The following is a 72,089-nucleotide window of genomic DNA, read 5'->3' as shown; positions in this document are numbered from 1 at the left end:
CAGGCATAATATGGGGACATTTCTGAGACTTGGGAATTGTCCTGAATTACATTGCAATGAGAAATGCAAACCATTATGTATCTTGTCATAACTTACAAAATTGTCCAGCAGAGAGTGTAAACTACAATGTAAAGTATAATCCACACTTAGTGGCAATGTTCCAAAATGTGTCCATCCATTGTAACAAGTGAATTACATTAATGAAGGATGCTGTTAATGTGGGAAAATGTGGGAGGGGTTGGAAGCAGGACATAGGGGAACCCCCGATATTTTTATGTAACATGTATGTAATCCAAGTATCTTTTTAAAAAATTTAAAAGTATGTTTAAAAAAATGAAGACACATGAAAGAAGATACATGGAAGAGAGAGAAAGATCCATAGACAAGGAAGAGAGGAGAGCTTGGATATTTCAATATTGCCATGTGAGAGAATGGACAAGGCTCAAACAGCTAAGACACCAGGAGAAGAACTGAGAAATAAGAAGAAGCAGAGAACACAACACATTCTTTCCAAGACAGATGAAGTATACCAAAAATAAAGAATATATTAATAAAAGTACTAAAGAGCATAATCAATAAAGCGATCATATATATATTGAATTTTACGCCTTAGTAATATTGATTATATCTTTGAAGCAGATGTAGAGCATTCGCCTTCAATAGAAAACACCAGGAATTTCCATGAAGTTGAACTATTATAAAGCACATTCTATGAATACCACCAAACAAAACTTGATAATAGCAATTTCAAAATGAAAAATAAATTTCCTTCCATTTGAAAAGTATTAAAAATCCATTTCATAAGCAACTCAAGAGTGAAAGTAGAAATTTAAACAAAAATATAGAATCTAAAGAAACTGCTGATAATGAATTCAGTATATATCAGATATCACTATAATCATGTGAGGCAGTATTTAGAGAAAATTTCATACCTTAAAGTGTTGATCAATAAATATGAAACAATGAAAGCAAAGAACGCAAAATCGCACCTCTAAAATGGTTAGATAACAACCTAAGCCAGAAGAAAGTACATGGAAAATAATTCTAAAGCAAGTAGAGAAGATAAACCTAGTTAATCTACTTAATGGAATACAATGTTTAAAGAATTAACTATGGCCGAGAATCCTGAAGCTACCCCTGAGGCCGGGGTGGCCAGTGGAAACCTCCTCTTGCAAAAGTGGGGTGACGGTGGAGCAGGACTGAAGGCCCCTGAGACAGGGCACAGACCCTGATGCCCGCTCCAGCGCCGCGGGCAGCAGTGGCTTCCGGCTGCCCACCAAATCCACCAGGAAGGAGCACGCCCATCGCCGTCCAGCAGCTGTTCTTCCTTTGTGTGCAGGGGAGTTTCTTGGTCTGGAAAGGGCCAGAGGGCCCAGCAAGGATTCTAGCCTCGGTTTAAGCCGTCTGTGCTGCTGCAGCTTCTGGATTTCCATGTAGCACCAAAACTGAGAAAGAGCCAGTGCACTTTTTGGGGGGGCAAGGGGAAGGGGGATCTTTCTTTTCAGGAGTGCAAACTAGATTCACAAAGTTGCTGCAATAAAATACTCAGAAAGTCAAATTCCCAACAAACAATTGTAAAATATACAAGAAGACAAGAAAAGATGTTCCATTCAAGGGAAAAATTTATTTTGACAGAAAATATCCTTTCAGAAGTACAGGATCTGGAATGACTATTCAAAGATCTTAATTATGACCAGTGAACTAAAGGAAAACATGGGCATAGAACTAAAGGCTATAAGGAAAACAGTGTATGACTTAAGTGAGAACGTCAATAATGAGATAGAAATTACACAGAAAAATGGATGGGAATACTGGCCCTGAAAGGTACAACCACTGAAATGACGAATTAAGTATGGGTCTTCATAGCAAATTGGAGCTTGCAGAGAATCGAGCAGTGAACCTGAATATCAGACATTTACAATTGTACATTCTGAGGAAAGCAAAGAAACAGCAAGGAAAAATGAATACCCAGAGAACCTGAGGGTGACGCAGAGCTCACCTGGAACTCTTCTCTCAACCAAGGGTGCAGCATAAGACACTCAAAGCTGCCATTCCCCGATGGACCCTTTGAACACCTAGCAAAAACCACAACAGCTGGACAGGGAACACAAATCAAGAGGAAGCAGCCTGAAAAATGGTGTGCAGGGCTCGTGGTGCATGGCGTGCAGCCAGCCTGCAGTCCTACTGTGGGTCGCCAGCCCTGTTCCGAGGGAGCAGAATACTGCTTATGCACTTACTGGCTTGCCTGCATGTCAGCATCAATCTATCTGGTGCCGGCTAAAGACTGAACAGGGAAGTTTGGATCAGGCGTGCCCTCCCAGAATTTGCCCGGAAAGCAGAGAGCACCTTGCAGACGGCTAAAGCAGTGTAACAGACAATGAAGGAAAGAGGCCAGGGCAAAGGACTGTGTGCATTAAAAAATTCCGTAGAGAAATCAAGATGGGGTGAAAGTTAATTTCAAGGGAGTAGAGGGAGCATGCAAAGTCTCATCAACTGAAAACAGAATTTCTAAGGCCATGAACACACACAAGCAGGAAAAGAAGCAAGCTCCATGGTTCCACACAGGACAGATAATGCAGAGGACCCACACTTTGCATTTGCCTTGGTCTGATCTTAAGAGAAGGGCTAAGCTCTCATGGAAACTGCTCACCAAAGCAGAGACCATTTGCAGAGACTTTGGAAGGTGCTTTTTCCTTTGCTTTACTTCCTTTTGATATCTCCTGGCACTCAAGGAAATCTCTGTCAGGTCTCTACATAGAACAAGCTTAAGTAACAGACATCGCAGGGACTAAATCCCAGAGCCCCATGTTAAATTATTAAAATGAAAGATGTGCAAGAACAGATTAGGAGAAAAACAAGGAAACAGGAATGAAGACCCATCCAAAGGAAAAAGATAAAAATAAAGAAATCTTCAATAAAGAGGACCAAACTTTAAACATACTGGACAGAGACTGTCTAAAAATGATCTTCAGTATGCTCAAGGAGATAAGGGAAAACAAAGAGAAAGGACATAGCATATGAGAAAAATAATGAATGAGCAAGGAGAGCTTCTCTTTGAGACTCTCAGTAGGAAACAATCATAAACCTGGAATTGAATTCCACAATAACTGAAATGAAAAATTCCCTAGAGTATTTCAACAGCAGATTGGAACTTGCAGACAAAAGAATTGATGATCTCGGGGATTAAACAACTGTAATTCTTCAGGCTGAGGAGCAGGAGAGTAAAGCATTTAAAATGCACACAGACCCTTAGAGACATGTAGAGTACCATGTAACACCCAACATATGCATCAAGGGATTCCCAGGAGAAGAAAGGGAGAAAGGGACACAAAGACTAGTCAAAGAAATAATGGAAGGAAACTGCCTCAATTTGAAGAAAGACATGAATATGTGTATTCAAGAAAACCAAGGGACCACAATGAGGATAAATTAAAATGAAACATGCCCAGACACATCATTATGAAACTTTCCAATGCTAAGGAAAGGAAGAGTTCTGAAAGCTGCAAATGAAAAGCAATGAGTTAAGCAGAAGTTAATCCCAGTAAAATAAAGGGCCAATTTCTCATCAGAAACCATGGAGGCAAAGGCAATGGGATGAAATATTTAAAGGTCTGTTTGAAAAAATTGCCACCCAAGAATTTTATATCCATCAAAACTTTCTTTCAAACGTGAGAGAGACGTTAAGACTTTCCCAGATAAACAAAAGCTTAGAGAGTTGGTCACTGCGTGACCGGCCCTGCAAGCAATTCTAAAGTGAGTACTACTGATGGCAAGGAATAAACAGTAGACAGTAGAACGAAGTGGCATGAAGATATAAAAATCTAAGCTAAAGCTAACCATGTGGGTAATTATAAATGCCAATACTATTTTATTGTATATTTTGGTATGTAACTTAAATTTTAACTTCTTACAATTACTGAAGTGCAAAGGCATACAAAGTAATGGTAAGTCTATGGTTTTGGACTTACAGTGCATAATGATATCATTTGTAGCAAGAACAACAAAACCATGTATAGGAGAGCGAGAGAAACAGTGTATGATATTGCTAATGAAGTTTAAGTTGGTAGCAGATAAAATGTGATTGTTGGGAAGCAGACTTGGCCCAATGGATAGGGCGTCCGTCTACCACATGGGAGGTCCGCGGTTCAAACCCCAGGCCTCCTTGACCCTGTGTGGAGCTGGCCCAAGTGCAGTGCTGATGCGCGCAAGGAGTGCCATGCCATGCAGGGGTGTCCCCCGTGAGGGGAGCCCCACGCGCAAGGAGTGCGCCCCGTCAGGAGAACCGCCCAGCACGAAAGAAAGTACAGCCTCCCCAAGAATGGCACTGCATATATGGAGAGCTGACACAGCAAAGATGACACAACAAAAAGAAACACAGATTCCCGGTGCCACTGATAAGGATAGAAGTGGTCACGGAAGAGCACACAGCAAATGGACCCAGTGAGCCGATAAGTGGGGGGGAAAGGGAGAGAAAAAAAATCGCAAAAAAAAATGTGATTGTTATAGATTTAGGATGTTAACTATTAGCACCATGTTTTTAACCACAAAAAATATATATGAAAAATATATTCACAATTAAATGAAAAGTCACACAAAATGGTCCAATAAAAAAATCAAATGAATATTTAAGTACATATTAAAGGAAAAATTGGGGGACAAAACGGGTATAAGAATTACAAAGATTAACAAATTTGCAGAAGAAAGTAGTACAATATCAGAAATCATTTAAAATATTAATAGGTTAAATTCTCAATCAGAAGGCAGATGTTGGCAGTATGGATAAAAGTGCATGGCTCAAATATATGCTGTTTACAAGAGAATTGGCTTAAATTCAGCAACACTAGTAGGTTGAAAGTGAAGGGATGGAACAAATACACCATAGAAAGGGGTAGCTTTATTAACATCATAAAAATAGACTTCTGGTAAAAACAGTTGGAAGGGACTGACAAAAGGCTTAATTTGAAACAAAGACATAAAAAATTATAAAAATATATTTACCTAATGAGAGAACCCCAAAATATGTGAAGCAAATATTTACAAATTTGAAGTCAGAAATAGATATTTCTACATGATTAGTTGGAGACTTTTATACAATAGATAGAATAGGAGATTTTCAATAATAGATAGAATTTCTATACAGAAGATGAATGAAGAAATAGAAAGCTTGAGTGATGTTTTAAAGCAACCAGACCTAACAGACAAACATAGAATATTTTACCCAACAACAAGAGAATACACATTCTTCTTAACTATACATTAATCATTCCCCATTGTAGATCACATGTTAGGTCACAAAACAAGTCCCACTGAATTCAATTATATCAAAGTCATACAGTGTATCATCCCTGACCATGAAGAAATGAAGGCAGAAATCAACAACAGAAGGAGAAACAGAAAATTCACAAATATATGGAAATTAAAACAACACACTCTTAAACAACCAATGCGCCAAAAGACAAATCACAAGGGTAGGAAATATTTTGAGGTGAATGAAAATAAAAATATAACAAACTTCTGGAAGCAGCAAATGTAGTGTTGAGAGGGAAATTTACAGGTCAAAATGCTTACTTTGAAAAAGAAGATAGAACTCAAATCAGAGCTCTGATCTCACAATGGGAGGATATAGAAAAAGAAGAGAAAAATAAAACAAAAAGGAAGCAAAGGGAGGTGATAACAAAGATAAGAGTGGAGAGATTGAAATAGAGAATAAAAAAGCAATAGGGAGAATCAACAAAACCAAAAGTTGATCTTTTTAAAGAGCAGTAAAATTGACAAACCGTTAGTTAGGTTTACAAAGAAAAACAGGAAGAAGATAAAAATAACCAAAATCAGAACTGAAAGAGGGACTATTACTACCAATACCACATAAATAAAAAGAATTATAATAATATACTATGAAAAATTGTACACCAATATTTTTGATAACCTAGATGAAATGTACATATTCCTAAAATCACACAAACTACCTACACTGACTCAAGAAGAAATACAAGATCTTAGAACACCCATAACAGATAATGAGAAGGAATCTGTAATCTACATCCCAACAATGAAAATCCCAAGACTGGATGGCTTCAAGATGTAATTTACCAAAAATTCCAAGAATTAACACCAATCCTGCTCAAATGCTCCCAAAAAATAGAAGAGCAAGGAACAGTCCCCCACTCATTCCAGGAAGCCAACTCCCTAATACCAAACACAGATAATGAAACCACAAGAAAAGAAATTTGCAGGCCAATATCCTCTATGAATATAAGGTAAAAACCCCCAACACAATACTAGCAATTGGAATCCAACAGCACACTAAGAATTATGTACATCAAGATTAAGTGGGATGTATTTCAGGCATCCAAGGGTGCTTCAACATAGGAAAATCAGTTAATGGAAAATACCACATTAACAAAGGGGGAAAAACATGACCATTGCAAATGACACAAAAATTATGTGACAAAAGCTTTCATTCTTTCTCAAGTATGGCATTAGTGATGGATTTTTCATATATGCCCTTTAACATGTTTAGGAAGATCCTTCTCATCCTAGTTTTCTCAGTGTTCTTACATAATAAAAGGAGTGATGGAGTTTGTTCAAAACCCTTTTCTGTGTCAAGATGATCATGTGGGTTTTTTTCCCTTCATTCCATTAATGTGGAGTGTTACATTCACTGATTTTCTTACACTGAACCACCCTTACGTATCTGGGATAAATACCTCTGGACTTGGCATATAATTCCTTTAATGTGCTGTGGGTTTGGTTTGCTGGTATATTGTTGAGGATTTTTGCATCTATATTCATAGGTTTGTAACTTTCTTTTGTTGATTCTCTCAACTGTTTTCTTGTTCTCTATTTCATTTATCTCCACACTAATCCTTTTTATTTCCTTCCTTCTCCTCACTTAAGGTTTAGTTTACTCTGTTTCTTTCTAGTTCTTCTAGTTCAGTGGTTAGGTTTCTTATTTGAACACCTTTTCCCTTTCTTCTGTAATCATTTAGAGCTATACATTTCCTTCTATGTCCTGCCTTTATTGCATCTCATAAATTTGGGTATGTTATTTTTTTATTTATTCACCTTAAGATATTTCCTAATTTTTTTGTGTGATATCCTTTTTAACCTGTTGGTTGCCTAAGAGTGTATTGTTTTAATTTCCACATATTTGTGAATTATTCATTTCTCCCTCTGTTACTGATTTTTAGATTCATTCCATTGTGGTCAGAGAAGATACATTGTACTGTTTCAATACATTTGAATTTCTTGAGACTTGTTTGGTGACCTAACTTGTGGGCTATACTGGAGAATGATCCCTGTCTCTTGAGAAGAATGTGTATTTTATTATTATTGGGTTAAATATTCCACATCTATCTGTTAGGTCTAGTTTGTTTAGAGGAGGGTTTCATGAACATTTTAATTCTGTGGACACTATTGCCAGTGAAATGAAAACCACAGACCACTTCCTGGAACATAGCAGTTGATAGTTTTTTGACAGTCAACATCCGTATGTCTTTAAATTAAAATTTTCAATTCAAGTTCATGGTCCCTCTGAAATCTTCATGGACCCTTGGTTAAGGACTGCTGCCTTAAAGTATTTTCAGTCTTATATGTCCTTATTGATCTGCTGTCTGGATATTCTTCCCATTGTTGAAAGTTTTGTATGAAGCCTCCTACATTTATATTTCTCCCTTCACTTCTGTCATAATTCACTTCATCTATTTCGAGGTTCTGTTGTTAAGTGTGTATATATTTGTAATTGTAACTCCTTATTGTTGAATTGATCCATTATCAGTATATATTAATACTTTTTCCCTCATAACATTTTTTTCACTTGAAGTCAATTTTAGCTGATATTAAGATAGCTACCCCAGTTCTCTTTGGTTACTCCTTGCATGGTATATATCCTCCTTATCCTTTCATTTTCAACTTTCATATGACTTTGGATTTAAAGTGAATATCTTATAAATAGCATATAATTGGATCACCCCTTTTATCCATCTGTCAAACTCTGTCTTTTGAGTTTAATCCATTTACATTTAAAGTAACTACTGAGGAGGCATGAATTTCTTCCACCATTTTGCTATTTAGTTTTTGTAGGTCTTCTACCTTTTTCCCCTCATCAATACTTCCATTAATGCCTACTTTTATATTTATTTGATTTTTGTATCTTGTATTTTTTATATTTTCCATATTGAGTCCCTTCTCATTTCTTTCTGGATATATTTTCATATATTTTCCTTATGGTTACCATGGAATATCCTAAATATGAAATAATCTTATTTGCAGGAAGCAGATGTGGCTCAAGTGATTGGGCTCCCATCTACCATATGGGAGGTCCAGGGTTCAATTCCAGGGGCCTCCTGAGGAAGGCAGGCTGGCCTGCATGGCAAGCTGGCCTGAGTGGAGAGCTGGGACAGCAAGAGGACATAACAGAAAGGACACAGAGGAGAGTCAGTAAGACCCAGAGCAGATCAGGGAGCTGAGATGGTACAAGAAATTGAGCACCTCTCCCCCACTCCAGGAGGACCCAGGATCGGTTCCCTGTGCCACCTAGAGAGAAGACAAGCAGACACAGAGGAACACACAGCAAATGGACGCAGAGAGCAGATAACGGGTCCTGGTGGCGGGGAGGCAAAATAAATCAAGAAAGAAGTCTTTAAAAATCACAATAATCTTATTTGGCTTGCTACCACATTGACATCAGTAGTGTACACGTACACTGTTCTTATACCTCTCGATCCCCTAACACTCTTTGTACTTGTTACACATTATATATTTTACATTATATATCCCAAACCATAGACTGATCATTCCTTCCTATACATTTCGTTTTAGCACCTGTAGGAGTAAGAAGTACAGTTACATACCAAAGAATAAAATTGTACTGACATTTAAATTTACCCTAATCGTCAGGTCTTTTTATGGCCCTTTGAACTACTGTCTTGTGTCCCTTTTTTCAGTCTGATATACTTCCTTCAGCATTGCTTGAAGGGTATATGTACTGTTGATGAATTCCCTCAGCTTTTGTTTTTCTGGGAATGTCTCATCTCTACCTCATTTATGAAAGAAAGTCTCAACAGATATAAAATTCTGTGGAGCTCGAAAGCACGTCAGCCCCTGGCCGTGGCAGCAGATTTCGTCGGGGCCCTTCCAGGGTTCTGACCAGACTTGGAGCCTGGACGAGCAAGGAAGCCGTGGCCCTGCAGAGGGGGGTGGGCAGCAGGCGGCGGCAGGGGGGCGGGGCGGGCGGCCCCGGAAGGTTCCAGAAGGTTCCAGAAGGCGCCCGGGCGGCCAGCAGGGGGCGGGCGTGCAGACGGCCTGGAGGACGCCCGAGGCCGGCGGCAGCGCGGTGGTCGGGCCTCAGGTCAGTTTCGGGGCTCGAGGGGGTCCCTGCGCCGCCCGCTGGGGGCGCCCCGCGGCCCCCGCCCCGTCCCCGGGCCCTGGTCCCCGCCCGCGGCCTCGCGCCCGGGCTGGGGCAGCTCCTGGGCCTCCGCCCGAGCCCCGCGGGCTTCCCTGCGGTCAGGCTGCCCCGCGCCCCAGGCGCGTCCCACTGCCCACTCCGGCCTCTGCCTGGGGCTCTGGGCCTCTCTGGGGAGGCAATTTGCCTTCCTTGCCCTGTTGCGTTGAGACGGAAGCTCAGCGCCTTGGTTTCCATCCTCCCCTCTCCAGCGCACCCTTTTACAACTATTCCTTCTAAAGCTCTTCTGGCCACTCTGTCAGGTTTCAGTTTGTCAAATTTTTCTTTAGATTCCATCTGAAGTTTTTTCTTTTAATTCTGTGGGAATTTTGGGGGGCCCACTGATAATATGGAAGTGAGCATGTTCTTAAATCCCAAACAGGTGAGGATTTTCGGAAAAAATCCCTGTGGCTTATTTCTTGTGTAATTCCACAGCAATTGGAAAATGTGCTCTGTTGAGTTTCAAAAATCTTTTATCTTGTCATAATTTACGGAACTATGTGAGAGTATAAATTGCAATGTCACGTATAATCCACGCTTAGTGGCAGTGCTGCAAATTGTGTTCATCGATTGTAAGGAATCTACAGAACTAATGAAGGATGATGTATATGTGGGGAAGTGTAGGAGGGGCTGGCAGCTAGGGAAATGGGAATCCCCTAGACTTTTAAAGTAACATTTATGTAATCCAAGTATCTTAAAAAAAATTAAAACATATTAAAATTAAAAAGTAAAAAAATAAAGAATTGAAAAGCAAAAAAAAATCTCTTTTTAATATGAAATATCCATGTTGATCTGATTTTTTATTCATTAATATGTTTGAAATCATTTGAAACTTGGACTATTGCCAAATTCTGCAAAGTCCAGATAGAGAACGGAAAATACCTCTCCTGTCACCACATCCACCAGTTTTGACATTTGGTGCCATTCACGTTTGCCTGATCAGTCTACTCATCTATCATTCCATCCATCCATGTGTCTATGCTCTGAATATTTGATAATAGGTTTGTATTAGTCTCGTTTTCCAAGAAACAAAAGCAACAGGATGGACAGATAGGCAGACTGAAAGACAGACAGACAATAAAGAAGTAAGTATAAATACTACGAGATTTATTATAGGAATTGGCCTAGAGGACCATGGGGGATTGGCAAGTCTGAATTGCGTCGGGCAGGCTGCAAGTTGGAATTCCCATGCAGGTGATGTTGAATTACACAGGAGAAGCAAGCTGGCTGAAGTAGAGATAGTTTTTCCTTCTGACTGTTGAAACCCTTGTTCTTCCTTTAAGGCCTCCGACTGATTGTATAAGGAGACTCCTCTCACTGCTGTAGGCAGTCTCCTTTGTTGATTGTCCAGGGAATCGGCCATCCACTGCAGCCAGCTGGCTAATGATTTAAATCCATCTGTGAAATACCCTCAATCACAGTCAGTCCAGGGCGTGCTGGAGCCCACCCCATAGTCAACTTGCCACATGAACTTAGCCATCACCAGGTTGCAGAGAGCATGCTGCTTGAACACATAATACTTACATGTACATTTCATAAGAAGAGGGAAACTCATTAATGTGAGAGCTAAGCACTTTTATCAAGTTCCAGATATTAATATTGATATACTGGGGTGTGTGTATCCATTTGCTCCGTTATGAAATCCCATCCAGGATCATGTATTTGATTGAATTATCATTGTCTCTTTAGTTCTTTCTTTTTTTCTAAATTGTGGAAACAAATGTACAACATGAACTTTCCCACCTCAGCCACTCCCAAGTATCGGTTCATTGAAATTATTCACATCCACCGGGGTAGACTGCCCTCAGCACCATCCATTACCAGCACTCTCCCATGACCCCAGTAGACATACTCACCCATTACACATACCTTCCCTCTTCCTTCTGTCCCCCACTCCGAGCTCCCGTACTGGGCTTTCTGTCTCTGAGGTTGCATAATCTGTCTTTTTAGAAAATGAGATCACACAATATTTGTCTTTTGTGTCTGACTATTTCAACATGATTTCTTCAAGGTTCATCCATGTTGTATGTAGTGTGGATGAAACTTCATTCAATTTCATTGTATGCCTATACTGCACGTCGTTTAGCCATTCATGCATTGATGGGAACTTGGTTGCTTCCAACTTTGGGTTACTGTGAATAATGCCGCTTAGAACTTCAGTGAGCAAACACTCGATTGCCTTCTTTCAATGCTTTTGGGCTTATAGGCATACCTCATTTTACTGCATCTTGCTTTGCTGTGCTTCCCAGATAATACCTTTTTAACAAATTGAATGCTTGTGGAAATCCTGCATGGAGCAAATTTAAGGACGCCATTTTTTACAAGCGCACGCACTCACTTCATGGCTGTGTTTCACATTGTTTGCCATTTATAGTTGGAATGGTTGTCTTCTTGTTGTTAATCTGAAGGATTTCTGTATGTGTTTGGGACATTAAACCTTTACAGGAATGTCATTTCCAAATATTTTCTCCCATTGTATAGAACGTCATTTGACTTTCATGACAAAGTCCTCTAAGACTCAAAGTTTTTAATTTTGATGAGGTCCAATTTATCTTTTTTTTGTTTTGTTGCTTGTTCGAGTGTGAAGTCTAGGAAACCATTGCCTACCACAAGGCCCTGAACATGATTCTCTACATTTTCTGCTAGGACTTTTATAGTTCTGGCTCTTATATTGAGGTCTTTGATCCATATTGAGTTGATTTTTGTATAAGGTGTGATACATGTGTCCTGCTTTTTGTGTGTGTGTTGTGTCTGTGTGTGCAAATGGAGATACAGTTTTCCCTTCATCATATGTTGAAGAGGCTCTTTTGTCCCAATTGACTGGTCTTTGCCCCCTTGTCAAAAATTAGGCCATAATGTGAGGATTCATTTGTGAGCTCTCACTTTGATTCCCTCAGTCTATACTCCTGTCTTTGTGCCAATGCCATGCTGTTTGATTACTGTGACTTTGTAATAAGTTTTACGATTGGAAAGTGAGTTCTCCAACATCATTTTCTAATTCAAAATGGCTTTAGCTATTCCAAGTCCCTTACCCTTCCAAATAAATTTGCATGAGTGTCTTCCATTTCTGCAAATAAGGTTGTTGAAAATTCTTGGGGATTGAGTTGAATCTGTAAATTCTTTTGGGTAAGATTGACATCCTAATGATATTTTTAGTCTTGTAATCTGTGATCACAGGATGTCCTTCCATTTATTTTGTCCTTCTTTGATTTCTTCCAGTTATGTTTGTAATTTTCTGTGTACAAGGTCTTTGCATCCTTCTTTAGATTTATTCCTACATATTTGTGTCTTAAGAATTTCAGAATTTTTTCTTTATTTCTTCTTCTCATTGTTCATTGTTTCTGTATTGAAACACTACTGATTTTAGGGTGATAATCTTGTAACCTGGCACATTGCTGAATTCATGTATTAGCACTAGGAGCTTTCTTGTTGATCATTAAGGACTTTTTATATATAAGTTCCTATTCTCTGCAAATGGGGAAAATTTTACTTCTTCCTTTCCAGTATATATGCCTTTTATTTCTTTTTCTTGCTTAACTGCTGTGGCAAGACTTACAGTACCATAATGAATGCCAGTAGTGGTAGCTGGCATCCTTGTTTTGTTCCTGATCTTAGATGGAAAGCTTTCATTTTTTTACCATTAGGTAGAACATTAGCAGTGACCTTATCATACCTACCTGCATCATATTCAGCAAGTTGCCTCTCTTCTAAATGTTTTTTTAAAATCAGAAGGGCTAGTGGATATGCCACCTGTCTTCCTGCCTCAACTGATATGCTTGTGGTTTTTTCCCCTTCATTCAGTAAATTTATCATTTGATTTTATTATGTTGACCAATAATCAATTGTTCAATATAATAATCATTATTTTATGCCTACCAGGTATAAATTCCACTTTATCATGGTATATGATTCTTTTAATATACTGTTGAATTCAGTATGCTAGAATTCTGTTGAAGGATTTGGATCTATATTCGGTATTGGTCTCCCATTTTATTTTCTTGTGGTATCTTTATCTGATGCGGCGGCTTGCTCGGTCGGTAGAGGTGGGGTCTGGCTGCGGACGAGGGGTCGGTCCAGCTCTGGACGAGGGGTCGGTCCCGCTTGGGACGAGGGGTCGGTCCGGCAGCAGACGAGGGATCGGTCTCACAAGGGGTTGCGCGGTTCGGCTGACGGGGTCGCCCGGAGAAGCCGGCGACGAAGGGGTCGCCCGGAGAAGCAGGCGACGAACTGGGGACAAGGGAGGCCAGGCCCTTGTCGGGGGCTCTCAGGACTGGAGGGCGCACGGCAGAAGAACTACCGCGGAGACAAGGTAAACACGCAAGTCCACTTTACTGAGGGAGAGGCAACAGTTTTATAGGGGCTGGGGAAGGCTGATTGGTCGAAGCCACGCCCTGTTCTGATTGGTTGCCGGCGAAAGGTCAGTGGGCGGTACTGGACGGGGGAGGGGTGGTGGTTAGGGATTGGCTGTCGCTGTTGCTGGGGGAAGGGGCAGGGTTTAGGGATTGGTGGCTGCTGTTGCTGGGGTGGAGGGCAGACTTGAGTTTCCCGCCCACGCCTGGCTGTTGCTGCTGTCGGGGGAAGGGAAAAGGGCGGGCTGGATTTTTCCACCCACGCCTGGCTGTTGCTGCTGTCGGGGGAAGGGAAAAGGGCGGGCTGGATTTTTCCGCCCACACCTGGCTGTTGCTGCTGTCGGGGGAGGGGAAAAGGGCAGACTGGAATTTTCTGCCCTGCGCCTGCGCAGGGAGAAGGAAGAAGAAGGGTGCCGCCCCACAAGGCATCGGGTGGCGCCATCCGGGAGGAGGGGCGGCCGCGGAAGCATGGCTGCCGAGAAGGGGAGACCCGAGGGCACTCTGCGCCCATGCCGAGCTTCCTTCAGGGGTGGCGGTGGGCCCGACCAACCACCCTATTATGGGGGCAGAGGAATTAGGCCTACCGCGGCCGCTCCCCTGCCAGGCCAGCAAACCACACTTCAGCCGGAGGGGTGACCGCAATCTGACTTTGGTATGAGGGTCATTCTGGCCTTGTAGAATGAATTATGGAATTCTCCCTCATAGCAGTTTGATTTATGAATTAGAAAAAATGATATTGGTTACGTTTGTAAACTGGTCTGTTCCTCTAGGCATGATACCCTTTTACTGTATTAAATTCAAAGGTTTACCTGATTAAATTAAGATTACAACTTTGATTCGACTACATCAGTAGGCAGTGACCTAAGTTTGAGTCCACACCCCCTTGGTTGGCTGCATAAATGGATACTCACTCAAGAAATGCACAGTGAAAGATACACAGAGGAAGAGTGAGAACTCCATAGACACAAGAGAGAACCATGATCCTGCAGCCCTGGGAGATGAGCCATTTTTCTGATAGTTTGCAGCTGAAGAGAAACACAGCAGTTGAGCCCTATGCCTCCCTGCACCTGAGACAAAAGAAGCTGGCCCTATGGACCCGTAGGAGGAAAGAGAAAGGTTCAACAGTCACATACATCACCCGCCATCTTGCTTCAATACATGGCATCTGACTTTGGGTGAGAAATCAACCTTGAGTTGGACTCTATAGGCCCATGTGTCTGTGAGCTTTTACCCCAAATCAATACCCTTTATAAAAACCAAAAGATTTCTGTTACTTTGCATCTGCATCACTCTGGCTGACTAATATATCCCTCTTCTTCACTAATTTTGGAAGAGTTTGACTGAATTGGTGTTAAGACTGTTTGGAATACTTGGTAGAATTGACTTCTGAAGCTACCTGGTCATGGCTGCTCCCACGTTGGGAAGTTTTGGGTTAATGATTCAATCTCTTCCCTAGTAATAGGTTTATAGAGATCTTCTATTTCTTCAGTCACTGAAGGTGGTTTGAGAGTTTCTAAGAGTTTGTGCATTTCATCTATTGGTGGACAGATGTTCATAGTATCCTTTTTTGGCCCTTCCCTTTTATTTCAGTGGAGTTGCTAGTAATGTCCCCCTTTTCATTTCTGAAGTTCATTATTCATACCCTTATTCTGTTTTTGCTAGTCAGTCTAGCTATTGTTTTTGTTTTATTTCTCTCAAGATATTTCCTAATTTTCCTTGTCATTTTTCCCCACTGATTATGTAAGACTGTATTGTTTATTTGTACATATTTGTGAATCTGCCTGTTTTCCCTCTGCCATGGATATCTAGCTTCATTCCATAGTGGCTGGAGAATATATACTTTATGATTTCTATCTTTATAAAATTTGTTGTGACTTGTTTGTAACCTGACATATGGTCTACCTAGGGAATGACCCATTGCTCTAAAGAAGAATGTGTGTTCTCCTCTTTCTAGGTGACGTCTATGAGGTCTAGTTATTGTTTCATAAAAGTTTTCTGTTTCCTCATGATCTTCTGTATAGAAGGTCAGCCCATTGATGAAAGTGGAGTATTAGAGGTTTTTCCTACTGTGGAAGTGGCTGTTTCCCCCTTCCACTCAGTCGGTATTTCCCTCATACGTTTTGGAGTTCTGTCACTTCCCTACCTTTTGGCTGAACTGACTCCATTTTCATGATCTCATGTCCTTCTTGGTCTTTCATGACAGTGTTTAACCCAGTGTTTTATCTGACAGTGGTCTAGCCGCCCGCACCTCTTTTGGTTACTATTTTCATGTAGTGTGTCTTTCCATCATGGGAGCGTGTGAGGTGGGAAGAGCAGCGGTGAGTCCTGTGGTGGTGGGTGCTCAGCAGGTGATAAAGCTGGGCAGCGTGAGGCGTGCTCTGATCCTGCGCCTTCTGGGTCTCCTCCCCTACAGGTCCAAGCTTCTTGAGGAAGTGATGATCTTCTTTGCCTTGCTCCTGGCCGTGGGGCTTCCCCTGGTTGGAACCCAGTGTAAGTACCAGACATGCTCACATTCTTGACGGCATGGAAATTCACCTAGTTTCCTGGGGTAATTGCAAAGTAGAGTGAAATTTTGGTCATCTCAGCCCACTTTGGTCACATGGTTCAGTGCACTGAGGGCATGAGGTCGATTGGGGAGAGTCAGCTAGCAGCGGCATCCAGAGGCAGGGCAGTGTCAGGCGAGCAGGGCTTCCCCAAAGGGCTGTGTGACGTGCGGACCTTAGCGGGAGTTTCTGTGTAAGGCGGTTCCTCATCACAGACACGCAGGGGATGAATCCAGGGAAATCCGGGAGTGAGCAGGCCTCTGGGCGTATTCCAGCCCTCCCTGGAGATGTGAGTCGAGTTGGGAAAGCATTGTCGAGCGCATTGTTGCCCCACCAGGCTGACCAGGGATGATCCCTCAAGCATGACTCTGAGGGCAGGGGAATGTACTGGGTGCACCTGGCTTTTAACCCGGGAGCTAGCCCTGCCCTGACACAGCCCCCCACAGAAGGTTCTACTGTGTAGCATTTGTGCAAGTCCAGGGATGGGGAGGGGAAGGAGCGTGGCGTGGAGGAGGGTGGAGTGGGTGGAAAGTGCAGGGTGGAAATGACACACAATGCCCACTTCTCCTTCCTCAGGGACATTTAATGTGAGATGCTTTTCTTGTGTCACCACCAACACCTTCCGTTGTCCCACTATTATCTCATGTCCATATGAAATTCGGCGCTGTTTGATACTCTCCGTTCGTAAGTACAATAAGTCTCTGTTGACCTGTGGATTAGTGAGCCTACCAAAGCAGATTGGTTATCAGGGCCCTCCAGGTTTCCTCTCTACACACAGTAAATCAGTAGTAAAACAGAAAATCAATTGTGTATCTATACACCAAACATGGAAATATTGAAAATGAAATTTACAAAAGGATACCATTGTAAAAGCACAACAGATATCACAACTGAGAATAAACCTAACCAAATCTGTAAGATTATGACACTGAAAATGCAAAACTATCTTTGAAATCAAGCCTACATACAAAGAGGAGAATTGCACTGTCACTATGGCTTGTGAGCTGCAATAAAGATGTCATTAGACCAAATTAGGTAACAGATTCAAAATGAATTCCCATCAGAAGCCCAGCAGGTTGTGCTTGTGTGTCTCTCTGTGTATGTACTTTGACAAGTTGATTCCAAATATTTATGGAGGGTAAGGGCTGTGACTAGCCATAACACCCGGAGGAGAATCGGAGACCGACCTGGGGGACCCTGTGCCCTGAAGAACCAAGACAGTTTACATAGGTTCGGGAGGTGAGACAGTGTGGGGTGGGTGCCAGGGGAGAGCAGGAGGTGGCCAGGGAAGAGAGTTCAGAAAGGGGCGCTTAAGTCCAGGCACTTGTTTTCCCCCAAAGGCCCTGCAGTGACGCGGGAGAAAGGCTTGTTTGCACCTACTCTTGATACCTGTAGTAGAATGCCACACAACAGGTTTATATTGTCCTACCTGAAAGCAGCAGCTGGTCTATAGAATTAAATATAGGTACTGAACTAGGAACATTTTCAGAGGAAGCTGTAGACGGAAGAGTTTGTGTACTTTGGAAAAAGTCAAGAGTTTAAGGACTTGAACAAAATTGTTCTATTCAGAAAAAAATTAAAGGTTTCATTGGATCATATTAAAACTATTTCTGCTTTTAAGAGGACATTGACTGTATTTTTTTTTTAAAAAAGACAATTTAATTTAAAAAATAATTAAAAAAAAAAAAAAGAAGACATTGATCAGGGACCCATGTGGCTCTGTGGTTGAGCCCTGGCCTCCCTTCCACATACGAGGTCCCAGATTCAATACCTGGTCCTGGTACCTAAAAAAAAAAAAAAAAGAAGAAGACAAAGAGTAGAAATTCAAACCTCAGTTGGGTACGAAAAACTTTACACCTGTATCTGCTATGAACTAAGGTTCTGAACAAAAAATGAAAATTTTCCCACAAATCAGGGAATCAAGCACCTGGCCTTTCAAAACAGTGGGCACCAGTCTAGGAGGCATGTGCCAGAAAAGAAATCAAAATGTTAATGAAAATAGGAAAAATGGTTCATTGTCCTTTGGAAAAATGCAGCTTAAAACCAAAATATGTTTAAAAAAATGAATTAAAAATAAAAATTAAAAAAAAATTTTAAATGCTTAGCACAGAGTCTCTAAAAAAAAAAAAAACAAACCCAAAATATGATACCACTGAAAAAAAAGGCTAAAATGGAAAGAAGAAAGATTACCTGTTGGCCAAGTTGTGAAGCTCTGGAGCCTAATACAGAACCCTTGGGAGTAGAAAGAAGTACAAGCTGCTGGGAAGGTTGACCTGCTGCCTGGGCTAAAGCTGAATTCACACATGTCAGTGCCTCAGTGTTTGCCCTCCTAGGTATGTACCTAATAAAAAACTCACCTTAAATACCTAGGAATAAATTTAACTAAAGATGTAAAAAAACTTATATACAGAGAACTACACAACACTGTTCAAGGAAATCAAAGAAGACCTAAATAAATGGAAGAATATTCCCTGTTCATGGATAGGAAAACTAAATATTATTAAGATGTCTATCCTATCAAAACAGATCTACACATTCAATGCAATCCCAATAAAAATCAATACAGCATTCTTTAAGGAACTAGAAAATCTAGCTATGAAATTTATTTGGAAAGGAAAGAGGCCCAAATAGCCAAAGACATATTGAAAAAGAAAAATGAAATTGGAGGAATCACACTACTTGACTTCAAAACATACTACAAAGCTACAGTAGTGAAAACAGCATGGTATTGGCACAAGGAGAGACACACAGACCAATGGAACAGAACTGAGAATTCTGATATAGCTCCTCATATATATAGTCATATAATATTCGATAAAGCCACCAAACCCTCTCAACTGGAAGAGAATGGCCTATTCAACAAATGGTGCCTGGAAAACTGGATATCCATATGTAAAACAAAGAGGATTACCATCTCACACCTTACACGAAAATCAACTCAAGATGGATCAAAGACCTAAATATAAGAGCCAAGACCATAAAGACTTTGGAAAGCAGTGTAGGGAAGCATATACAAGAACTTGTAATAGGAAATGGCTTCATGAACTTCACACCGAAAGCACAAGCAGCAAAAGAACAAATAGATAAATGGAACTTCCTCAAATTAAAGCCTTCTGCACCTCAAAGGAGTTTGTCAAGAAAGTGAAAAGAGAGCCTACACAATGGGAGAAAATATTTGGTAGCCATATACCTGATAGGAGACTTACAACCTGCATATATAAAGAATGCCTATATCTCAAAAATAAAAAGACAAACAACCCATTTAAAAAATGGGAAACAGATTTAAACAGACACTTCTCCAAAGAAGAAATACAAATGGCTAAAAAGCACATGAAAAATTGCTCCAGATCTCTAGCTATTAGGGAAATGCAAATCAAAACTACAATGAGATACCATTTACTCCCATAAGATTGGCAGCTATGAAAAAAACAGAAGACTACAAATGCTGGAGAGGATGTGGAGGAATGGGAACACTCATCCACTGCTGGTGGGAATGCAGAAGGATCCAGCCATTCTGGAGGACTGTTTGGCGGTTTCTCAAAAAACTAGCTATAGATTTGCCATAAGACCCAGCAATTTCACTGCTGGCTATATACCCAGTAGAACTGAAAACAAGGACACAAACTGATATATGCATACCAATGTTCATAGCAGCAATTGTTCACTATAGCCAAAAGTTGGAATCAACCCAAATGCCCATCAAGAGATGAATGGATAAATAAAATGTGGTATATACATACAATAGAATACTACTCAGCTTTAAGAACGAATACACTACAAACACACATGATAACATGGATGAATCTTGAGAACCTTATGTTGAGTGAAGCAACCCAGGCATTGAAGGACAAATACTACATGACCTCAATGATATGAAATAAGTAAACCAAGCTGCCTCAGAGAGCTAGAGACTGGATGATAGGCTTAAAGGAAATTGGGGGAGTAGAGGAAGGATATAACCTGACACCTACATGGGTGAAATCTATGATAAGCTGGAGGTAAGTATTTGTACAAGGAAGGGATAAAATGGGGGCATAGGGTGACCTTTGGGTGGGGCTTTGTGGGCTTGAGGGGGGCTAGGGATGGGAGGATGGGTAATATTGCCCAAGAAATTGGGGGGAAGGTGGGGCAACATATGAACAAAGGAGATTGTCAGGTATTTGGTTGAGAGTATAATGCTGAGAAAACTTTTTCAAAAATATAATAAGGAAGATTACCTGTTTAAGATGCTTAAAGGGTATAATCCAATGCAGGACAGGCTCCTAGGGAATATGTGAATGCTCATTTTGCCATAGTGGGTTATATCATTGGATAGAGACCCATAAAGTGAGAGTGAAGGTATACCCACATCCTGAGGAGGACTGATATTCTCAAATAGAGGGAATTGTATCTCTCGAGAGAAATGGTGGCTCCCAGTGCATTAGGGCAGTTGAGCATGTTAAACCCTCAGCAGTGTTGCAAGTATCTCTGAACATGGCCCTTCAAGCAATGAAGATTGACTGTCACTGTGGGCCCCAAGGGGAGGGGGAAAGAGGTATTGAATAGATGGAACCAACGTAACTGTGTAGGCAATAGAAGTGTTCCACAAGATTACGCAAGGATGGATATAAGACATGTTAAATTACACCAAAAATATATAGGGGCTGATAGGCTTAAATGTAAATCATAATGTAAAACATAAGATAACTAAAAATTTAGAAAATTGTATAATCTAAACTATAAACCACAATGTAAACCCAAATGTTACCTTGTTTGAAAGCTATTGTCTCAATATCTGTACATCAGTTCAGTAAATATAGTATGAATATATAAAAAGATTATTGCTGTGGAAGGGAAAAGGGTTTTATGTTGGATATGTGGGAGTACTGTATATTGTATATATAAATTACTGTGATCTAAAACTTTTGTGAAGATAAGCTTAATAATTAGAAAAAGAAAAAGATATGATGTAGACACTAAGGAAAAGATGGAAGTAGTTGCCTTGCCAATTTGCACACAGGGCAACACTTATTGCAGTGATAAAAGGCAAAAACAAAGCTTTTGCATTTTTAAATTTTTTGATACCCCAATTAATTTTTACCTTAATTTTTCTAAATTAATATGTATTCCATATCTAACCTTTAAACTCATCACTATATTCCATTTTACTATTAATGGAACCTGGCAATATATTGGGGTTCACTTTTGAAGAAGTTTTGGATCACAGAGAGGTTCAGCAATGGCAGGGGAGGAATACTGGTGTGAGATGTTATTGACAGGGGACACATGGTTGGCAGGGAGTTCTCCAGGGCATATATCTAGGGTACATAAAAATGGTTTGGATATTTTCATAGTGGATACAATTAAAAACAACAACTGAGGGAGTTCTGAGTTCCTAGTCAGGGGAGTGCTATCACAGTCCCTAAAGAAACAGCAACAATCCCCCAAGTGCAACGGCAAAGACCAAAAAAGAAGGAAGATCTAACAATGAGCCCTTGATACGAATGACTATGCTTGTGAGCCTGTGCACCTGAAATAAGAACAAGGCCTAGAGCTGCAGGGTGCCTAAGAGTTACCTCCTGAGAGCCTCTGTGTTGCTCAAATGTGGCCAGTCTCAAAGCCAAACTCAGCATGTAAATGCGTTGCCTTCCCCCCATTGTGGGACATGACTCCCGGGTATAAGCCTCCCTGGCACTGAGGGATTACTACCAAGTCCTGCTGATGATGTAACTAGAAAATGACCTTGAATAAAAGGGTCAACTCGGACCAGCAGAATATCTCAATCTACATATAATACCAGGAGTTAAAAATGCTTTTTGACCTGAATAAAAGGGGGAAATGGAAAGGACAAATGAGTTTATATGGCTATGAGTCTCCAAAAAGATCTGTGAAGTTATCAGTGGGGTTGCCCTTATGCACACCTCAGCAGAGTCCCAGAGACAGATAAAGTAGATACAACCCCAGGTATTGGTTCTTCTGAGGGCTACAGAGACCCACAGGTTCTACGGTCATGGCAGATGGAGTTCAGGGTCATGTCAGTTGGCCCTACTTTGGAGTTTGTGTTTCTGTGTGATGGAGCTGGACTCAGATGTGATCTTTGTCCACAAGCCTCTCCTGTTACTTTTACCGGAACTGTAGTTGGTGCTGGGGTTTAATATATACCCAGGGGACCTGAATCTCTGGACTGACCATGTGATAGCCGGGCCCTGAGCCTCAACAGACTTGCAACTCCTACACTCTGGTTTATTGGACTTACCCCACTCAGCTAACAGGGAGGTGAAGAAGGTCAACCACCACACCAGGGAGCCAAGATTGCCTACATCTGAAAGCAGGAGAATTGCATCCAGCATCCACGTGGAATCTAAGGCCCCCCTTGTTACAGATGTAGAGTGGACACAACCATTCCAAGGTCCACAGGATGGAGGAATAGAGTATGGAATAGAGTAGACTTACTGATATTCTATTCATGAACTATTGTGATTAGTAATCGAAGAAAATGTGGCATTGGTGTGGAGAAAGTGGCCATGATGGATGCTGGGGGTAGGGAGTGGGAGGAAGAGATGTGATGTGGGGCATTTTTGGGGGTTGGAGTTGTCCTGGGTGGTGCTGCAGGGACAGTTACCGGACATTGTATGTCCTCCCATGGCCCACTGGGTGGACTGTGGGAGAGTGTGGGCTGTGGTGTGGACCATTGACCATGAGGTGCAGCGGTGCTCAGAGATGTATTCACCAAATGCAATGAATGTCTCATGATGATGGAGGAGATTGTTGTTATGGAGGGAGAGTGAGGCGAGGGGGTTGGGGGGTATATGGGGACCTCATAGTTTTTAAATGTAATATTAAAAAAACAAAGACAAAAAAAAAAAAAAAAACTCGTCTCAGGACAAGTACAAGGAACCTCACAACAGCATTCTTGGTAGTAGAGAGCCGGAAGCAGTGCTGCAGTTCATCAACAATATGTTGTAGTGTATCCATCAACAGAATAGTGAATTCCTAATGATTTACAATCACGTGCAAACATGTGAGTGCATATCAGAAACACAAAGTAGGGCAGAAGCAGCAAAATCATACTGAACATATGGTTTTACTCAAAGTTCAAAAACTGGCAGACAGCATTTCTCGCCTTAGGAGTCCTCACAGTTGCTCCCTTTGGAGGTGTGCTGTGTCTGAAGAGGATGGAGTGAATAATTCGGGGCCTTTCATGCAGATCTCTTTCTTCTTGAGCTGGGTGCTGGTTACAAGGGTGTGTTTACTCATGAAAATCTGACTCATGCTTATTCACTTTTCTGTAGAATGTAAAACTTCAATAACATATTTTCAGTTAAAATCCGTGGACTGCACGTTAGTAAGGGCACACGCCTTGGAGAGTCTGTGATCGCAGGAAGTAGGCTAGCATGGTTCCTGGTGTCCACGTAATCGTTCGAGCCCTGGAGTTCTTCTGACTGGTAATGCCCTGGACATTTCCTTTCTGTAACAAGACGGGCTGCCATGATTCTCTTCAGAGAGGGCCGGAGCTATAGATGAGGACGGCCACCTGGATGGGAAACTATGTCTGGATGAAATTGTTCTTGGTGTACTCAGACCCTCTAGTGGGCTAGAACATTAACTTTCAGTAAAGAATTCTAGGTGATTTTATATATTTGGGGGTGTAAGATGTGAGCATGGAACTAGTTATACTTGAATATGAGATTTCTATGTTCTTTGATATTTACAAGCAGAAACCCAGAAATTCATGATTTTCATTTCTTCCTCTTCTTTAGGTGTAGACTCCCGAACGCTCATGGTTTTCAAGAACTGTACAAACAACTGCACGTTTGTGTATCCCCAACACGAGCCACCTCCAACACCAAAAGCATCTCCACGTCCAAATAGCTACTACTTTGTTCATTGTTGTCAAGGCGTGGAATGCAATGGGGGAGGGCCTAGTAATATTGAGAGAGACCTTTTACCTGACTATACAATTGAGGAGGAGCTTGGTAAAGGAATTGTGCATTTGGGCAATGCAAAGTGTGTACTGATCTTTGCCTCTATGGTTGTCAGTAATGCACTGACATGAGAACCCCTCCTTGCAGAGTCTGATCTTCTTCCCCCCTCCCTAGAGCAGCTCACTCTGTTGCTATGTTGTGTGTCAGAGACAGTGATCACTTGTGCACCCTCAGAGCATTGCTCATCTGTAATTTATTTTAAGAGAGAAATAAAGACAATCTTTGTTTCTAGAAATTGTCATGAACCCTTTCATTGCCTGCACAAGCTCTGGCACCTACAGAGGTCTCCTAGTACTTTGCTGGCTCAGCGATAACTTTGTGGTTTAGTATGTGAATGGTTTCTTCTTCTTTAAAGATCCTGGGTTAAATATTCATCTTACAACAATGCCAGTAAACCCTGCTGCTTTAGTAAGAAGAGATTGAATATTTTAATGAAAAGGCAGAACAGCCAAGGGGGTAGTCTACACATGAGCTGAGGAGAGGTCCCAGCTGTGCCTCTGTCCAATACCTGAGGCCACCTTAGGCTCCCTCCATCCCTTCTAGACTCCACGTCAGGGAGTGGTGGAAGAAGACAGGGTGCTCGGCGGCTGAGGAGGCACGTAGGTCACATTGCGCTCAGATGATGTTCAGTGCCTTCATGTGGGTCAGAGACAGGTCCTGCAGGAACTCAAGTTTCCCCTCAAATTAGCACCTGGTTTCTTACAGGCAGTGGAGCGCTTCCTGGGGTGCCGACATCTGAGAAGAGAGCAGGTCCTGAAGCCATTGTAGCCTGACTCAAAACGGCAGGGAGAGTTTGGGGAAGCTCCTGTCACACTCAGGGCATCCCCATTGCTGTCATAGAAAGGTTGGAAGGAACAGGAAAGTAAGATTCCATATACCAAGTGAACCTCTTCACATCCTTCACTTTTGCGTGTCTTTTCTTCTCTTGGACTTCCGTATTCCACCATGCGAATATGCCTCGGTGTGCTGTTGGGTTTTTGCTTTGCTTTGTTTTGGTTTTTGGGTGTTTATCCTGCTTGGCATTCTGTAGGCCTCTAGAGGAGGTTCTGTGTCTCTTTAATATTAGTTCTCAGTCGTTCTTGCTGCCTGTACTTCTCTGGTTGTTCCTTCCTTCTCCTTGAGGAATTCCGCTTACACGGATGTCACATGTGTGCAGTTAACAGGTATAGACATACGTAAGATGTGTATAGCTTTTGAAGTTCTCCCATAGCCCTTGCATGTTCTGTTCTTTGCATGTCATTATGATTAGTTTCTCTTGTCCTATCTTCACTTTCTCAGAAACACTGCTCGCCTGTGTTTAATCTACGGATCAGCTCCTCCCTGGCATTCCTGATGGCTGTTACAGTGGTTTTGATTCCCTGCATTTCCTCTTCCTTTTGTTGTTAGAGTTTCCTTCTCTCTGCTTACCTTGCCATCTCTTCTTTGGTGTTGTCTGCTTTTTCCAATGTATCTCCTAATATATTAATTATACTTAAAGTCCCTATCTGATAATTCCAATATATCTGTCATACAATCCTCAGTTTTTGATAATTGCTTTTTCTCTTCAGACTTCTTTTGTCCTGGCTTTTGGCATGCCATACAATTTTTTTTTGATCTGGACTTGTGGTATTGGTCAATAGTAACTGAGGTAAGTACATCTTTATTGTGTAGATTTATGGTCTTCTATCTACAGTTGGACTGGGTTTAATGTTTGCTTTAGTTGTAGATGCCAGAGGTTTCCAGTGGCTCAAGTGTCCTTGTTTTTGTTTCCCCAAATACTTTCCATCAGTATTGCTCTGAGGGAGAGCCTGTATCTTGCAGTTCTTTCAGCTGTAATCCAGTGTTTTCACAATGCATCCGAGTATTTTGTTAGTAGGGGAGAGAATGGGGAGGATCGTAAAATCTTCCAATTAAATCTCAGTCTTGTATCACTCTTGTGTCTTGGGGCTGTGGACCCTACAAATGTTTCTGTGGCAGTATAGTTTTTTCTTCCTTTCCTCCACTCCCTTCCTTAGCGGCAGTATTTCTAGACTCTTCTCTTGAGGCTTAACCTCTGTTGCCTTTCTTGTTTGTCAGTTTTTTACCACTTCACTGAGCCAAGAAGGCTGCATGGGTTGTAATGGAAGGAATCCCTTTCTCCGCTGAGGCTATATCTGGAATCATCCCTTCCACTAGAGACCAGGCTTGTGTTATGGGGTAGGATCTGAGTGTATTTCACAATGGCTACTCTTCCTCTCCTCCTACCAGAGGGGTTTATTTTGCTGAAAGCTTCTGTGAGCAATTTACCAGAAATGTGTTGGTTTTTGCAATGGGATCTTGCAGTTCTGAGGCTGTAAAAATGTCTCAGTGAAGACATCAGAGATGCTGTCTCCCTGGAGGTTGGCTGTGGGTGATGAGGCACATGGCTGGGCCTAATGGCAGCTCTGCCCACACTAAGTCATCAGGTTCACTTGATCCCCGCTCTCGGCTGTGGGTGACCAGGCATATGGCTCAGCTCTCCCCTCTCCTTCAGGCCTCTCTCTCAGCCTCTCGGGGCCTTTTTCCATAATTCTCTGCTCCACGGCTTCTGCCTCTGGCCTCTAGGATCTCTTTCTTAGGCTCTCAGGATTTCTCTGCCTCTGCCCATTTTTTTCTGTGTGTCTTGCTGCTTTCAGTCCTCTGTTTATAGTGGACTCCTCCAAGGGGACCAAGATCCACCCTGGGTCACACCTTGCTGAAGTAATCCAATCAAAATCCCCCTAACTGAAGCCAATCCAATCAAAGGATCCCATTCCCACAGAAAGGGAATAGCTTCAAAATCATGATCTTTTCTGGGATTCACAACTTCCAGCTGTCACACTCTAGCCTCTGGATCCCAGAAAAGACATACTCTTTCCATATGTGCAGTATATTCATTCCATTATCGTATTTCATAAAGCCTTAAATCATTTCAGTAGCAATGCTAAGCATAAAATCACATCATAAGCAGTTATAGCCATGCAGTCTGTCTTGGGGCAAAATTTCACTACACAGGCTGTAGACCTGTGAAACTTAGAAAACAAATTATCTGCTTCCCATATGCCAAGGAGGGTCAGCCATGGGATCAATGTTTCCATTACCATAGGGAAGAATTGGAAGAAAACACAGGTCACTGGTCCCCAAGAGTTCCAAAAACCTGCGGGGCACAGGCCATTAGATTTCAAAATCTGAGAGTCATCTGTGGAAGGTAGGTTTTCTTCTCGGGGCTTCATGGGGTGGGAGCCCCACCCCTTCCAGGGGCTTGCCCAGTGGCCAACTCATCGAGCTTCTGCATGGTGGCTGAGTCCTAGGCCCCACCCTCTGGGGACACTGGGGTGACGGCCATGCTGTCCCCAATCTCCAGGGCACAGTCTCAACCCCCTTGGTGACCCAACTCTCCCCAATCTCTGGGAACGTGCCCTACCCTCTCTGAAACCCAGGGCAGCAGCACTCTCCCGAACAAAGGGCAGAAGGCCCACCGTCTTCAAGTGTGGGGGCAAAATCACCCTTTCCACATGTGGGTGGGGTGCTTCTCTTGGCCCAAGAAGATGTCTTAAGTCCAGACCTCAGCTTCCATGGTTTGGCCCTTGAAGTTGTTTTTCATTCAATCTCCCCCTTTTCTGTCCCCTTTTAATTCAGTCTGCCCATGGTTTTGGTCATAAAGATCAAGCAGAAAACTTGCTGGTTTAACATGCCGGAAAGCGGAGTTCGAGCCATCAGACACCAAGACTTTGCACAGGTCCTTCCTGGATAACTGTGCCTCCACTCCAGACATGCACTGAAATCACTGGCAGAATCCATGTGCAGTTAAACCCGCACGGGGGCCCTCTTCTCTGAGGACTCCTGTTCCAGGGTCTCGGAATTTCCCAAACCATCTATTTCTGGTTTGATCCCTGGAGTTCAGTTCTTGGCTTATCCCTTTCCTCTCACATTCTGCTCTAAGCTGCAAGGAGAATCCAGGCTGCTCTTTTCACATTGACTTTAGAAGCCGCCTCAGCTAAGTGTCCCAGCTCGCCACTTTCACACTCTGCCTACCAGCTAACATCAGGAGTCAATTTTGCCAAGTTCTCTGCCACTTTAAAGCCCAAAGTCCCCATCAGCAGTATCATTAGCATCCATATTTTTGCCAACAGTCTCTTCAAGGCCATCTAGGCCTTTTCTATCAAGCATCTCACAGTTATTCCAGAATCTACCCCTCACTCATTTATAAAACCGTTCCAGCACTTGTGGTATTTGCGCAGCAGCAGCATCTCACTTTCCTGGTACCAGTTTCTGTTTTAGTTTGCTGAAGACCCCTGGGAGCAATGTCCCAGAAATGTGTTGGCTTTTACGATGGGAGTTTGTTAGGTTAAAAGATTACAGTTCTGAGTCTCCAAATATCAAGGCATTATCAGAGATGCGGGGTTTTTTTCCTTAACTCTTCATAAAATATTATTTTACTGATAGCATAACAGTCTATCGTGTGTGATAAAATATTTCTATGCACATATTAACTAATATTTTGCTTTCTATGAAATCCCAAAAAGGAAACCACTAGGTCAAATGTATGAACATTTTACTTAAAACATCTTTAAAGACTAGAAGAAATCAATTTGTTTTCTGAAAATGATTGAAACTAGGTCCACTCTCAGCAGCAACAAATGAGGATACTGATTTCAGCTATGCCTTTTTGTTTGTTTTCCTCTTGGCTAATTTGTATGTTGAGAATGGTCCCTGGCTCTCCAGGGCTCTATTACACCCTTATGGGGCCAAGATTGGGGGTCCCTGCTCTGAGTATTTTTCAATTTTTAATTTTTTAGGAGGTACTGGGGATTGAACCCAGGACCTTGTACATAGGAAGCAGGCACTCAACCGCTGAGCTACACTCGTTCCCCCTGCTCTGAGAATTTTGACAGCAGGGTCGACATAAGAATCGCTTTTACATCTCCTTGCCATTAGGGATCCAGTATTCCCTATGGTACATAAATAGTTTGTTGAATACCCTTACTTAACTAGTTCATGAAATTGTCATGTTTGGTATATTTGGAACTATGAAAATTCCCAGTTTTCTCACCTTTTCCTCTGGGCATCACTTAGGGGTTAGGCCAGCACTGGCTTTGTTGCCGCCTTTCCGAGGAGAAGACACATGAACAGATAAGTTACCACTGGTGCTTTAGGGGCTCTGATATCTACAGTTTCAAACCATCCTGCTATCCCAGGAGGGAGACAGCAGGGCCTCTGGTTCAGCCCAGGCATGGGAACTGGAGGCCAGCTTGGCAGAGCAGTAGTAGTTCCTCTGTTCTCTCCTGTCCTCCCTTCCACTTCAGGCTCCAAGGTCTGGAGACGCCCGGTGGAACAAATGGCACGTTCCAGCCGTACAAGGAAGCCTCTGTGAGCGGTCACTTCCCAACAGAAGCTCAGGCTGTGCAAGGACGTGTGCCAGAACAAACCTTGCCTGGGGCAGAGTGGGCAAGGATTATTTGCTTTTTGCTTCTGGCCCCGTTCTGTGGGAGGCACATCGGAGAAGAGGGTCTGAAGCAGGAAAATCAAAGCTCTCTCATCCCAGCACCTCTAAGAAAATGCTAGAAGAGCAGCACCTGAACCAAAAACCCCAAATGGGACATCAGACTGTATTTTAGGATTTTTACCACAAGTACCTTTCCCGTACTCTCATTCTTTCCCTCCCAACCTTTCTTTCTTATTTCTTCTATCCCGTACCTTTCTCTTCCTACTTTAACCTTGTTTTCGAATGTGGCCACTCAAACCTTTAAGATACAGACTTATTTTCCTCCAAACAAAAGGTCATTCTGACATGTGCCATAGCTGGCCGCCTCCTCCCATCCTCATCTCATCTTTTTTGTCTGCCAAGATGACCAGCCTCAACCCTCAATTAAAATTTCTAGGTGAATTTCTAGCAAGACCTCTCTTAACAAACATGCCAGCACTTGTATTTATAGGGGTTCTGCCTCTCTCAGAAGTCATCTTTACTCTTAGTACTTGTGGTTGACATTACTCACTATATTTCTCAAACCCCTCCTTGGAGCCAGTTTGTAGATCCCAAAACCAATGGCTTTACATCAGAGGAAAATCTAGCTTTTGGTCCCAACCTGCATTCCCCACATAGATTACTCTTTTTTTAAAATAGACATGAGCACAGATGATGTTTGGCTGTTTCCAAATGTTACAGCTACCCACAAAGGACAGGGATTTGCTTCCACCATAGATCTTCCAAATAAGTGATGGAAGTCCAAAGGCAATTCCAAAACAGGGGTTCCAAAAACTCACGATGCACCATGGAAGCACCAGGAGTGTAAGTGTATGTGGTCTACAGATAAGGCCACTGTGAAAGGGACAACATCCCATGCATAGCGACAATAGCTGGTGTTTACTATGCCATGGTGACATGCCAGGGCCTAGGGTTAGATATTAGGACTGATCCTATTTTATAGATGAAGAAACTGACATTCCAGAAAAGTCAACTAAAATCATGCTGCTAGAAAGCAGAGAAGTTGGGATTCAAATATAGACAGCCTGATCCCAGAGTCTATGCTCTTAGCTACATGATCTTAATCATTGGTCATACAAGGATGCATACCTGCTGATTCTATCTAATCACCTCATCTAGATACTGTCCTGTCTGGAGTCATGCATTTTAGGATTTGTCAGGTAAAGCCCATGTCTGTCCTTTTACATTCCACTGACCAGCTGCAGTACTCAGGGATGTGGCCCTTCTGTGGAACACTCTCACTGGTCACTGCTGATCTTTGAATTTCTTGTTTTATTCCCTACAAAGAGCAAGGTGATGCTTGGTCACATGAAACAATCCCTCAGAAGATGAACCAAATGTCATTCTTATTTATCCAGTGGACTGGGTCACTGGCAATCATGGAGGCCCCACACTGGTCTCCTTCCTGCATACAGCTTGCTAATGTAAGAGATGCAGTCTTACCAAAGGTTGGCTGTGGGCAAGCAGGCACATGGCAGGGCATATTGGCGGCTCTGCCCAAATCAAGGCATCAAATGAACCTCTCTCCCTGAGCTCAGCTGTAGGCTTTCAGGCATATGGCTCATCTTTCTCTTCTCCTCCAGATCTCTTTCTCAGCCTCTTGAGGCCTCTTTCCATAACTCTGTGCTCTGATTCCAGTCTCTGGCCTTTGGGACCTCTCTCTTAGCCTCTCAGGCTTTCTCTTGTCTCTGCCTGCTTTTTCCTATGTTTCTCTGCTTTCAGTCCTCCATTTCTAGAGGACCCAGCAAGAGGACCAAGATCCACCATGGGTCATGCCTCACTGAAGTAATCCAAGGACAGCCCCCCCCCCCCAACTAAATCCAATCCAAACTGTCCCATGCCCACAGAAATGGATTAGCATCAAGAATATGATTTTTTTCTGGGATTCCCAGAAAGCTTCAAACATAAGGGAAGGATGTTTTACTTGGACCCTCACCCTGTGAGAACCTATGGGTGCCCTTGGAGAGAAGGTCTGTCAAAGATTAAGGGCCCTTTAAGACTCTGAATTCTCTCAGAAGTTTCTCACACTCATGCTAGTCCAGACCTGGCCTCAATCAATTCATCTTAATTACCACTTAAGTGTTCCTTAAGTGTTAAGTTTATGGCTACAGCAGTTTCTACTACAGGTAAGGAGATCTCTACTCTGTTTCTCTGGATTCACTCCTCTTGCTTGATTTGGGAGTAGTGGTTTATCCTGTGACCTGTTTTCTTATGGGCCCAAGAAAAGCTGTTGGGTTTTGGTCTGTCAAGCTTTTTTTTTTTTTTTTTTGATAAAGAGAGGAGTAATGACTTCAAGATTTTTATGTATCAGGGCTGAAACAGGAAATTTTCCATACCTGTTCTTATGAGAGCAAAATAATGGAACTAAAACTGGAAGGATAAAAGAAGGAAAAGAGAATAATCTCTTTGGTTATAAAGCAGACAATCAGTGGGAGTAAGAAGACATCATTAAGGACTAAGAACTCAGGGAGTAAAAGGTTAAATGAGGAAATTTGGGGCAAGAATGTAATTTTAAAAGATAAGTTTGAAGGTGAAAATTAGAACAAAAATTAAAATTTTACATAAATACATAAAGAAATTTTTACAAGGAACAAGGACAACGTAACACATAAAGTAGTAGCCAACTAGCATAATATACATAATAATCATAAGAAGGAAAGTATCTATGAGAGAATCGGAACCAAACACATCAGTTATAACAATAAATGTGAATGGCTTAATTTAACTCTTAGAGGAAAAGGTTTTCAATTCACCTCAGCAGCAAGCTCCACTATATCAAGTATACAAAGGTCACATCACATACACAGTGATACTGAAAGGCTAAAATAAAGGCAAGAACAAAGTTACACCAGGAGAAGAGAAACAAAAAGGAGGTAGTGCTGGCAATCCTGATAACCAAACAAAGTAGAATGCCAACTAAAATGCATTAATGTGGAATGAAAAACACATTTTATTGCTGAAAACAATTCATAATAAAGATATTACAAGTACAAATATCTATGCACAAAGTAATAAAGCACCTGAGGTAAAAGATACAGAAGATATGAGGAGACATAGAGAAATGCAATAATAATAAGCAGACACTAATACACCACTCTCATTCCAAGACAGATGAAGTGTATCAAAAACAAGGAAGGATATAGAAGAACTAAACAGCATAATCAATAAAGTAGATCATAGATAGATAGATAGATAGATAGATAGATAGATAGATAGATAAATTTACAGACTTGTAATTTTGAATATTGAATACAATTTCTAAAGCAAACATGGAATGTTTACCTTCTACAGAAACTATCAATAAATTCCATAAAGTGAACTATTATAAACTACACTCTATCAACACAACCAAAACAAAATAAGAAATTGCAATTTCAAAATGAAAAATAAAAATGACTTCCATTGGCAAAGTTTATAGAAACATTTCTTAAGCAATCCCAAGGCAAAAATGGAAATTTAAACAAAAATTATAGAATTTCCAAAAACTAATGATAATGAATTTGGTACTTATAAAAAATAAACAGAATCATTTGAAGCAGTGATGAGAGAAAATTTCATAGTCTTAAAGCCTTTGGTCAATAAAACTGGAATAAGGGCGGAATAGAACCCAAATTCCCACCACTAAAATCTGGTAAAATAACAATGCAAACCAGAAGAAAGTAGATAGAAATATTTTTTTAAAAGCAGGTAGAGAAGACAACCATAGTTAATATACTGAATATACTGATATACTAATATACTGAATGAAATAAAATGTTGTTGAACATATTTATCAAAAGAGATAAGCCAAAAGAGAGAGAGAGAGATAAGCAAGGGGAGTGGGTATACCTCAGGGGTTGAGAGCTACAGGAAAATATGGACAAAGAACTAAAGGAAATCAGGAAAACAGTAGATGAAAAAAAATACAATATCAATAGAGAAGTGGAAATTATGAAAGGGGAACAGAGCTGAAATCTACAGTAACAGAAACAAAAAAAATTCCCTATAGGTGTTCAGCAATGGATTAGAGCTAGCAGAAGAAAGAATCAGTGGACTAGAAGATAAGATGATTGAAATCATCCAGTCTAAGGAACAGAAAGTAGAAAGAATGAAGAAGAGTGAATAGAGTCTGAGAAACCTGTGGGACAACATTAAGCATACCAATAAATGCATTATGGAAATGTTTAAGGGAGTTCCTAAAACTGAAAGAAAAGGACACTAAATAGGAGATCAAAGCAACATAAAGAAATAAAGACCTCTGGTAAAGGTAACCATATGTGTAATTATAAATGGCAGTATTATTGTATTTCTTTGGTATGTACTTCCACTTTTTACTTCTTAAACATTCTAAAATGCAAATGCATGATAAAGTATGGTTTTTGACATACAATGTATAAAGATATAAGTTACAAGTTCACTAAAAAGGTGGGGGAATGGAGAGAAATAGAAATAGTGTATGTACACGCTCTTGAAGTTAAGATAGTGTTAAGATTTAGGATGTTATATTTAAGCCCATGGTAATCACAAAGAAAATATTTGAAAAATTTATGTAGAATGAAAGGAAAAGGGACTTAAAATGGTGCAGTACAAAAAATCAAATAAATATGTAAGTAAGCATTAATGGAAGCATCGAGGGACAAAAAGTTATAAGATTTACAAAGGCCAAATAGAAAAATGGCAGAGGAAAGTCATGCATTGCAGTAGTTTCTTTAAATGTAAATTAATTAAAGTCTTCAATCAAAAGGCAGAGATTGACAAAATGGATTTTAAAAAGCATGACCCAGAAGACTTCTGGGGAAGATGGCATAGTAGGGAGCTCCAGGACTCAGTCCTTCCACCAAAATAACTATTAAACAGGCAGGAACTGTCTGAAACAACTATTTTCAAACTCCAAAGGCCGGAAGAACATCATGCAGCATCCAGGGAAGAGTGGGAAGAAAAGGCTAAGACATTATGAAAAAGAAGTATAAATTGCTCTCTCTGCACTATGGCTACTGGTGCCCATCCCCCGTTCTCCCAGCAGGCCACTGCAGGATCCAGTCCCTAAGTAGCTCTTACTGACAGACAGGGATGTAAAAATCCTCTTCCTCAAGAACAGGGGTATGCATGGCCAATCATTGGTCACAGCTTTTGATTAGCAAGTTGAGATTACTGGGTCCTTGGTTTGAGGGTAGCTATTGTTTTAACCCTCCCTGGACAAATACACATTCTTCTTAAGAGCATGAGATCATTCTCTGGTATAGCCACAAGTTGGGTGACCAAACAAGTCTCATGAAATTCAAATGTATTGAAACAGTACAATTTATCTTCTCTGACCACAATGGAATGAACCTAGAAATCAATAACGGAGGGAGAAATGGATAATTCACAAATATGTGGAAATTAAAACAACACATTCTTAGGCAACCAACAGATTAAAGAGGAAATCACAAGAAAAATTAGGAAATATCTTAAGGTGAATGAAATTGAAAACACAACATACCCAGATTTATGAGATGCAATAAAGGCAGGACATAGAAGGAAATGTATAGCTCTAAATGATTACAGAAGAAAGGAAGAAAGTGTTCAAATAACCAACCTAACCTCTGAACTAGAAGAACTAGAAAAAAGCAGAGTGAACTAAACCCTAAATGAGGAGAAGGAAGGAAATAAAAACGATTAGTGTGGAGATAAATGAAATAGAGAACAAGAAAACAGTCAAGAGAATCAACCAAAGAAATTTACAAACCAATACACTTATGAATATAGATGCAAAAATCCTCAACAATATATGAGCAAACCAAATCCAACAGCACATTAAAGGAATTATATACCAAGATCCAGAGGTATTTATTCCAGATATGTAAGGGTGGTTCAATGTAAGAAAATCAATGAATGTAATACTCCACATTAATGGAATGAAGGGAAAAAAACCCACATGATCATCTTGACACTGAAAAGTCTTTTGAACAAACTCTGTCACTCCTTTTATTATATAAGAACATTTAGAAAACTAGGATGAGAAGGATCTTCCTAAATATGTTAAAGGGCATATATGAAAAATCCATCGCTAATGCCATACTTAACTGAGAAAGAATGAAAGCTTTCGATCTAACACCAACAACAAGGCAAAGATGTCCACTGTCACCACTGTAATTCAATATTGGACTGGAAGTTTTCACCAGAGCAAGTAGGCAACAAAAAGAAATAAAAGTTACCAAATTGCAAAGGAAGAAGTAAAATTTGCCCAAATTGCAGAGTACATGGTCCTATGCATAGAAAGTCCTAAAAAAATTTCACAAGAAAGCTCCTAGAGTTTATAAGTCAATTCAGCAAAGTGGGGGGTACAAGATCAACACTAAAATATCAGTAGTGTTTCTATCACTAGTAATATGAAGAAGAAACTTTAAAAAATCCTTTTACAATAGCAAAAAGAAAATCAACAACTAAGGAATAAATCTAACCAACGGTATAAGGGAATTATACCCAGAAAACTACAAAACATTGCTGGAAGTAGTTAAAGAAGATCTAAATAAATGGAAGGACATTCTGTATTCATGGATTAGAGGGTTTAATTTTGTCCAAGATGTCAATTCTAAACAAAGCTATTTACAGATTCAATGTAAGTCCAACAGCCTTCTTTAAAGAAATGGAAAAGCCAATCATCAAATAGACAAAAATAACTTTCAGAAGAATGAATTTGGAGGACTTACACTCTCTGATCTTGAAACTTATTGAAAAGCCACAGTAATCAAAACAGCATGGTAATGGGACAAGGGTAGACATATAGACCAATAGAACTGAACCTACAGTTCAAAAATCAACCCTAACATTATGGACTACAGATATTTGACAAGGAGACAAATTCCACTCGGTTGGAAAAGAAGAGTCTCTTTAACAAATGGTACTGGAAAACTGGACTTCCATATTCAAAAGAATGAAAGAAGACCCCTACTTCACACCACATTAAAAAAATCAACTCAAAATGGATCAAGAACCAACTATCAAACTCATAGAAGAAAACATAGGGAAACATCTTCAGGACCTTGTGTAAGACAATGGTTTCCTAGACTTTACACCTAAAGAAAAGCAAGAAAAGAAAAAATGATGAGTGGAACCTTATGAAGATGAATATTTTTTTGCATCAAAGTAATATATCATGAGAGTATAAGGAAGGACAACCTACAGAATGGAGAAAATATTTGGAAACCATATATCTTATAATGATTTAATATCTAAAATATATAAAGAAATCCTTCATCTCAACAACAAAAAGACAAACAACCCAATTAAATGGGCAAATGACTGAGACATTTTTTCAAAGAAGATATAGAAATGTCCAAAAACCATATGAAAAGATTTTCAACCTCATTAGTCATTAGGGAAAAAGCAAATAATAACCACAATAAGAAACCATTTCACCGCATTAGAATGGTTACTATTAACAAAAATAAAAATACAAGTGTTGCAGAGGATATAGAAAAGTAAGAATACTTACTTATCACTGGTGGGAATATAAAATGGTGCAGCCCCTATGGAAGATAATTTCAAAGTTCCTCAGAAAGTTAAGTATAGAATTGCCATATAACAAAGCAATCCCTTTGCTAGGTATATATTCTAAAGTTATTGGAAGTAGGGGCTTGAATAGATATTTGCACAATGATGTTCATAGAGGCAATATTTCCAACTGCCGAAAGATGGAAGCAACCCAAGTGTCCATCAACTGATAAATGGATAAACAAATATATATATATACACACACACACACACACAGAGATAGATATATAGATATATACATATATATATATAAGTGTGTATATATATTATTTAGTCCTAAAAAGGAATTAAATTCTGATTCATGTCAGAACATGGATGAACTCTGGGGACCTCATGTTTTAGTGAAATAAGACAGGCAAAAAAAAAAAGGAGAAATATTTCATGACAACACTGATATGAAATAATTGCAGACAGTTTTTCAAGCACCATTTCTGAAGAGACTCTCCTTGTCCAATTTAATGGGCTTGGCATGCATCTCAAAAATAAGTTGGGGGGAGCAGAAGTAGGTCAGTGGGTGAGTGCCTTCTTCCTATGTACAATGTGTAGGTTCAACCTCCTAAAAAAAGTCAGTTGACTGTAGGCATAAGGGTTTGGTTCTGAACTCTCATTTCTAATCCATTGGTCTATATATCTCTCCCTGTGCCAGCACCATGCTGTTTCAATGACTATGGCTTTGTAATAAGGTTTAAATTTGGGAAGGGTGAGTTCTCTAAATTCTTGGGAATTTTGATTGAACTTGTATTAAATCTGTAAATTTCTTTAATTAGAAAATATATCTAACAATATTTAGTCTTTGAATCCATGAACGTGGAATGTCCTTCCATTTCTTTTGACCTTTAATTTCTTTTAGCAATATTTTGTACTTTTCTGTGTATAATTCTTTACATCCTAGAGTAGATTTATTACTAAATATTCAATTTTCTTAGTTGCTTGTTTAAATGGAATTTTGGTCTTGATTTCTTCTTCTGATTGTTCATTACTGGTGCATAGAGATACTACTGATTTTTGAGTATTACTCTTATACCCACCACTTAACTGAATTCATTTATTAGTTCTAAGAGCTTCTTTGTGGATTTTCAGGGTTTTCTGCATGTAAGACCATGTCATATGCATGTAGGGAAAGTTTTGTTTCTTTCTTTCTGATTTGTATGCCTCTAATTATTTTCCTTGCCAAAATGCTTTGGCTAGAGTTCCAGTATGATGTTAATAACAGTGGTGAAAAGAAAACTAAAAACAAAACAAAATAAAAACAAAAGAGGTGGTGTTTTACTTTCCCTGGTTGCTCAAGGAAATACCATGAAATATGTCAAATTATAAATGGGAGATTAATGGTTCATTTTATTGAGGATAGGAAAGCTTCCAAATCAAGCTGGTGCTTTCTCACCAAATCCTCTGCAAACCTGGGGCTGGCTGATGGTTATCCTTGTCCTTCACTTGTCACATGGCAAGGCACAGAGTGGCATCGCTTGGTTTCTTGCTTATCTCCCAGGTTCTGTTGAAGTTCAGCGTCTAGCTGCTCCCTCTGTGGCTTTCTCTCTGTTCAAATTTCATTCTACTTAAAAAGGACTCGGGTAAAAAGATTAAGACCCTTAACTGAAGTAACCTTATCAGAAAGACCTTACTTACAATGGGCTGACAGACACAGGAAAAGATTAAGCTTAAGAATATGTTTTTCTGGGCTACATACAGTCCAAACCACAAGTGGTGACTGTGGGCATTCTTGTCTTGCTCCTGATCTTAGAGGGAAAGCTTTCAGCCTTTCAGTGTTGAGTATGTTATACACTGTCTTTTCCTGTATGCCCCTTATGCTGAGGAAGTTTCTTTCTCTTCTCATCTTTTCTAAGTGTTTTTATCAAGAAGTGGTGTTGGCTTTTGTCACAGGATTTTTGTGTCAATCGTGATGGTCATGTTTCCCCCCCCCCCCCTTTGTTAATGTGGTATTTTCCATTAACTGATTTTCCTATGTTGAAGCACCCTTGCATACCTGAAATACATCCCACTTGACCTTGATGTACATAATTCTTAGTGTGCTCTTTGATTCCAATTGCTAGTATTGTGTTGAGGATTTTTACCTTATATTCGTAAATGATATTGGCCTGCAAATTTCTTTTCTTGTGGTTTCATTATCTGTGTTTGGTATTAGAGAGTTGGTTTCCCAGAATGAGTGGGGAAGTGTTCCCTGCTCTTCTATTTTTTGGGAGCATTTGAGCAGGACTGGTGTTAATTCTTGGAATTTTTGGTAAATTACGTCTTGAAGCCATCCAGTCTTGGGCTTTTCTTTGTTGGGATGTAGATTACAGATTCAATCTCATTATCTGTTATCGGTGTCCTAAGATTTTTTATTTCTTCTTGAGTCAGTGTAGGTACTTTGTGTCATTTTAGGAATGTGTCCATTTCATCTAGATTTTCACATATATTGGTATAAAATTCTTCATAGGATATTCTTATGATCCTTTTTATTTCTGTGGTGTTGGTAGTAATATTCTCCCCTTTCATTTCTGATTTTACTTATTTGTATCCTCTCTATGTTTTTCTTTGTAAGTCTAACTAATGGTTTGTCAATTTTACTGCTCTTTCCAAAAAATCAACTTTTGGTTTTGTTGATTCTCCCTATTGCTTTTTTATTCTCTATTTCAATCTCTCCACTCTTATCTTTGTTATCACCTCCCTTCTGCTTCCTTTTTGTTTATTATTCTCTTCTTTTTCTATATCCTCCAGTTGTAAGATTAGAGCTCTGATTTGAGTTCTATCTTCTTTTTCAAAGTAAACATTCAGACCTATAAATTTCCCTCTGCTTCCAGAAGATTGCTATGTTACATTTTTGTTTTCATTCACCTCAAGATATTTCCTACCCTTGTGATTTGTCCTTTGACCCTTGGTTGTTTAAGAGTGTGTTGTTTTAATTTCCATATATTTGTGAATTTTCTATTTCTCCTTCTGTTGTTGATTTCTATCTTCATTTCTTCATGATCCGGGATGATACACTATATGATTTTGATATAATTGAATTCAGTGGGACTTGTTTTGTGACCTAACATGTGATCTACAATGGAGAATGATTAATGTATAGTTAAGAAGAATGCGTATTCTCTTGTTGTTGGGTAAAATATTCTATGTTTGTCTGTTAGGTCTGGTTGCTTTAAAACATCACTCAAGCTTTCTATTTCTTCATTCATCTTCGTATAGAAATTCTATCTATTATTGAAAATCTCCTATTCTATCTATTGTATAAAAGTCTCCAACTAATCGTGTAGAAATAGCTATTTCTGACTTCAAATCTGTAAATATTTGCTTCACATATTTTGGGGCTCTCTCATTAGGTAAATATATTTTTATAATTTTTTATGTCTTTCTTTCAAATTAAGCCTTTTATCAGTCCCTTCCGGCCATTTTTACCAGAAGTCTATTTTATATGATGTTAATAAAGCTACCCTTTTCTATGCTGTATTTGTTCCATCCCTTCACTTTCAACCTACTAGTGTTGCTGAATTTAAGCCAATTCTCTTGTAAACAGCATATACTTGAGCCATGCACTTTTTTTAAAATTTTTAATATATTTTTTATTTTATTTTATTTTTTTTAGATTAAATCTTCCTTCTTTATTTATTTTTTATTTTTTATTTTTTTAATTTATTTTTTTATTATTGATTCTGTAAAAATATTACATTAAAAAAATATGAGGACCCATTCAACCCCACCACCCCCACCCCACCACTCCCCCCCCCAGCCATGCACTTTTATCCATACTGCCAACATCTGCCTTCTGATTGAGAGTTTAACCTATTAATATTTTAAATGATTTCTGATATTGTGCTATTTTTTTTGGCAAATTTGCTCATCTTTGTAATTCTTATACCTGTTATGTCCCCCAATTTTTCTTTTAGTGTGTACTTAAATATTCATTTGATTATTTTATCAGACCATTTTGAGTGACATCTCTTTTAATTGTGAATGTATTTCATATATATATTTTTGTGATTAAAAACATGGTGCTAATAGTTAACATCCTAAATCTATAACAATCACATTTTATCTGCTACCAACTTAACTTCATTAGCAATATCATACGCTGTTACTCTCACTGTCCTACACAGGGTTTTGTTCTTGCTACAAATGATATCATTATACATTGTATATTCAAAACCATAGATTTACCATTACTTTGTATGTCTTTGCATCTCAGTAATTGTAAGAAGTAAAAATTGAAGTTACATACCAAAATATACAATAAAATAGTATTGCCATTTATAAATACCCACATGGTTAGCTTTAGCTTAGATTTTTATATTTTCATGCCACTTCAGTCTACTATTTGCTGTCTTTTCCTTTCCATCAGTAGTACTTCAGGATTGCTTGCAGGGCTGGTCAAGCAGTGATGAATTCTCTAAACTTTTGTTTATCTGGGAAAGTCTTAATCTCTCCCTCACATTTGAAAGTTTTGGTGGATATAAAATTCTTGGGTGGCAATTTTTCCATTCAGCCCTTTAAATATTTCATCCCATTGTCTTTTGTGTCCATGGTTTCTGATGAGAAATTGGCCCCCCCTTTTCTTAAAATTAGTTTATTGAAGTATATCACTCATATATAAACATACATAAAAAATAAGTGTATAATATTAATTGTGAGCTTACAAAGCAAACATATATAACATCATACAGGACTCTCATAACTCACCCTACCACCCATAATTTCCATTGTTGTTAAACCTTTTTAACTAATGATTAAAGAGTATTGTCAAAATATTACTACTAACCAAAGTATTTTTCCCCAACCAACCCTATTATTATCTTTATATCATTTATATATCAACATAACTAAACAATTAAGTCTATAGTAAAAGTTGTGAACTTACAAAGCAAACATGCATAACATTATACAGGGGTCCTATACATCAACCCTCCACCAAAACCTTGCATTGTCATGAGATGTTTGTTATAAATTATGAAAAAATATTGTCAAAATCTTACTATTAATCATAGACCTTATCTTACATTTGGTGTGTTTTCCTCCCAACCCACCCTATTAATATTTCCTAAATATATTTTTTGTGACAGAAGTTGTAAACTTACAAAACAATCATGCACATGTGCAGAACTCCCAAACAACACCCCTCCATCAACACACCACACTGTGGTGGAACATTAGCTACAAATAAGATAATATCATCTGATTTTTACCATGTCCATAGTGTATATTTGACTCACATTTTCCATACTGCCTCAAGATCAACACAGTACATCTTTCACATAAATGCAAGAATATTATATTATCACTACTAACCACAGTCCATAGGTCACTCCAGCTGTATTTTCCCCATGCTTCTTCACATTCCCAACACCTGGCAGTAGTGATATAAATTTGCTCTAGCTCACAAAGGACACTTGCATCAGTGCCATTAACCATGATTCTCATCCACCTCTTGGTTTACCATGCTATCCAGTTTCTGAATTATTCTCTAGGATTCTGTCAATTGGCATTTACATACCTATACTACCATTTTCAGTCACATCCTCATTTATAAACCAGCTGTATTAGTCACTGTGTGTTATGATCTGCTCTATACATTTCCACACTTTTACAGTAAAGCTAATTAAAACTTCTACATACATTAAATATCAGTAGTCCATCTCAGTCTTCCTCTTATCTCCTTAAGAATCCACCACCTACCACCAGGTCTCAAAGATAACTTCCAACAATTTCTTCTAGAAATTTTATGGTTCTTGCTTTTATGTTTAGGTTTTTGATCCATTTTGAGTTAATTTTTGATAAGGTGTGAGATAGGGGTCCTCTTCTCTTGTTTCATTTATGGATATCCTATTCTTTCAGCACCATTTGTAGAATGGATTGTTCTACCCGAGCTATGTGACTTTGACAGGCTAGTCAAAAATCACTTGTCCATACATGTGAGGGTCTGTTTCTGAACCACAAATTTAGTTCCATTGGTCTGTTGTATCTGTCTTTAGATCAGTACCATGCTGTTTTTACCACTATAGCTAAGTAATATCATTTAAAGTCTGGAGATGAGGGTTCACTTTTCCTTTTTAAGATGATTCTGGCTATTCAGGACTCCTTACCCTTCCAAATAAATTTGGTGATCGTGTTTTTATTTTTTCTTTAATGCTGGTGAAATTTTTGTCAGGATTGCATTGAATTGTATATCAATTTGAGAAGAATTGACATCTTAATATTTAGTCTTCCAATCCATGAGTATGGAATGTTCTTCCAGTTATTCAGGCCTTTTTTTATTTCTTTTAACATCAAGTTGCAGTTTTTTGAATACAAGTGCTTTACATTGTTGATTAAGTTTATTACTGACTACTTGAATTTTATCTGTCATATTTTATTTTAACGACTCCTTTGACACTTTTAGTTACTTTTATTGATATAACCTTCATTTCTGGAGTTTCTTCCAGGTCTCTCTCTCCTTTCTTTTATTTTCAGGCTCTAGCATACCCTTTAGTATTTCCTGAAAATCTGGTCTCTTGCTTAGAAATTCTCTCAGTTTCCATTTATCTGTGAATATTCTAATCTCACCCTCATTTTTGAAAGAGAGTCTTGCTGGATATAAGATTCTTGGCTGAAAGTTTTCTCTTGTAGTATCTTAAATATATGAGACCACTGTCTACTTACCTCCATGGTTTCTGGTGAGAAATCAGCACTTCATCTTATTGGGTATCCCTTACATGTTATGCATTGTTTGTTTCTTGCTGTTCTCAGGATTCTCTCTTTGTCTTTGACCTTTGACATTCTGATGAGTATGTGTCTCAGAGTTGGTCTATTTGGGTTTTTTTGGATGAGAGTATGTTGTGCTTCTTGGACATGGATATCTATGTTCTTCAATAGGGTTGGGAAATTTTCTACCATTATTTGTTCAAATATTCCTTCTACCCATTTTCCCTTCTCTTCTCCTTCTGGGACATCCCTGACATGTATGTTTACATGCCTTTTGCTGTCATTTAGTTCCCTGAGAAATGACTTTTGTATCACTTTCAGAGGCCATTTCTTCAAGCTCACTAATTCTTTCTTCTGCCTCCTCAAATTTGCTATTATATAATTCCAGTGTTTTTAAAATTTCATTTATTGCATCTTCCATTCCCATAAGATCTGTTATTTTTCTATGTATGCTTTCAGATTCTTCTTTGTGCTCATCCAGTGTCTCCTTAATAACCTTAATCTCTTTAGCCATCTCATTGAATTTATTAAGGAAATTTGTTTGAATATCTATGATTAGTTGTCTCAACTCCTTTATGTCATCTGGAGGCTTATCTTGTTCCTTTAACTGGACCATAGCTTCCCATTTCTTGGTGTAGATTGTAAATTTTTATTGGTGTCTTCGCATCTGGATTACTAGAGTATTTATTCTGGGTGCAGTTTTTTGCTTCATTTTGGGGCTTCCTGCCTTTTCTTCCTTGCTGGTTGTGCAGTAGGAGCCAAGCATGTAGTTGGTGCCATAAGCTGTGGAGGCTCAAGCTGCCCTCATTGTGCCAGGACCAATGAAGCTTCTTCCAACTTTCTCCTTTGCCAGGGATAGGGACAGAGTCACAGCTGTGTGAAATAATCCAAGTCGTGCAGGCCTAGACTGTTGTTGCCTAGAGAGACTGATGAGGCTTCGTGCCCCTTTCTTCCCTGCCTGGGGTGGGGATGGAGCTGCAGGTGTCAGCAGCAATCTATGCAGTGCAGGTCCAAGATGACCGCAGTTGCCCTAGTAGACTTCTCATTATTCAGTCTGTGCCAGGTAAAAGTACCTGCAGTATCCTGGATAAGCTGCTGCAAGGCCTGCCAGCCTCCTCCCTGCCAGAGGCAGGGCTGAAACCTAGTCTAGGGCTATAGGCTGATCTCAGTGAAAGAAACCAGTTCCTATGGTCACTGTGAGTTTCTGTCCTGACTTCCCCTCATGCTGGGGGCTGAGTCAAAATGGTGGCTACTAGCCTCCCTCTGAACCTGGGCTGATTCACACCCCAGCTGTTCCCAGGGCTATATCCTAGCCAGCCGAGTCCACCAATCAGTAACCAAAATCAGCAACCAACCATCTCCTCCTCCCCTGTTCCTGGGAAATGGAGCTTCCAACTCCAGCCACAGAACAGCTCCTGGGGCGGCTTGCACCACAAGTGTAGGACACTGGCCTCTGCAGCATAGCTGGTAATTTCCCAGAGTGGCTGGCAGAGGTCCCCGCAGCCTCCTCCCTGCTGGATGTGGCACTGGGGCCTAGGCTAGAGCTGCAATCTGACCTCAATGGAAAGAAGCCGGTCCCCACCAGCCCTGTGGTTCTCAGTCTGCCCCGCTTCCCCTTGTACCTGGTGCCAAGTTAATATGGTGACTGTCAGCCTCTTTCTTTCTTGAAGTGGCTCAAACTTTAGCTGTTTTCAGGATTATACTTTAGCCCACTGAATGTACTCATCTGTAGCTGAAGTTGGTGCCCAACCATCTCTTCCTCCTCTGTTTTTGGGAAGTGGAGCTTTCAATTCCATCTGCAGAACAGCTCGTGAGGTGGCTTGTACCTCCAGTGGAGGATGAGCACTGGCCTCAAAGGTATGAAGCACTCTACTTATGAGTCCTCTCTGCAGATGGGTGGTCTCCCCCTTCCATTCCTTTAAGGATGTTGCAGGATGCTCTTAGGCCTCCTGGAGCCCCCAAACAGGTGCTTCAGATAGCTCCACAGAGCTCTGGGTTTTCACTAACTGCCCTGTAACAGGAGCTGACTCTGGGAGCTTCTTACTCCACCACCATTTTGCTGGTTCTTGGCCCTTTTTTCACTGGGATTAACTTCTACCTAACTCATTGCTTTTCACTTGCAGGTTTCAGAACCCTTCCTTTCCATGGCATTGGAATGTTTGGTAATTATGTGTCTGGGCAAGTTTCACTTTGGTTTTATCCTCATTGTGGTCCCTTGGTTTACTTGACTATACATGTTCATGAATATTTAAATTGGGACAGTTTCCTCCAATTATTTTTGTTTGTTTGTTTACATTATGGTTTATTTTTTAGCCTTTACACATTTTTAAACTTTTAGTTTCCTTATGTTTTACACTATGGTTTACATTTAGCTTATAGACTTTTTTACATTTTTGGTGTAACTTAACATGTCCTATATCCACCATTACATGATCTGTGGAGCACTACCATTGATCCCAGTTGCCCTGCTTCCATCTATTCTATACCTCTCTCCCTCTCCTCTAGGACCCACAGTGACAATCAATCTTCACTGCTTGAGGGACCAGATTTACAGATACTTGCAACAATGCTGAAGGCTTGACTATACCAGACTGCCCTAAATGATTGGGAACCCCCCACTCTCTCAAAAGACACAATTCTCTCTGAGAATATCAGGTCTCCCCAGGATGTGGGTACACTTTCACACTCATTGTATGGGTCTCCACCCAATGATATACCACACTATGACAAAATGAAAAAACCTTTTCTTTTAGTACCTTGACTATGTCATATCACTGCCTTCTTGCCTCTGTGGTTTTAGATGAGAGATGAGCAGTTAATCTTATGGAGCCTCCCTTGTATGTAATGGTTCTCTTTTCTCTTGATGCTTTTAGTATTTTCTTTTTGTTGTATACTTGTCAAATTGGTTATTTGACAAGTATATGTCTTGGAGTAGGGTTGTTGGGATTTATGTTGTTTGGGGCATATTGTGCTTCCTGGACATGTACATCCATCTCCCTCAATAGGTTTGGGAAATTTTCAACCATTATTTCCTCCAACACCCCTTCCATCCCCTTTCCCTTCTCTTCTCCTTCTGGGATGCTATAATATGTATGTTTGTGCATTTTGCATTGTCATTCAGGTCCGTAAGTCCCTGCTGGATTTTTTCTATCTTTTATCAATCATTTCTACTATCTGTTTGATTTCAGATGTACTGTCTTCCACATCACTAATTCTTTCCTCTGCCTCTTCAAATCTGCTGTTATTTGCTGAGTGTGTGTTTTTGATTTCTTGGATTGTGCTGTTGATCCCCATCATATCCATTATCTTTTTACATATGATTACAATTTTTTCTGTATGCTCTCCAAGTGTTTTCTTAATATGGTTAATCTCTTCCTTCACTTTATTAAATTGGTCCATGATACTTGCTTTGAGAGTTTAGTTGTTTGATGTTCCATTCCTCTTCCTGGCTTCTAGTTTGTTCATTGGATTGGGCCATGGTTTCCTGCTTATTGGTATGGTCTGTAGTTTTGGTTGCTGTCTCTTCATCATTTTATCTCATTGGGTTTATTCAGTTAATTAGCTTCTTCATCTCAGGGTTTAATTAGTGGTTGTTTTTGTGTGCATGTTAAGTCTTCTCTGTCACTTTGTTCTTCTTATTCTATTTCCTTGTTGTTGGCTAAGTTCCATTGAGGAAACACTAATTTTGTTGCAGTCTCTCCAGATCAATGTCCAGACACCTCCTGCTTTGTAGGTTCCTGAAACAGCCTCCATTATTTCTTTGACTAGTCTTTGTGTCCCTTTCTCCCTTTCTTCTCCTTCTAGGAATTCCTTGATGCATATGTTGGGTGTACATGGTACTCTACAGGTCACTAAGGGTCTGTGTGCATTTTAAGTGCTTTACTCTCCTGCTCCTCAGCCTGAAGAATTACAGTTGTTTAATCCCCGAGATCATCAATTCTTTTGTCTGCAAGTTCCAATCTGCTGTTGAAATACTCTAGGAATTTTTCATTTCAGTTATTGTGGAATTCAATTCCAGGTTTATGATTGTTTCCTACTGAGAGTCTCAAAAAGAAGCTCTCCTTGTTTATTCATTGTTTTTCTCATATGCTATGTCCTTTCTCTTTGTTTTCCCTTATCTCCTTGAGCATACTGAAGATCATTTTTAGACAGTCTCTGTCCAGTATGTTTAAAGTTTGGTCTCTTTATTGAAGATTTCTTTATTTTTATCTTTTTCCTTTGGATGGGCCTTCATTCCTGTTTCCTTGTTTTTCTCCTAATCTGTTCTTGCACATCTTTCATTTTAATAATTTAACATGGGGCTCTGGGATTTAGTCCATGCGATGTCTGTTACTTAAGCTTGTTCTATGTAGAGACCTGACAGAGATTTCCTTGAGTGCCAGGAGATAACAAAAGGAAGTAAAGCAAAGGAAAAAGCATCTCCCAAAGTCTCTGCAAATGGTCTCTGCTTTGGTGGGCAGTTTCCATGAGAGCTTAGCCCTTCTCTCAAGAACAGACCAAGGCAAATGCAAAGTGTGGGTCCTCTGCATTATCTGTCCTGTGTGGAACCATGGAGTTTGCTTCTTTTCCTGCTTGTGTGTGTTCATGGCCTTAGAAATTCTGTTTTCAGTTGACGAGACTTTGCATGCTCCCTCTACTCCCTTGAAATTAACTTTCACCCCATCTTGAGTTCTCTACGGGATTTTTTAATGCACACAGTCCTTTGCCCTGGCCTCTTTCCTTCATTGTCTGTTACACTGCTTTAGCCGTCTGCAAGGTGCTCTCTGCTTTCCGGGCAAATTCTGGGAGGGTACGCCTGATCCAAACTTCCCTGTTCAGTCTTTATCCGGCACCAGATAGATTGATGCTGACATGCAGGCAAGCCAGTAAGTGCATAAGCAGTATTCTGCTCCCTCGGAACAGGGCTGGCAACCCACAGTGGGACTGCAGGCTGGCTGCACGCCATGCACCACGAGCCCTGCACACCATTTTTCAGGCTGCTTCCTCTTGATTTGTGTTCCTTGTCCAGCTGTTGTGGTTTTCGCTAGGTGTTCAAAGGGTCCATCGAGGAATGGCAGCTTTGAGTGTCTTATGCTGCCCTCATGGTTGAGAGAAGAGTTCCAGGTGAGCTCTGCGTCACCCTCAGGTTCTCTGGGTATTCATTTTTCCTTGCTGTTTCTTTGCTTTTCCTCAGAGTGTACAATTGTAAATTTCTGATATTCAGGTTCACTGCTCGATTCTCTGCCAGCTCCAATTTGCTATGAAGACCCATACTTAATTCGTCATTTCAGTGGTTGTTCCTTTCAGGGCCAGTATTCCCATCCATTTTTCTGTGTAATTTCTATCATCTCATTATTGACATTCTCATTTAATTCATACACTGTTTTCCTTATAGCCTTTAGTTCTATGCCCATGTTTTCCTTTAGTTCACTGGTCATAATTAAGATCTTTGAATAGTCATTCCAGAGCCTGTACTTCTGAAAGGAGTTCCCTTGAATGGAACATCTTTTCTTGTCTTCTCGTATATTTTACAATTGTTTTGTTGGGAATTTGACTTTCTGAGTATTTTATTGCAGCAACTTTGTGAATCTAGTTTGCACTCCTGAAAAGAAAGATCCCCCTTCCCCTTGCCCCCCAAAAAGTGCACTGGCTCTTTCTCAGTTTTGGTGCTACATGGAAATCCAGAAGCTGCGGCAGCACAGACGGCTTAAACCGAGGCTAGAATCCTTGCTGGGCCCTCTGGCCCTTTCCAGACCAAGAAACTCCCCTGCACACAAAGGAAGAACAGCTGCTGGACAGCGATGGGCGTGCTCCTTCCTGATGGATTTGGTGGGCAGCCGGAAGCCACTGCTGCCCGCGGCGCTGGAGCGGGCGTCAGGGTCTGTGCCCTGTCTCGGGGGCCTTCAGTCCTGCTCCACCGTCACCCCACTTTTGCAAGAGGAGGTTTCCACTGGCCACCCGGCCCCAGGGGCAGCTTCAGGATTCTCGGCCATAGTTAATTCTTTAAACATTGTATTCCATTAAGTAGATTAACTAGGTTTATCTTCTCTACTTGCTTTAGAATTATTTTCCATGTACTTTCTTCTGGTTTAGGTTGTTATCTAACCATTTTAGAGGTAGGATTTTGCGTTCTTTACTTTCATTGTTTCATTTTTATTTATCAACACTTTAAGGTATGAAATTTTCTCTAATCACTGCTTCACACAATTATAGTGATATCTGATATGTGCTGAATTCATTATCATTAGTTTACATAAATTCTATATTTTTGTTTAAATTTCCACTTTCACTCTTGAGTTGCTTATGAAATGAATTTTTAATACTTTTCAAATGAAAGGAAGTTTATTTTTCATTTTGAAATCGCTATTATCAAGTGTTGTTCTGGTGGTGTTCATAGAATGTGGTTTATAATAGTTCAACTTCAGGAAATTATTGGTGTTTTCTATTGAAGGTGAATGCTTCATATTTGATTAAGAAGGTGTAATCAATGTTATTAGGGTATAAAATTCAATATATATGATCTACTCTATTGATTATGCTCTTTAGTTCTTCTATTAATATATCTTTCCTTATTTTTAGTACACTTCATCTGTCTTGGAAAGAGTGTGTTCTATTAGTCTCTGTTTATTATTATTATTTGTTTTTCTTATTTCTCCCCCCTCTCCTGCCACTCCATTGTCTGCTCTCTGTGTCCATTCTCTGTGTGTTCTTCCGTGTCTGTTGTATTCTCAGTAGGTGGCTCTGGAAACCCATCCTGGGACCTTCCAGAGTGGGAGAGAGGTGATCATTCTCTTGTTCCACCTCAGCACCCTAGTTTGCTGCATCTCATATTGTCTCTTCTCTGTGTCTCTTTTTGGTTGTGTCATTTTGCTACATCAGCTCTCTGTGCGGGCAGCACCTCTCCTGGGTAGGCTGCCCTCCTGTGTGGGGGCCACTCCCTGCACTGGGGGCACCCCTGAGCAGGGCAACATTGCTTGCACGTGGTAGCACTCCACGTGGGCCAGCTTGCCACATGGGCCAGGAGGTCCTGGGTATTGAACCCTGGACCTTCTATATGGTAGGCAGAAACTCTATCCATTGAGCCATATCTGCTTCCCTCTACTTATTATTAATGCAATAATAACAAGAAAAGATATTAAGAGACTAATGTCCCCTCATATCTTTTGTATCTTTTACCCAAGGTGCTTTATTGCTTGTACATAGATATCATACCTGTCATGTCTTCATTATGAATTATTTTCAGCATAAAAAGTGTTCTTCATTCTACATTAAAGCGTGCATTTTTGTTGCCATTCTACTTTGGTATCAGGATTGCCAACACTACCTTCTTATTGTTTTTATTCTGGTGTAAATTTGTTCATGCATTTATTTTAGTCACTGTATATATTAGTCAGAGGAGATACTGATGCAAGTACCATAAATAAATCTGTTGACTATTTAAAGGGTATTTATTTGGGGTAAAAATAATACAGTTACAGTTACAAGGTCCTAAAGAGCCCAACTCAAGGTACCATAAGAGGTACTTTCTCAAAAAGTCAGCTGTCATGTGTTGAAGCAAGATGGTGGGCATTATCTGTGAGGGTTCAGCCTTCCTCTTCCTCCTAGGGCTCTGTGAGCCCAGCTTCTTCAGTCTACAAGAGACTCATTCAGACATAAAGACACAACCGGCTTAAAAATAAAATGCTAGAAAAAGATATTCCATGCTAAATAGTAACCAAAAAAAGCTGAAGTAGTGATACCAATTTCATACAAAATAGATTTTAAATGCAAAAATGTTATAAGGGATGGAGGAGGTCATTATATATTAATAAAAGAAACAGTTCAACAAGAATAAATAACCATACTAAATATTTACACACTTAACCTCAGTGCCCCAAGATATATGAGGCACACACTGGCAAAACTGAAGGGAAAAATAGATGTCTCTACAATAATAGTTGGAGACTTCAATACACCATTCTCAGTATTGGATAGAGCATCTGGACAGAGGATAAATAAAGAAAAAGAGAGGTTGAATAATATGATAAATAAACTAGACCTAAGAGATGTCTATAGAGCATTGCACCCCAAAACAGCAGGATATACATTCTTTTCAAGTGCTCATAGGTCCTTTTGCAAGATAGACCAAATGGTGGGTCACAAGATAAGTCTCAATAAATTAGAAAGATTGAAATTATACAAAACACTTTCTCTGATCATAATGGAATGAAGCTAGAAATAAGTAATGAATGGAAAAGGGGGAAATTCATAAATATATGGAGATTAAACAGCACACTCTTAAATAATCAATAATCAGAAGAAATTGTGAGAGAATTCAACAGATTTCTTGAGATGAATGAAAATGAGAACACACACGCAAGGAGTACGCTCCATAAGGAAAGTCGTCCAGCATGAAAGAAAGTGCAGCCTTCCCAGTAATGGTGCCACACACACGGAGAGCTGACACAACAAGATGATACAACAAAAAGAAACACAGATTCCCAGTGCCGCTGATAAGGATAGAAGCGGTCACAGAAGAACACACAGCGAGTGGACACAGAGAGCAGACAATGGGGGGGGGGGGGCGGGGAGGGGAGAGAAATAAAAAATAAGTCTTTAAAAAAAAAAACTATGGGACACTGCAAAGGCAGTACTGAAGGGGAAATGTAAAGCACACAATGCTTACATTTAAAAAAAAAAAAAAGCTGAAATGAAGATCTAACTGCACACCTGGAAGAACTAGAAAAAAAATAGCAAACAAATCCCAAAGCAAGCCAAAGGAAAGAGATAATAAAGACCAGAGCAGAAATAAATGAAATCGAGAACAAAAATACAATAGAATCAACAACAACAACAAAAAGTTGGTTCTTTGAGAAGATCAACAAAATTGATAAACCCTTAGTTAGACTGACAAAGAAAAAAAGAGAGAAAATAAAATAAAATCAGAAATGAGAGGACAGACATGACCACGAACCCCATAGAAATGAGAGAGATCATAAGAGGATACTATGAACAACAGTATGCCAACAAACTAGAAAATGTAGACAAGATGGACCCTGAATGACTAGAACCATCTTGAACAAGAACACTTTTAGAGGACTCACTCTTCCCAATTTCCAAACTTACTATAAAGCCACAGTTACCTACAGATTGTTAGTGGCATAAGCGAAGACATAAAAACCAAATGAATAGAATTTATTGTCCAGACATAAGCCTGTATACCAAGAGTTAACTGATTTTCAACAAGAGTGCCAGGCCATTTGATGGAAAATGTTGAAAAACAGTCTTTTGTGGGTTTTTTTGTTTGTTTATTTGTTATTTATTTATTTATTTTTCTTCTTTATTTTCTTTTAAATGTTACATTCAAAAAATATGAGGTCCCCATATACCCCCACCCCACCCCCCACCCCACTCCTGCCACATCAACAACCTCTTTCATCATTGTGGCACATTCATTACATTTGGTGAATACATTTTGGAGCACTGCTGCACCACATGGACAGTGGTCTACATTGTAGCCTACACTCTCCCCCAGTCCACCCAGTGGGCCATGGCAGAACACACAATGTCCAGCATCTGTCCCTGCAGCACAATGCAGGACAACTCCAAATCCTGAAAATGCCCCCACATCATATCTCTTCTTCCCTCTCCTGACCATCAGCAGCTACTGTGGCCACTTTCTCCACATCAGTATTACAATTTCTTCCCTTACTACTCACAATATTTCCCCAGCAGAACACCAGGAAGTCCACTCTAATCCATACTCTATTCATCCTATAGACTGTGGGATGGTTATGTGCAGTCCCCCTCTACATCAAGAGGGGACTTAAATTCCACATGGATGATGTATGCAATTCTCCTGCTTGCAGAATAGTCTTTTGAACAAAAGGTCCTGGGACATTTGTGTATCCATTCAAAAGAATGAAATTGGACCCCTGACTTACACCATGTACAAAAACTAACTCCAAAGAGATCAAGGAGAGAAAAAAGAAAAACCACAGCAACAAGTAGCTGAAAGCAACAAAACTCAGGAGAGAAGGGGAAGCCCAGGAGATGCTGCATGTGCCTCGTCGTGTGAGAGAGGAGTCCAGGACTGCTGGCAGCCATGTTCAGGAAGAGGAGAATCTGTTCCTCACTGCCAAAGAATTAACAGGATGCTCTCCAATGAATCCCTACTTTCTCCCACATTTAGCTGTTCTAACTCAAAAGCCTCTGCAGACAGTACCTCCATGGAGGATTTCTGGCATGAAACAGAAGCTGATAAAGAGGACAGCATGAGAGGGCAGGAAGAGCACATACCTATGGAGGCCAAGCCACTGGATGAAGGAGAACTCGAAGTAGAGTGTTTGCAAGATATGGGTTTATCAACTCTGATCTCAGATAATGAAGAGAAAGGTGGCAAAGTCTTGCCCTCCACATTGACTTCAACCCAAGCAGCTGCAGTAAAAAAAGAGATTTAATAAATACTCTCAAACTATGCAAAAAAAAAGGAATAAGCAGTCTATTCGGGATGTCAGAGAAATCTTTGACATCAGTGTTCTCCAGGTTATTTTTGTTATATCTCAACTCTTCTTTTGGATGAAACCCTGGATGAAAAAGAGGTTTCAGCATTTGCCTGCAGAAACGGTCAACAGCCAGGTGACACTGGTGACAACCATACTACTCAGTTGGATGGCACCTAGGATGAGCAAGAGCTGCTACCAGTTACCAGAACCAGTGGTCCCATGCCGGATAATGCTTCTCTCAGCAGTACCTCTCTGTTGGGTGAGTCCCAGGTTAAAGACGGGAGTTTTGCAGCTCCTAGAAGTGGCTCCATGTCCATACTCAATACTCTTCCAGACATACCAGTTCATCCCAATGAATCTCCAGACCCTGGGCAGAAGCCAGCTCAGAATGCAGCTAGGGGTGATGATCTGGAAAGGAACATTCTGCCAGAGACTGAAGAACTGTCCTTTGAAGTATCTTATTCAGAAATAGTACAGAGACCCCCAAGAGAACTCAGATATTAAGAAAGAAGACAATGCTTTAAGTAAATTCATTATCCAGAAAACCAGATTCAGCTTAAATGAAGCAGGAGAGCTGTCTGTTGAGGACATGAAGAAGGTCCACCATCTCTCTCTGATTGAATTAATCACCTTTTGGGGTGCCTTTGGAATTCAACTGAAAAGAAACAAAATGGAAAAGGTAAAAGGACAAGACAATGGTATTTTTGGTGCTCTGCTCACTCACAGTCCTACTGGATGATGATCAAAAGAAAGACCCTGGAGTGAAGTGTACCCTGATATTGCAAAGAGCATTTAAGACAGTTGTAGAGTCAGGTCTGGAATCTGAAGGAATTTTTTTTACTTTTGGGATGTACTGCCAAAGTCAGGAATACTTTGAAAAACCATATGCCAAGCTAATGCTGGTAAATTTAAATGGCACAAAATGTGCCATAGAGAAGCTGCAGTCATGTTGAAAGCATTTTCTCAGAGAACTACCAACCTCTTTCTTCCTTGTGGAATGTACACCTGCCTTCATCAGTCTAATGGGAAAGGGACCCACAGTGCAGCTTCAAGCCTCGCACTTCCTGATCAAGGCTCTGCTGGACACCAACGGAAACACAGCCCGGCCTTCCTGGCACTCTTCACCAAGGCGCTTGCCAAGGAGCCCAAAACCCGAATGAGTCTGTGGAGCATTGCTACTGCTGTGGCACCAGTAGAAGCAAACATGCAGATGGTGAAGAATTTCTGTTAGCAAATGCCACAGCTCACATCATCTGCCTCGTGCTTAAGTACCAGAAGATCCTGTGGAAGGTTCTATCTTTCCTAAACACTCAAGTAAGAAGAGTGAATGAAGCCAGTATATTGTTAAAGAAGCAGCTCCTGAGTGTAAAAACGCTGCTCAGTAGAAGTACTGATACTACTGTATCAGTAGAAGATACAAAAAGTATCTTCCACCTCCAGGAAGGAGTCATGTGGGCACACACCCCCACTTCTCTCCAAGGTGTCCATGGAAATTCAACTCCATAGTCAAACCAAAGCCACAGACATACTGTGGAATTTCAGTATGAGATCAGTCATGGTTCATTGGAATGCATTAACGCACAGAACCAATGGTTCTATGAATTTGGAGGAAACCTTGAGCAGTACTGCTTGGATCCAGATGCTTATTACCAGATGTATATCATGGAAACTCTCAAGCTGAATGGGTGAGTAAACTCCAACCAAGTTTTTCAAATAACCCCAAAAATGACTGCTGTCATGTATTATCTGCCAAGAAGATCCTACATTTGCTAGGGGCGAAAGAAAAGGTTGCTTTTTGACATGTTTTTGACATATTTGTTCCTGTAATCTTGATGTTTGTCATACCTAAGTGGCAGCATCTCTTGGAATTTTCAACAAGAACTATGGAAGAGGAGTTGGTTAATCATTTGATCTGAAGCATTCCAATGCTGTTTCCTTAAAAGTAAAGGAAAGAGGGAAGTGGCTGTGGCTCAATCAGTTGGGCTCCCGTCTACCATATGGGAGGTCCTGGGTTCACATCCGGTGGCCTCCTTGAGAAGGTAGGTTCGCCCACATGCTGCAGAGAGCCGCTGGCCCAGGCACCATGGAGCGCCACCCAGCCTGCAAGCCCCGCGGAGAGCCAACTCAGCAAGATGACACAACAACAAAGGGAGACAAGCGAAGAAACGTAGAAGATCGTGCAGCAAACACACACAGAGAGCAGACAGCATGCAAAAAGCTGCAGGGGGGCAGGGGATTTTTAAAAAGTAAAGGAAAGAGAATATGATCCTTCTAAAAAGAAGGCCAATCTAGAATTGGAACTTTCATCATTTCTAGTATTTTGACTTCACAGCAGAAATGAACTTGATACTCTTCCTGGAGATTAGGAACACTTCTTTAGGTATTTAGGTAGCCAGTGCTACCAAACAGAAGAGGTAAAAAGACGCTTTTTTTAAACTTATGTTATATACATATATTGACCTTTTTGAGCAAGAATGCCAGAAATATCAATAATTTTGCTCAGCAAAATAGTCCAGATCTACTTTCTGAAGGGAATCCGTTTCTGAAGTTAAACATGCAATCTTTATGCTTCTGACTCATTCCTAAATTGGAGGGAGAAGAACTTCTGTTTAAAGAAAACAGTATTGTTGGTGTTGTATTGCACAGTATTACTATATCTGCATCCTGATGCAAAGGAGCATTTCTCTATCACTGAACACTTTCTATGTTAACGTTTCTTCTAAGCACAGATCTCCATGGCGAGGCTTAGTTATTGAAAGGATGTTCTCACACTGTCATGACCTTCTGTGCAGTCAACAGACACCCAGCTTCTATTTGCTCATCATTTTTATGGTGCGCAAAGAATGTTTTTCCATGTGACAGGCACAATTTTTCATTTCTAATCAACTGTATCATTTTCTATATCTCACAACTATAGGTAGGTAATCACTTTTACAGCCACAATTTTAAGAATGTTTCTACCCAAGAATGATAGAAAATACTGGTTTTATATGATGAAACAAAAAAGAGATTAAGGACCTAAATTCAAGAGCCAATAAAAGTTTTAAAGAAAACATAGGGGTAAATCTTTATGACCTTAGTTTTGGCAGTGGATTCATAGATAAAACACCAAAAGCACAAGCAACAAATTAAAACAACAAATTTTTTTCTCTCCCCTTCCCCGCCCACCCCCCCAGTTGTTTGCTCTCTGTGTCCATTTGCTGTGTGTTCTTTCGTGTCTGCTTGCATTCTTGTTAGTGGCATCCAGAATCTGTATGTCATTTTTTTGTTGTGTCATCTTGCTGTGTCAGCTCTCTCTGTGTGCGGCACCACTCCTGGATGAGCTGTGCTTTTTTTGTGTGGGGGGTGGCTCTCCTTACAGGGCGCACTCCTTGTGCATGTGGCTCCCTACATGGGGGACTCCCTTGTGTGGCATGGCACTCCTTGCACACATCAGCTCTGTGCGTGGGCCAGCTCACCACATGGGTCAGGAGGCCCTGGGTTTGAACCTTCGACCTCCCATGTGGTAGGTGGATGCCCTATCCATTGGACAAAATCTGCTTCCCTAAAACAACAGATTTATCAAAATTAAAATATTTTGTGCATCCATTGTACAGAATGGAGAACATAGTTGCAAACCATATATCTTTATCTAAGGGTTTAATATCCAGAATATATTAAAAACTCAACAACAAACAACCCAGTTCAAAAATGGCAAAGGACTAGGAATAGTTCCCTGGACTTCCAGGAAATTGGCAGATTAGAAAGACAGGGACTCTCTCCTCTTACAGAAAAATATCTACAGGACGGACAGAAATGACCTGGGAGGAGGGGGAGTTCTTGGATGTAGGGCACCAGGGGAAGGCTGGGCTCCACCCTGAAGAGAGAGGGGCACAGGAGAAGGACCTCGAGGTTAAGCCATGAGTAGCCTGCAGCCATCCCCACCCTAGGAGCAGAGAGCTTTGAATTCTCCACTGAGTCCTGCTACAGGCAAAGAGGGCTGCAGCCACAGGGATCCACCTCCGCAGGAAGGGGGAGAGAGGGGGCCTCAGCCTCAGGTGACTCAGCTCCTGACCCCAGGTCTGGTCTGCTGCGTCCAGGAGCCCTTCCAGGCCAGGAGGGGCCGCGCCATCATTTGTCTTGGAGCCAGCGAGGGGCTAAAGAGATCCAACTTCTCAATCGCCCTCCCCACTGACCAGAACTGGCTGTACAGGATGCAAAGGGGGGTGGAATTATTTCCCACCTTGGAAAAGAGAATGTCTGCCAGCAAAGGTTCAAGGACTGCCTCTGAGAAAGTTTGAAATATGAGGCTCTTAGCTCCAGGCAGGATCCTCTATCACATCGATCTGGTCTCTGTTGCAGTGAACACTCAGAGCAGCCTTTGACCTGAGAGGGCTGTCAAAGAGCACCATCTGCTGGCAGACCAAGGAAGTGCATGTGAGGAAATTAAAAGTAAATAAATGAGAGGCTTTTGCCTGCAACCCACTACTGGTCCAGAGCTCAGTTTTGAGGAACTAACAGTAACAGTCCTAAAGACCCAGAACAGGTAGTCAAAGAACAGCAGTAACACAGTGCCCTGCCACTGAATTCCTATGAAAGAGAGAGAAATTTAGCAAAAGAGTAAATTCACCACCAAAATCAATTCCTATATCAGCAAAAAGTTATAAGCCATACTAAGAAAATGGAAGAAATGATGCAAACAAAGGGATATATCAGACCCAGATGAGACACAGGATTTGAGACAACTAATCAAGATTCATACAAATTTCCAAAATCAAATTATTGAGTTGCAAGACAATACGACTAAAAAAATAAAGAACATCAAGAAGACACTGAGTGAGCACAAAGAAGAAATTGAAAACCTGAATAAAAAAGTAACAGAGCTCATGGGAATGAATGACAGGAGAGGTGAGATAAAAACCACAGGGAAAGCGCATCAAGAAATCATTGCTGACGACAGAGGCACAGAGAGGGGCAGGACTTGGCTGGAAGAGCTGCTTTGGATAGAGAGAGAGCAGGAAGGTGCTGGGTCATCCGGGAGGGTACTGGAAAGGTAAAGAAGCCAGAGGAAAAGGGTGAGCTGCTGCCCTCTGGGGCTGGAAACGGCCATGCACCCTGCCTCCGGGCACACAGCCTCGGGGGAGCCCCGGGCCTGCTGCTCCAGAGTGGAGGGGGCCTTCCCGGGAGAAAGGGGCTGGGGGGGTGGGAGTGGTTCCTCTGTGGTGAGTGTGGCCAGGTGACCCCTTTGAATCTTGGAAGGGAGCACGACCCCACGGGGAGAGTGCAGGGGGTCTCCTCAGGCACGCTGCCACACCCAGCCATGGGGGTAAAGAGAGAGGTTAGACTAGAGAGCGGCATGGGCCGCAGACGCCCCCTCAGCAGGCCTCAGCAAACGGCTAGGACTCTACCCTGGCTGAGGGAAAGGGGGTGGGCAGCTTTCGGGAAGACGACTACCCTAGAGGCAGTGTGGCTCAGTGGAGGAAATCCTGCCTTGCATAAATGAGGCCCCTGCTTCAATTTCTGGCTCTTAGAGGAGTGACCCTTTGGGTTGCCAGGCATCCAGCTGCTACCTTATGAGAGGGAACACGTAGACATTCTTTTTCTGTTTTTAATAGTTTCTCTTGGATCCCTTTTTTTTTTTTTTCAGTTTCTTTTTTTTTCTCCCTTATTTTACTCGATAAATCCCAGTTCAAAACCTGTAGAGGGCAGGCTGCAGGGTGAGTGAGTGCTGAACTCCAGCAGCCTGAGAAGCTGCTAAAGGCTTTCTTGTAAGAGGTGAGGAATTGTAGGTGTGGTGCTTTGTGGGGCACCAAGAGGGACAGGATATTGGGGTTTGAATGGGGTGTGGGCAGGAGTTTTGACTTGAACTGTGACTGGTGTGTGATGGGCAGCAGTGATAGGAACTTTAGGACTTTAGATTTCAGGATTGACAGAGTTTGGTAGAAAAGGGGGGAACAGGAGGGAGGGAGTGGCTGAACAGGTGGCTTCTTAGTGGGTACAAAGAGCAGTTGAGAAACTACTGATTGACCTTCACTGTTGAGATGGAGTGAGTTAAGAGTTTAGGGACTTTGGGAAGGACAGGGTAAGTGGTTTTTGCATTAATGAGAATGAAGTGGCTCACCCGCCACCTTCAGCGTTGCCTGAGGTTCTGCTCTCGAGACGGGCATGGGCACCTGCGCGTGTTCTGGGAACCCTTAATCATCTCTTGCCAGTTCCAGGAGGTCTGGGAGGTTGAAGCTGGGGGTGGGTCTGACTCGGTAACTGATGTCCTTTTGCCTTGAGAGGCCTGGGGACAGCTGGACTTGCAGTGGATTTCTTGCCTGCACAGGGGGCACGCTCTCAGAGGAGGTTGTGGGTTTGGGCACGGCTTGGCTCAGTGCCAAGGCCTCTTGCCTCTGAAGCAGGGCCCTACTGGGCTTTTTGTACTTGCTTGGAATCGAGTGTCTGTTGGGAACTCTGGAAGGTGGAGGATTTACAGCTAGGTTTTTTTGGGGGGACTGCCATGGCTCTGACAGGGCTGTTGGCAGCATTTTGTTGGTTTAGGGTATTTGTACAGGATTGGGCTACAAGCCAAAAACATTCTTTTTCTTCCGGGGATGGACAGCTGGAAAGAATGATGTAGAGCTTTTCAGAGACAGGTCCTAGGCAGGTCTCTGCAGGCTTAAATCTGAGAGTGAGAAAGGAACGTGCCGCTGACTATTCCTTCAGCGCCTGCTGCTTCCCGGAGGGGTAAGAGAGGAGCTGGCGTCTGTGTGGACGTCGGGGCCTGTGGCTGATGGAGGTGGAGGGCTGCGGTGCAGGAGGAGGGGGAGGCAGCGCCCCGAGCGTGTATGAGGAGGGGAGAAGGGAAGGGGAGAAGGCAGCGGTGACAAATGGGCGGAGGAAGAAGGGGTGCAGGGTGAGCTGAGGGGAAATCCCAGAGGATCGTATGGAGGAGGTGGGGGGGGGGGACATATCTGAGGCATAAATTTGGAGTGGTCAGAAGTTTTAGGGAGCAGAAATGATGAGGAGGAGGTTTTCTGAGGAGCTTTGTGATGTAAAAGAAGACTTTGGTAGGAAGAGCAGGATTGGCAGAGGAGGCAGGAAGGAAAAGGAATGCCTGGGTGTTAGGGTCTCTGGCCATCTGCCGTTGCACTGAATAAAGTTCTCTAAGTCTCCGAGAACATGGAAATTGAAAGTGCTGCTTTCCAGCTACTGATTTTCATTGTCCAATCTGTATTGCAGCCACAGAAAGGTCGAATAGAAAATGAGCCTTTTAGGGCAGATTCTCCTTCCAGGTACAGAGTTTTAAGGTTATGAAGGAGACAGCCAGAGGCGTGGTTTTTGGGAGGGGGGGCCACACTTTATTCCCATTTTAGATGACTGGGGTGAGACTAAGGATCTCTAGGATGGGAGACTGTGAGTGAGACAGGCATCCCTGAACCAGCAGAAATCTCCAAGAAAATAGGAAAGTGCACTTGGATCTAGACGTCTCCAGAGCCAGGGGGTTTCTTCCCACGAGTGCGGAGGCCGCCTGCCCGCCACGGCCTTCGGGGACACTGGGTGGCTGGCCTAGGGCCAGGATTTTCCCACGGGTTCTCCTGGACAGCGGAAAAGGAGAGAGAGAGAGAGAGCAGGATCCTCTGGAGAGAAACCCTTAACTCACCCAGCCGAGATTCAGTTTCCAGTGTGGATGGGCGTTCGGCTGTGGCAGTGGGAAGATTCTTCGCCAATTAATCAGTCTCAATGTGCCCCAGTCCCGGGTTTTCAACACCAAGTGCTGGAGAAAGAGGGGCGCTCACTGGGACATGGAGATGGGTTGCAGGCAGAAAGTTTGCTGGGAAGCTCTCCCAACAGAGGGAGTCTGGAGAGTTCAGCCCGCTTCTGGAAAGGGGAGATCTGAATTCATACAGTACATTCCTAGGCAGGGAAATGATAGTCAGTGGGAGGGGTCAAGGTTCTCAGTGAGGTGCAGGTGCCAATAACCAGCCCCAGAGGGCAAAATTTTCTCTTGTATGGCTAGAGGGTAGTGGGTTAGGGAGGTATGTTTTCTTGGAATGCTGGAGGAACAGGTGTTCCTGGAATCTGCAGGGAGTGAAGGTCTCTATCTCCCTTTATCCCATTTACACATGGTTTCTGTGTTTAACCTTTGGGGAAGTGCCATGCTTTCAGACATGTAGCTTATGGGAGACTTGTCTTTCCTCAATGCATATCAGGGGGAACTGAGTCACAGCTTGTTAATTATTGCAAACCTAGTGAGAAGGAACCTCTAACAGGTACCAAGCTGAACTTGTCAGGGTTCTCTAGGAAAAGTGAATCAACAAGAGAGATCTGTCAACAGTAAGGGATTTTGTAAGAGTTTCTCACGTGACCACAGAGATGCACAAGTCCAGGTTCCACAGGCTGAGTGCAAACAGATGAAAGTAAAATGAAGGTCCTTGATGATTCCTGGGAGATGTTGGCTGTCCATACATGACCCGACAAATTCTCTCTGAATGCTGAGATCACTTCACCAACTGATTGGGTAAAGCACCATTCATTGCTGTGAACAATCCCCGATTGATGTAAATATAATCAGCTATCTATGGAGTGAAGTCACTGGTGACAAGTCCATAAATGTGCTTGTAATACAAGTAGCCAGTGCTTGCTTGACCAAACAACTGGGCACAACTACCTGGCCAAGTTGACACATTGGCCTAACAATTACAGTGAGTTTAAAATACTCATAAATAAACAGAAACTACAAGAGCTTGTAAAAAAGAATCTGCCTTTGCAGGAAATGCTAAAGGGAGCCTTACAGTCTGAAAGAAAAAGACAGGAGAGAGAGGCTTTGGGGAGAGTATAGAAGGCAAGAAAAGTAGAAAGGATAACCAAAAGAGTAAAGAGGCTGACAAAAATAAGATAGGACATATGAAAAGCAAAGAATAATATGGTGGCTGTACATAATGCATTTAAAGTAATATCATTGACTGTAGGGTGGCACCGTGTGGGAGCGCGGCGACAGCAAGTGTCGGCTCGTCTCCAGGCGCCGGTGCGAGTCGGACCCGGGTGGCGGGAACGGGCGTTAAGGCCCTCCGCTTGGGGTTCGGGCGTACTGCCCGCCCCTCTGCCCAGCTGCACCCGCTTCCCCCTCAATGGCCTAACCCCGCCTCTCCCCTGAGGGCCACCGCTGCGCCATGACAGCCCCGCCTCGCTGCCGCCGAGAACCCTGGCTACCCCGTCTTCTGCCCGCAACCAGTGATGCACCCCTGCACGAACCTATCAGCCGTCTGCCGCCCCCCGGCCACGCCCCCTGCCCCTCCCCCATCTTCGCCCTATATTAACCGCTGTACTTCCTGAATAAATCAGACTTGCGCACAGATCCTGGTCTCCTCGGTAGTCTTCTTCCTACCACGCGTCCTCCGCACCTTGCCGGCCCCGGAGCGCCTTCTCGGAAGGCCCCTCCATGTGTTGCAGCCCTCCTCCTGAGCGCACACTGCCCCTGCAGCGGCCCTCCGGGCGAGCCCACACTGCGACAATTGACAGTGCATGGATTAACTTCCCCAATCAAACCATATAAGCTGACAGAATGGGTAAAAAACAAAAGCAAAGCAAAAACATGAGCCTTCCATATGCTGCCTAGAAGAGACTTACTTTAGACCCAGATATACAAACTGGCTGAAAGTGAAAGGATAGGGAAAAATTACTCCACGCAAAGAGAAATTTCCCTAAAGAAATCATGCAAATAGTCAAAAAGCAATTGAGGAGATGCTCAAGATCATTCTTCAGTAGGGAAATGCACATCAAAACCACAAGATAATATTTAACACCCCCTAAGTGAACTGTAATCAGCAAAAGGGAAAGTAACAAATATTGTAGAGACTGTGGAGATATTGGAGCCCTCGTACATTGCTGGTGGGAATGAAAATGGCATGGTTACTGTGGAAAACCATTTGGACCATGGCCAGTTGCCTGGAGGGTAACCACATATCATGCTAGATGTCTGGACAATAAAAACATCTCAATGGATGAGAATGTAAAATGGCCCACATGCCACTATGGAAAGTAATTTCACAGTTGGTTCAAAAGTGAAACACAGAATTATCATATAACACAATACTTGCACTACTAGGTATATATTCCAAAAATTTGAAATCAGGGACACAAAAAAATATTTGCGCATGCATGCCATAGTAGCACTATCCAAAACAGCCAAGAGCTGGAAACAACTCATATGCCCATCAACTCATGAGTGGATAAAAATGTGGTATTCTATCAAACGAAATATGATGCAGCCATAAAAATAACAAAGTAGTGATATATGCTGCAACGTGTATGAACCTGGTAAGTGAGAAAGCCCAACACAAAATGTCATATACTACGTGATTCCATTTACATGAAATATCCAGAATAGATAAATCCATACAAATGTATAACGGATTAGTGATTGCCAGAGACAGCTAGGAAGAAGGACTGTGGAGTGACATATGGTAACATGGATGGACCTGAAGACATGATGCTGAGTGAAGTAAGTCAGGGACAGAAGGACACGCATTGTGTGGTCTCACTGATAGGAACTAAATATGGAGAATAAACGCAGAGTTATAACATAGAGTATAGGTCACTCGGAGATAGGATGAGGGCTGAGAAGGGGTACTGATGCCTCATGTATGTAGAAGTTTTCATTAGCTTGACTGTAGAAGTGTGGAAATGGATACAGTTGACGGCAAAGCATTACAGTGAGTATAGCTAACACAGCTGGTTTATAAATGGGATTGTCGCTGAATGGGGGAGTCTAGGGATGTAACTATCAATTGAAAAAGAAAGCTACAGAATAACCTTGGGACTGAATAACATAGTGAACCCAGAGGTGGCTGAGCTTGTGGTTTATAGTACAAATGCAAGAATATTCTTCTATGAGCTAGAACAAATGTGCATCACTATTTCAAGGTGGTAAGACTATGGAGATGCATGGGGAAAATACATTGAAGGTAACCTATGCACTAGTTAGCAGCAATACTGTAATATTCTTGTATCAATGCCAAAGAAGTTTTGTGTTGATAAAAGGAGGGTATGGGAAAAATGTACCAAATGTACGCTATAGATCATAATTAGTGGTAATAGTCTGATGATGTTATCTCACAATCTGTAACAAATGTTCCACAATAATGCAATGTTGCATGCTCCACAATAATGCAATGTGTTGGTGGAGGGGTGTTGTATGGGAATTCTGCACATTTGCATAATTGTTTTGTTAACTCACAACTTCTCTAATAAAATATATATATATTAAAAATAAAATGGTATGAATCAATTTTTGTGCTTCTGCCATTTCATTAATCAGAGGAGTGAAGTCATGTTGCCCTCCTGGAATTTTGTATTGCTTAATGTTTATTATGGAGAAGAGTTTGACGATTCAGAATTTTCCCTTTTGCACAGCCAGTTTAAACCAAACACAGGGCACAATTCATTGAGTTCCCTCGAAGAAGGGGCAAGGGCAGAAACACCCTCCGTATTCACATGCAAGACCCATTCTAATTACACATTTATGCCTTCAATAAAATGCTGCCATTAACAGTGTAATCTCTCCAGTGACATTGTCCAATTCTGAGTGTCACCCTTACTTTAGTTCTCTCCACCACAGCATCTCCCTGCCTTCCAGCATCACTTTGGGGTCTTTTGGAGTGCTCTGTTTATCCCACATCAGATGCGTATATATTGGTGGCCTCTATCTAGCAGTCCTAAAAAGGTTTGCAGTGTATCTCGGTCCATTTCTCTCACAAAGATTGCAAAAGCCCTTAGATTTTGCGTGAGGGGTTGGCTGAGCAGCTCCTGGTCCTTCTGCTGATGTTTTTCATACTCTACTGCTTTAACCAAGAGGCACATTTAGGCCCCTGTTCAAGTACTTCCCACTTGAAATCATGATCCTCATACTTGGCTTTTAATTCCAACGGGCTGGCATATAGAGTGTGAATCTGGCACTTAGAGAAGTGAGTTAAGCCCGGAAAGCCATCTATCCTCAGAGGTTATCTTGCTGTCACTGTGCCTTTGGGCTGCCAGAACATCTCCGTCCCTCTCCTTCTTCTAGATCCATGCCCATGGCTCCATCCAGTTAGGTCACCTACCTCTCCTGCCTCTACAACTCTCCCCTTAGCTCTGCCTTCATTTGTAAGTCTGACTCTTTCTTCCAATATTTAGTCTCATGCATGGTGATGGAATTGGCAGGTCAGTTCCTGCCTTCTGATGAGGCACCCAAGACTGGAGCCTCTGTGTCATCAGCTGTGTCAATGCCCTAACTTTGATGTTACCTCTGATCATCATAAACCCACACTTGGAACATCCTCAGTGCTTCAGAAGATGCATTCCATTTTTTGCTCAGTAAACTATGGGTCAAGGTCAGTGTGAAGATCCCTTACCTTCATCCCCCACAGCCAGGTAAGTGTCATATCATCTACAAGACTCTCGAAGAATCTGCTCTAAATGTTTGCAACTAAACTCCCAACAAAGAAAAGTCCAGGACCAAATGATTTGACATGTGAATTCTGCCTGTCATTCCAAGAAAAATAAATACGAATTCTTCTCAAACTCTTTCAAAAACTTTAACAGGAGGGTATACTATCTAACTCATTCTATGAGGCCAACATCACCCAACTACCAAAGCCAGATAAAGATACCACAAGAAAATAAAGTTACAGAACAATTTCTCTTATGAATATAGTTGCAAAAATTCTCACAAATTGAACTCAACAGCACATTAAAAGAATTTTATACCAATATCAAGTCAGTTTTATCTCAGGTATGCAAGGGTGGTTAAACAAAAGAAAATCAATTCATGTACTACACCATGTTAGCAAAATGAAGGGGGAAAAAACACACACCATAATTGATGCAGCAAGGGCATTTGACAAAATCGGCATCCTTCCTTTACTTTATTTTATTTTTTTTTAGATTTTTTATTTTTTTATTTATTTCTCTCCCCTTCCCCCCGCCTCAGTTGTCTGTTTCTGTGTCCATTTGCGGCGTGTTCTTCTTTGTCCACTTCTGTTGTCAGAGGCATAAGAATCTGTGTTTCTTTTTGTTGTGTCATCTTGTTGCATCAGCTCTCTGTGTGTGCGGCGCCATTCCTGGGCAGGCTGCCCTTTCTTTTGCACTGGGCAGCTCTCCTTACGGGGCGCAATCCTTGCGCGTGGGGCTCCCCTATGTGGGGGACACCCCTGCGTGGCATGGTACTCCTTGCGCGCATCAGCACTGCACATGGGCCAGCTCCACACGGGTCAAGGAGGCCCAGGGTTTGAACCGCGGACCTCCCATGTTGTAGACAGACACCCTAACCACTGGGCCAAGTCCACTTCCCATCCTTTCTTTATTAAAAATCATTTGAAAAATTAGAATAGGCGGAAACTTCCTCAACATGATAAAGTGCATATATGAAAAACCCACAGCTAAACCATTCACCATATTCAATGGTAAAGGGTGAACGCCTTCCTTCTAAGATCTGGAAAAGTCAAGGATGCCCACTGTCACCGCTCTTATTCAACACTATACTGGAAGGTATAGCCACAGCAGTCAGGCAAGAAAAAGAAATAAAGCATCCAACTTGGAAGGTAGAAGGAAAATCTTCCTTCTTTACAGATGACATGATCCTATATATATATATAGACAATCCCCAGAAATCTACAACAAAGCTATTAGAGATGGCAGAAAAATGAATTCACCAAACTGGCAGGGTACAAGATCTACATGCGAAAACCAGTAGTGTTTCCATACGCTAATAATGAGCAATCTAAGGAGGATATTAAGGGGGGGGAGGGAACCATTTACAATATCAACCAAAATAATAAAAATCCAGGAGTAAATTCACCCAAGCATGTAAAGGGCTTATACACAGAAAACTACAAAGCACTGCTAGTAGAACTCAGAGAAGACCAAAATAAATGGAAGGCCATTCTGTGTTCATGGATTGAAAGACTAAATATTGTTCAAATGTCAATTCTACCCATAATGATTTACAGATTCAATGCAATTCCAGTCAAAATTCCAACAGCCTACTTTGCAGGAATGGAAAAGACAATTACCAAATTTATTTGGAAGGGTATGGAACCCCAAATAGCCAAAACCACCTTGAAAAAGAACAGAATTGGAGGACTCTTGCTTCCTGACTTTAAGGCCTCTTAAAAAGCTACAGTGGTCAAAACAACATGGTACCAGCACAAGATAGATAGATATAAGCCAATGGAATCAAATTGAGAGTTCAGAAATAGACCCTCACATCTAAGGCTAATTGTATTTTGACAAAGCTGCCAAGTCTGTTCACTGGGAAAGAATAGTCTCTTCAACAAATGGTGCTGGGAGAACAGGATGAAGGAAGATCCCCATCTCACACCATAAACAAAAATTAACTCCAAATTGATCAAAGACCTAAATTTAAAAACCAGGACTATAAAACTTCTGGAAGAAAATGTAGAGAAGAATCTTCAGGATCTTGTGTTGGGCAATGATTTCTTAGACTTTACACCCAAAGCACAAGCAACAAAAGAAAAAAATAGAAAAATGGGACCTCATCAAAATAAAAAAATTAAAAAAACTTTTTTGCATCAAAGAACTTTATCATGAAAATGAAAAGGCAACCTACTCAATAAGTGTAATATTTGGAAACCAGTATCTGATGAGGGATTAATATCCAGAATATATAAAGAAATCCTACATTCAACACACACACAAAAAAAAACAATTTTAAAAATGGGCAAAAGACTTGAATAGAACTCCCTCCCAACTATTCCTTCCTAGTGTCTACATCCTTTTTTTTTTTTTTTTTTTTATTTTGTCTTCAAAAAAGTTTAGATCACAGTAAAATCACATGTACAATGCAGGGGACTCCCATATACCCAACATCAAACCCTTTTTTCCCTTCCCCAAAATGAACTTTTTACATGTTCATATTATATTTGCTGCAGCTGATGTACAGATATTGAAACATAGTTACCAAACATGGTTCCATTTTGGTTTACATTATGGTTTATATTTTAGACTGTACAATTTTCTAAATTCTTAGTTACATTATGGTTTACATTATGGTTTACATTTTAGCCTATGTATATATAAATTTTCAGTGAAATTTAACATCTCCTATCCCATCATTGCACGATCTTGTGGAACACTTCCATTGACCCCCAGTTACCCTGCTTCCATCTCTTCTATTCCTCTCTCCCTCTCCCCTCAGGGCCCACAGTGACAACCAAGCTTCACTGCTTGAAGGACCAGATTCACAGATACTTGCAACAATGCTGAGGGCTTGACTCACTAGACTGTCCTCCCCCATTGGGAGCCACTAATTCTCTCAAGAGACACAATTCCCTCTGTTTGAGAACATCAGGCCTCCCCAGATGGGAGTACACCTTCCCACTCATTATATGGGTCTCCACCCAGTGATACAGCACACTCTGACAAGATGAGCCCTCACACACTCCCTAGAAGCCTGCACCTGTACCAGATGTCCCCCATTAATCACCTTAAACAGGTAACCCTTCCTTATAATATTTTCTGCAGAGCTTTCTCAACATGATAGTTTCAACCATACCTAACAATCTCCCATATTCAATTGTTCACCCAGCCCTCCTCCCAATTCCTTGGGCCATCTGACCCATCCTCCCAACCCTAGCCCCCTCAAGTCTGCAAAACCCCACCCAATAGTATCCGAATGCCCCTGTCTTATCCCTTCACTGTACAAATACTTACCTTGGCTTTATCATAGATTTCACCCATGTAGGCATCGGCTCACAACCTTTCTCTCCCCCCTATTTCCTGTAAGCCTATCATCCAGTCTCTAGCTCTCTGAGACAGCTTGTTGTGCTTATTTCATATCAGAGAGGTCATGTAGTATTTGTCCTTCAGTGCCTGGCTTGCTTCACTCAAAATAAGGTCCTCAAGATTCTTCCACGTTATCACATGTATTTGTAGTGTATTCGTTCTTAAAGCTGAATAGTATTCCTTGTATGTATATACCACATTTTGCTTATCCATTCATCTGTTGATGGGCATTTGGGTTGATTCCAACTTTTGGCGATAATGAACAATGCCCCTATGAACACTGGTGTGCATATATCTGTTTGTGTCCTTGTTTTCAGTTCTTCTGGGTATATACCCAGTAGTGGAATTGCTGGGTCATATGGCAAATCTATGGCTAGTTTTTTGAGAAACTGCCAAACCATCCTCCAGAATGTCTGGCTCCTTCTGCATTCCCACCAGCAGTGGCTGAGGGTTCCCATTCCTCCACATCCTCTCCAACACTTGTAGTCCTCTGTTTTTTTAATAGCTTCCAGTCTAATGGGAGTAAGATGGTATCTCACTGTAGTTCTGATTTGCTTATGACTCTAGCAATGGCAGAAATTGTATCATTGATGTGGAGACAGTGGCCGCGGGAGTTGCTGAGGGCAGGGAAAGGAAGAAGAGATGTGATGCGGGGGCATTTTCAGGACTTGGACTTGACCTAAATGATATTGTAAGGATAGATGCTGGACATTATATATCCTGTCATAACCCACTCAATATACTGGGGGAGTGTGTAAACTACAACATAAACTATATGCCATACGGTGCAGTGTTACTCCAAAATATAATCACCAAATGCAATGAATATGCCACAGTGATTAAAGAGGTCATGGATGTGGGAAGAGTGGGGGGGGGGCGTATATGGGAACCTCTCATTTTTTTTTAAAGATTTATTTTTATTTAAAGATTTATTTTTATTTATTTCTCTCCTCTTCCCCCTCCCCAGTTGTCTGTTCTCTGTGTCCATTTGCTGCATGTTTTTCTTTGTCTGCTTCTGTTGTTGTCAGCAGCATGGGAATCTGTGTCTCTTTGTGTTGCGTCATCTTGCTGCATCAGCTCTCCCTGTGTGCTGCACCACTCCTGGCAGGCTGCACTTTCTTTTGCACTGGGTGTCTCTCCTTACGGGGTGCACTCCTTGTGTGTGGGGCTCCCCTACATAGAGGACACCCCTGCGTGGCACGGCACTCCTTGCGCACATCAGCACTGCCCATGGGCCAGCTCCACACAGGCCAAGGAGGCCTGGGGTTTGAACCGCGGACCTCCCATGTGGTAGATGGACGCCCTATCCATTGGGCCAAGTCCACATCCCTCATATTTTTTAATGTAACATTTTTTCTAATCTGTTTATCTTTTTTAAAAAGACAAAAAAAATTTGGAAAAAAAAATTTGAACAGACATTTCTTCAAAGAAGATAAACAAATGGCACAAGGACTAAAAAACACATGAAAAGATGCTCAACATCACTAGTTGTTAGGGAAATGCAAATCAAAACCACCATGAGATCCCATTTCACACCTACTAGAATGTCTACTATTTTAAAAAAACTGAAAATTTCAAGTGTTGGAGAGTATGTGGAGAAACAGGAACACTCATTCATTGTTGGTAGGAGTGTAAAATAGTGCAGCTGCTGTGCAAAACAGTTTGGTGGTTCCTCAGAAAGCTAAGGAGAGAACTACCATGTGATCTGGCAGTCCTACTGCAAGGTATACCCAAAAGAACTGAAAGCAGGGGCTTGAACAGACATTTACACACTCACGTTCACAGCAGCATTATTCAAAATTGCAAAAAGATGGAAGCAACCCAAGTTTCCATCAGGTATGAATAGGTAAAGAAAAGGTTATATACAAGGAGGTGGCTGTGGCTCAATCATTTGGGCTCCCGTCCACTATATGGGAGGCCCTGGGTTCACGTCCTG

General features: G+C 41.2%; 1 long non-coding RNA gene and 1 pseudogene across 1 annotated transcript; both read left to right on the top strand.

Annotated features, from left to right (window-relative positions):
* Window positions 1–16,210: 16,210 nt before the first annotated feature.
* LOC131273367 (uncharacterized) lies at window positions 16,211–24,533 on the top strand. The gene is made up of 3 exons (XR_011645598.1): window positions 16,211–16,281; window positions 16,911–17,018; window positions 24,074–24,533. It is a non-coding gene; the product is annotated as an uncharacterized lncRNA (long non-coding RNA).
* Window positions 24,534–54,034: 29,501 nt separating this feature from the next.
* Window positions 54,035–63,608, top strand: LOC131272977 (rho GTPase-activating protein 28-like; annotated as a pseudogene).
* Window positions 63,609–72,089: the final 8,481 nt, after the last annotated feature.

Source organism: Dasypus novemcinctus, chromosome 14 (genome assembly GCF_030445035.2).
Source record: "Dasypus novemcinctus isolate mDasNov1 chromosome 14, mDasNov1.1.hap2, whole genome shotgun sequence".
In the NCBI taxonomy this organism is placed as follows: Eukaryota; Metazoa; Chordata; class Mammalia; order Cingulata; family Dasypodidae; genus Dasypus; species Dasypus novemcinctus.
This window is presented reverse-complemented; position numbering and strand designations above follow the sequence as displayed.